We start from the raw sequence: 72,089 nt of genomic DNA on the forward strand, positions 1-72,089 counted from the left end.
AGTGAGGTGTAAGTATAGTGAAGTAAAATTTAAAACATTATCAATTACTATTTGCTGACAAGTATAGGTATAAATTTTACCTGTATGGAGATAATTCAGTAGTGTGCTGTGTATTAGTAAATTTAAAACAGCTTAGAATTCTGAAGAGTTCATATTAAACTGCCTGTCTTTGACTGAACAGAGTGCTCTAAGGTTACAGCTGTCACCTTCCTTCTGCTTATCCTCCTCCTCTCTCCCACCTCGTCTTGGTCTCTGCCCATTCCTTTCTCTCTACATCCTTTCTTGTTTGTCTGAGGGGTTGAATCAAACACACAGCAATATGATTATGCACCCCATAAACATATGCTTTATATCCGAGGGAGACCAGGCGTTCACCTGGATACCACACCTAAGTAGAAGATTCTGCGGTGTTGCTTCCCCACCCTGCTGTCAGAGCTGGTGTGGCCAAGCTGGCCAAGCAGAGTAACTTGTCAGTGCTTAATAAAGCCCTCCTCCTCTCTTGCACAGCCAAATGCAGCCTTCCTCCTGAGAACTCTGCAGAGGGTGACATCGCCCCACTTGGTTTCCATAGCATCCGTTCCTGAAGAGCCCTAGAAAGGCCCTCGGTCAGGGCAATCCGCCCAGCTCCCCTAGGAAGTTGGCGAGCAGGCTAGCCAAAAGCAGCAGTCTGGGTTCCTGAACTTCCTCTGTCCGTGGTGCTGAAATGCTCAGCGGCGACATGCGCACCGACGGGCGCGGTCAGCTTTTTTGGAAAGTCCTCCCTGATGCTGCCTAAATCTCAGCTGTGTGTCTGATATTCACTCACGTTCGCAAAAAGCAGCTAACCTCGGTCTTAATTCGACTCTGCCACTCTGCCGCAGAGCACAGTTACGCCGGCGCGATGGGAGGAGACGACGCTAAGGCAGGAAGCTAATAGCAGCATCGCTCACCTGAGGCCTGGGAAGCTCCCCGGGGTTCTGAGAGCTATGAGCTCTGATCAGCAAAGTCACCATTTTAGACAGTAGGATTCTTTTGCTTTTTCCCTGATACAAGGGTTCGATGACGTTTCTGGTCCCTCTGATTAAAAGCCAGCGGATTCGATTGCAATAAGCCTTCAAAACCGGGAATTTACGTTGTTTTTCGGTGAGTTGACTTCCAGAACAGGGACTCATCAGCACCCGCCCAAATACCACGGCACTGCACGCGCCCTCGGCCACCGGATCCTCCCCTTCCAATGAGACTTTGTGACTCTGTGTACCAGTTCTCCTATTAGGAAACCCGTGGGCTGCATGCAGCTATTCTGTTGTACTCCTCTCTCTCTCTTGCTCTCTCTCCTCTCTCCAACTCACAGCCTTGCTGGAAAGCTCACCTCTGTGTGCTGAGAAGAAAAAGCCCTACCTTAACCGACTAAGACTATGCGCAGAACTCGTCTTTCATAGCCATCACAGTTTAAATCTGGCAAGATTAGACACCAGTCTTTACAAGAATGGAGTCGGTAAAACAAAGGATTTTGGCCCCGGGAAAAGAGGGGATAAAGAATTTTGCTGGAAAATCCCTCGGCCAGATCTACAGGTAAGAGAAAGCAACCCCATGCTCACCTGGGGCTCACTATGACAGAATCTGCAAGTCCATTTCTGTAAAGCTTAGTTGTTTAGTGAGACTGTAACATGGTGGGAAATTCTTTTTGTTGCTCATTGCTGAATCAAGGCTCCACTGGAAACCTGCTTATGAATGCAGGAATGTGCCACTAAATGAACCTGCTGTGTGTGTGTGTGTGTATGTGTGTGTGTGTGTGTGTGTGTGTGTGTGTGTGTGTGTGTGTGTGAGAGAGAGAGAGAGAGAGAGAGAGAGAGAGAGAGAGAGAGAGAGAGAGAGAGAGAGATTTTGTTTCATTACCTGGAGAGTCTCATGTCTTCCAATCCAGCTCTTAATCCTCCTTTACAATCCTGAAACAGGTGAATTCAGCACCTGTTCAGAATGCCTGCCATTTTTGCTTATAAATTCCCCAAATTAAATTCCTTTGACCTAGACAAGTGAATAACAAAAGCCAAACTCCTTAAAAAAAATAAATGTCAAGGACTAATGACAAAAAAAGAAATCTAGATCTCAGCTGCAAAAACATAGTGAAGACTCTCTCATGGGAAATTCTGTGCTGAATGAAACAGGATCAAAATATGTCAATAGTTGATCATTGATTGATGTTTCTGTCTTGTATCTAGAATGCTGTGTATGCAATTTTATCTGTTTGCTATATATTTTTAGGGATCTATCTCTTGTGTGGGAAATGTCACAGTAATTTAAGAACAAACAGAATCATAAACTGCAAAATCATTTTGAAACTAATAGAAAAATGTTTAAATGCCATCCTTTATGTAATCGCTACACTAAGCTTACTGTAATTTACATGAATTCAGGTCCTTCCAAATGTGTTATATCTTCTATGAATACTATTTTTGTTAATGATATAAGCAAATAAACAAGACAGTAGACTCAGTAGGAAAATAGATTTTGAAAAGCATTTATTTTCACATTTGGAAACTGAAGCCTTGGTCAACCATGAGAGTTGTAACCAAGATAACCAATGTACATCTCTATTTGTCAAGTGGCTTGGTTCCGGTGGGCTTCGGGAGACACCATCACGCACCTCTGCGGCAGTAGATGCCGCAAGCACCCTGCAGTCCTGCAGCTGTTCAGAGACCATTGTGAGGTGGGAAATTCAAGTGCAGAGCTCAACTTTGCAAATGCTGGTGTAATAAGCCAAGGCCAAAATGACCAAATCCCTTAAATGTCTTCCTTGCAGAAAGAAATTCAGTGTTTCTGGTACTTGGGTTGCACATCTGTGATAAACACCCACAAAGGCTAGCCACAGACACCTTAATGACCTATTCTGCAGTGGAATTTGACAAAATTTGCAAGATAGCTTCAAGTTTCTTGGCAGCCATATTCCAAGCTATACACGCCAGAAATGAATTGATGTTGAAATTCCACAGGCTTCACGTGTGTGTGTGTGTGTGTGTGTGTGTGTGTGTGTGTGTGTGTGTAGGTAGGTAGGTAATAGTGTGCTATTTAATGGTGGATACAGGATTAAAAGTAACTATAAATGAATTGAGAAAATGTTTGCCAATTGTGTTTAAATATCAAAAACACCAGTCTCCGTGAGAAATAGCTATTACTTTCTACCCTGTTCTTTTATAAAGACAGAAATTTTATGGATGTGGTAGGTCTGAGAACAGCACCACCCCCCATCCCCACCCCAACCTTCCCACCTCCCCATAAGGCTGTCCTAGCCTTCCAGTTCTCTTCCTTCCCCACTCCTTTAAGGATCAGAATTGATTGAGAAGAGTCAAATCCTATGAAATAAAATAAGATTCCCTCTTAGTGGTATAGAAGGTGGTGTGGGCGCCCCTTGGTAAATCCGGGAATCTCATTTTCTGCATCTGGAAATGGGCCAGTAATATTTTTCAGTGTGTTGTAACTGAGATAGTAATGACGCAAGATTGTGAATGATTAATTATTCATGTTGTAGGAAGGAAGCTGAGGTGTCGGGCATATGCTGCGGAGGCCTTTGTTTCTAACTGGAGTAAAGAGACGAGAGAGGGAGGACAGAGAGAGGGGGAGGGGAAGAGAGAGAGAAAGAGAGGGAGATAGAAGGAGATAGAGAGAGGCGGGGGGGGGGGGGTAGTGAAATGGCAACCAGGGTAGAAGATTGGGAAGTGTTTGACAGGGTACTAGCATCCTACCCTGGGTCGGTCCAGCGAGGGGAAGGATTGAGGAGGTGGTCCTCAAGCAGCTGCACCTGAACAGAGTTGCCTCTGGTGCTATCAAGCTCCTGAGTTGTTGGAAAGGACCCGCAGTAGCCTGGATGAAAGCACCTAGGAGCCCCGAGAGCATCCTGCGGAAGGCATTCCTTTTCCAACCCCCTCCCTCTCACCCTGATGACCTCCAAAGTTAGGTCCAGGGGGGCTGTGTGTGAATGGAGACACAGAAAGGTGACAGAACTGGGGTTCACTGAGTTAGGCCTGAGAGTATGAAGGTGTAGGTGTTGTTGCCCAGGGGGGAGGGCAGAAGAGAGCGTAGAATTTCACAGAACTGAAGAGATCCGAGGCTTTGTATTGCCCGCATTCTAACTCGTCAGCAGGAAAGAGGTCAGAGCCCAACTCCCCAGCTCCAGAGGGTTGAGGAAATCGAATGCGGGAGCTTAGGACATCTTTGTCCCCTACACTATCTGGGGGAGGTGCCTAACCTTAGGCCTCCTTGCTTCTTAATCTGACGTGCAGGGTGCTGGAGAAGAAGCAAGACACCCGGGAGACCATCGAGCTGACAGAAGACGGCAAGCCCCTGGAGGTGCCTGAGAAGAAGGCTCCCCTGTGCGACTGCACCTGCTTCGGCCTGCCCCGCCGCTACATCATAGCCATCATGAGTGGCCTGGGCTTCTGCATCTCCTTTGGCATCCGCTGCAACCTGGGTGTGGCCATCGTGGACATGGTCAACAACAGCACCATCCACCGCGGAGGCAAAGTTATTAAGGAGGTGGGCATTGCCCAAGCCCCAGAGGGGGCTCCCTCCGCTGGCCACTCACCCGTCTAAGATTCTTTTCCCCACTGAAAGCAGAAGGTTTGCATACTGTCTAAACCTTCCCTCTGTCCCGCCATTCTAGAAAGGACCACTAGAGTGCTATTATCTCCCCTTTCCCGCTCTGATCCCGGCCTTCCCTCCCTTACTTGCAAGGCGTAAAATAGTGTCTAGCTCACTAGATTTTGTGTAAAGAACGACCAGCTGAGAGCTAGCAATGTCTGCTAAATCTAAAAAGAAACATTTTTCTTTTACTGGAAAGTGTAACATTATACAGCATTCCCCTGGCGTCATTCAGATGACCCTCCTCCCTGGAAAAAACAAACAAACAAAACAAAACAAAACCCGTATTTAGTATTTAGTTATCAAACTAAAACGAACAATAAGTCCTGCAGTCAAATCAGCATTTGTATATCAGGTTTGACTAACAGGCCTTTGGGAAAGCACAGGACTCCCACTGAGAGAGAAGCTCCTGGGTAGGGAACCTCGTGTTCACTAGAGTGCACGCTGCGGTAATCTTAAAGTGTGTATTCCACAGTGATGCCTGAGGGCGAGGATGAGCTGAAGGTCACAGAAATCTTTCTGGGAAAAGCAATATAAAGCTGCTTGGTTTGGTTGCAGAACTTGAAAACACTCTGAGGAGCCGAATTAGAGTCCTTGGGCCCCCTGGAACCCAGGATACCCAGAAATTTTCCATTGCAACAAAAGAAAATGACATTCCCAGTTTCCCAGGCAAGGCAAAAGCTTGGACTTTTACAGTAACTTGAGGATATTTGGCTCCAGTTTCTTGAGAGGCTCATCTTGTGCTGTGGACCAGTGTGGTCTGGGTGGAGTCAGGACTTGACATTCACACTGCTCTGAAACAGAACCTTAAACAGTGCCCTCACCACCACCACCACCACCACCACCACCACCACCACCACCACCACCACCACCACATAACTTGTCCAAACTCCCTGGGAGACTGTCCCCAAACCTTTTTGTCCTGCTCACCCAGATTTGGTGGGCGGGGGAACCTTTCCAACCCCTTCTAGCCTTCTTTCCCTTGCGTGCGTCTTGCGGGTTGTATTACATTCTGGGAGTCAGTCCACTACTGCATTCTTACTGGCTGGCAACAGCCAAAAGGACCTTAACCAATATTCTTTTGGGAGAGTCCGACTGTCTGCTTCTAAGATTCCTCCACCAATTGAGGAGGTCCCAGGCTCACTGACAGCAGTCCAGTCCGCATGGAAGCCTGGGAGCCAGTACTTCATTGTGAATCACAACACCTTTTTAAAAGGAGACCCTCTTGTCGGAAGCAATTTTGTTACAAAACGAAAATTAAGCCCCTGACCTAAGTATCGCAGAAAATGCCCTACATGTTTAAAGGTTCGTGGCACACAAACCACCGAAAGGGAATTGTGTGCACTGACTCTGCCTTGCCCCCCCTGACCTGTTGTTTCTTTGTGGTTCTCCTCTGTTCCTACAGAAAGCCAAATTCAACTGGGACCCTGAAACCGTGGGGATGATTCATGGCTCGTTCTTCTGGGGGTACATCATCACCCAGATTCCGGGTGGATATATCGCATCGCGGCTGGCTGCCAACCGGTAATACTATGAGAGTCTGTGGTTGGGTCTCCCCGCTCGCTCGTGTTAGCGCGGGTTCCAGACCTCTCTAGGGAATTTGGAAACTCCCCGGGGGCGTCTCCTAATCTCTGGACACGCCTTCTAGGCCGTAGCGCTGGAGGCTGCGCCCTCCCGAGCTGAAAAGGCTCAGGTTCTTCACGACCTTCGCACCAGAGAAGGCCACTCTAGGCCACTCCAAACAGGCTTGTTAGAGAAGCAGCCCCAGTACCTTAGAGTAGGGTGCACGCGTCGGGGGATGGGGAGAGTTGGGGGTGGTGTGGTGTCTGTGTTGGATACTGCAAAAATGAGGCAATGCTCTAAGGAGCACAGGTGGGAGGGAAGGGGAGTGCCCAGATAGCTGACCCGGTGGTGCGGACCTCCGACAGGGCGCGTGAAAGGCTAGCCCCCGACCCAGCCCATATGGTGTTGTGAGCCGGAAGGATTTGTTTCTATGGAGGCAGGCGGGATCTAGGGCTCCACGGGTGCGATTCCACCTGTTAATGAGCTTTGTGCTTAGGGGCGGGAGTGAGCTGAGAGGCTCAGCTGTGTCCCGCGGCCTCCGGCCTTCAAGCCTGCAGCGGTGGCGGGATACGAGGTCCTAGGGCCAGCTTACAGGGAGCACCCCTCCTCCAAGATCCACCTACGGAGACATCCGCTGCATAAAGACATGTGGGTGGAGATACCAAGGAGCAGGGCATGACTACCGGAGGACGAGAGAGATTTCTGCTTGCTTTACTGAGTGTATTTTAATGAAAAATAAACCCAACAAACCTAAACCTCCCTCTTCGGGTCTGAACCCAGGCTAAGCACTGTTTCCTCCCCGGCTCTGCGGCTTGCAGATCCCAAATAAAGATTCGGGGCCTTTCTTCAGAACTCTGGCGTGTAACATCTCCCCTCCTCCCCCACCCCAGTAAATGTTTGGGAACTGGAAGTGACCGGCACTTGCAAGTCAGCAACTAGGGTTCTTTCCATCCTGTCTTCTCCCCAGCACTCACCTGCATCTCCTGGCCCCATTCCCGTGCTTAGCCTCCAATGCTGCCGGAAGAGGCTGACGTCTCCAGGCCTTTAGTAGAATTCTTGGAATTTTATTTTAGGCGTTTAGATGGTAAAATGAAAATCTCAAGGCGGCTTATCAAAATGCCAAAGGGAGAGCGCAATAGATTAATTAGAATTTCTTTTCTACAAGGGGTGAGGACACCCAGCACTCCGACTCAGAAGGTAGCTTTCTTTTGGTAAAATGAAACAAGATTAAAAGATTAGCTAGGTAAAAAGCCCAGTTTTATGGGCTTAATAAGGAAAAATTTAGTATTAGGAAGAAATTTTTAAAGAAAATATTAAGTTCGTTGACGCTTAGTGATTAAGAACACCTAGCAACATTCTGGGTTTTCCCAAATCTCTAATAAATGGTTTCCCCCCAAATTATTGCTTTAAAAGATATATTTTCCCGAAAGATACTCTAAATATGTACATATGAAATATTTTTAAACCAGGAAAAAAATCAACAGGGGATTCACCAATAAATGAATCAACAAATAATTCCAAATGATATCAAAAAATCTCAACTCGATGTCATAATTACGATAGCCTTGCCTTTAAGAGTTGTGATGGTCTGAGTTCACTGCTTGCCAAAAGCGAAGGGCTAACATGCTCCTGCCAGGAAGGAGCACCAAGGATTCCAGTCTTTCCCCTTTGTGAGAGCAGAAAGACAGGTTTTCCTGATTTCTTTTTCTTTTTCTTTTTTAATGCATACTTATTGCTTAAAATGACGAGCCGCTGACTAGGTAGCTGGGATGCTTTCCTCAAAGGAAAAACTTGGAAGCTTTAGAAGTCTAATTTGGGTCGAATTCTTGTTACCTTTAGACACATTTTCAAAAGAGAGACTCAATACCTCCAACCATAATATTTTAACCCTTCCAGCCTGAAAAAAAAATGATAAATGTAGTAAAGTAAACACGAAGACACAGATTTAGAGAGACCTGCACCCCAGAGTTTCGACACACTCGATTCAGTTTTATAGCATAACAAACCTAAACCTGGGTAAGTTTCCTGTGAAAATAGGTCAAAGTGCGTGGACATTTTTTTTTCTGCTGATAAGAGCCTTATTGGCTCAAAAAGGGGAAGCAAAAACCTATCTTAAGAGAAGATGACCAAAATCATAAATAATGCAGCCACCCAGATGCGTCTGTTTTAAATATGTTTTGAATGTTCAGCTGGCGTTAGAAACTGTAAGTAGGATTTTTGTCCCAGAAGGCTTTCTACACACGAAAACATGAGACTCTTGTAGAATTGATTGGGAAAAATGAGTATCTCCTGTTATTTTCTCTTTCCAGAAATAGCAAAACACCACGGGGCAGGTCTCCGCGCCTAGAGACTTGCCAGCCTGTTCATTCACGCTGCTCCTCCTAGTAGGCTGAGATTCATTCCCCCGGGGCACCCGGAGCAGCTTCTTTTCCCTTTTCCTGCAATGAGGCTCTTTGGAATGTGTTTGCTGTTGCTGTTAGGGGGCGAAGGAGGTGTGTGGAGACAGCTCCTGGGGGTGGGAGGGGGCGGGGAGGTGGAGAAGGGCTCCTAACTACGCTCTCCGCTCATTTCTCAACGGAAAATAAACAGCCCATTGGATGTCTCCATTTTGTGGATAAGCGACAACAGCTTCGCTCTTGGTCGGGATTCAGAGGCTGGGTCATTTTATTGACCGAATTCTAAGTATTTTTCTTTCCTGTTCATTAAGAGGAGTTGCTGAGGGAGCCAGGAGGGAAGGCATTCGGTTCAATGGAGTACTTCTTACACTTCTCTCTCTGTTTTTCCTTGAGTCACCGCTCCTAGTGGTGGGAAGACTTTAGTCACCTCTATGGAGGGCCTTAAGGTTGGATTTCAATGGATTCCTTTTAAAATCTGCAACGTTTTAAGATGAGAACATATTTAAAACAGGGATAAAAATGTTGGAGCAAATTGATTTTCTTCTAAATAGTACAGGACACATGAGGCTCGGAGTAGTTTAGATGCTTACATATATGGTGCTGGCCAGGACTGTATTTGTCCTGTATCTAGGGTATTGTAAGGGGCTGTGGCACATCATTAATTACAGGGACATAACAGGTTTTTGTTTGTTTGGCTGGTTTGTTTTTTTTTGGGGGGGGGGGATTGTTTGTCTGTTTGTTTTGCAAGACATAACTAAAAAAGGCCAAAGAAATTTGGTGGATATGTTTCAATGTTTAACAATGTAATTGTACGTGTCAATATTATTGAAACACTTTTTAAAAGTTCCCCTACCTGTCCTATCCTTTCCATCTCTCACCACAGTATACCCAACAGCAGGAGCACAGGCCATCTTCTTTTTCTCTTGGTCTAACACCTTCTTTTCCCCCAATGGGTGTTAATTGCAGGGTCTTATCTGTGCTTCCTTTTGGTTTGTCTTTTATGCTGACATTGCTACCATCTTGAAGGTTGCATGACCATCATGCATCTTTGGCTAGAGAAATAAATCAAGATTCATTCTCCAGAGCCAAACCTTATGACTTCAAAATCCTTAATTCAGGGACACAAAAGTCTTCCCTCTTTCGTCTTCTTGTCAAAACCGAAGTACCGACTTCATTTTGCTGTTCTGGCAGCTAAAGGAGAGGGTGCAGCAGAATGTAATTGTTGGCTGCTGCCATTTGTTACTGACACAACCCTAAAGTTAAAAAAAGAATGAAGGAAGGAAATACTCTCCGATCATTGACCTTATTTGTCGCAAAATTCACTTTGGCTGTTTCCACTGTGGCAGCAACATCCATATTCATGTGTTGCGTTTCTGCTTTAAGAATCCATTCTCCCAAACTGATTATTTAGAATTAAATGATTGTTCACTAAAATTATACAAATTTCATTTGAAAGGTTTAAAATAGCTGTTTTTAATATGGGAGTTTTAGTCAGACATGTAGAGAGTGCTGGGAACTCTGTGCATTTCTGTCTTTGAGTTCTAGTCTGGTATAAACACATCCAGAGAAAGTCATTGAAGTTGGGGGTCAGACTTCTGCTTGGAAAACTGTTTCCCTCTCCTGTCCTCTAAGAAAGATCACTCCACAGTGCATCATTTTGTCTTTTGTAGGCATTTCTTGTCTTTATAACTTGACTTTTGCTGCAGAAAAAAAAAGTTTCAATTTTTAAAATGTTCATTTGGTGATAGTGAGCTATACTTCCTTGCATCATGGTCTTCTCTTCTGATGGGAGATCCTGCTAAAGCTGGACAGAGTTCATCCAGCCCAACTCTCCCATCTTACAGAATTGAGCAAGAAATACAAAGTCAGCAAGGTGGTGATTTTTTTCTAGGGACCCTGTCTAGAGCTCAGGCTCCTGCAGTGCAGGACTACAAGCTAATTCTACAGGGAGTGTAGTATCTCTGCTTACCAGGGAGTGTAGTATCACTGCTTACCACGGTGTGCTCCATTGTGAAGTTCCCTTGCAGCAGCAGGCTGAGCCATCTGCTCCTTGAATGAAGGACTCCAATCTGTCATGCCTCAAATCCAGGGGATAAATTCATGAATTAGGGATCACAAGCCCAAGGGATGCTTAGATTTGTCTTTTGTTGTTGTTGTTATTTTGTTTTTGTTTATTTTCTTTTTGAATAGAAGAAGTGCACACAGACACACACACACACACACCCGGGTGTGTGTGTGTGTGTGTGTCTGTGTCTGTGTGTGTCTGTGTCTGTGTCTGTGTCTGTGTCTCTAGTGTGGCTCTGTGTGTGTGTCTGTGTGTGTGTGTGCTGTGTCAGTGTCTCTCTATGTGTCTCTCTAGTCTCTCTCTCTCTCTCTCTGTGTGTGTGTGTGTGTGTGTGTGTGTATCTTGGTGTCTAAACTCCTTTGCCATGGTGTGAATCTGTTCTTTTCTCTGAAGAGCTGGACTTGACAACGGCTCAGAGGACTGGTGGAAGTCCTACCGAAGCACAGAGGCATTTTGTTCTTTTGCTCCCCACTTACTTATCCCTTTGCCCAGCTGGGTTCCTGGAAGATTGCAGCATGGCTGGAAGAAATTTAGACCTTTTATATGCAAAAAAGAAAAGATCCCCCCTTGGGATGGTGACTAATATAACTCCATTCATTTTCTTAATATAAAAGAGGCAGGAATATATAGCAAAAAAAATGAAAATACCAAATGCATGCTTTAGAATACTTTACCATTGTGCATTTTCCTTTATAATAATAAAATAGGTAGATTTTTCCGGCTTTCCTGATTCTAAAAAATGTTTTGTTAGTTTGATTTTTAGAAAGAGAAGAATGACATTTTTAGCATTAACAACTTCACATTGCCTTGGATCTAGATTTTTGCTAGTTTTTCCTCCTAAGAAATCATGCATCAAAGGTGCATTCAACTAATATATCAGAATGAGCTCTGGGAATGAATTCCTACAATCTGACACCAAATGTACATAGTCACTCTAACCCATATCTCTATCTATGTATGCATCTCCTGGTGTCTGCTTTCTTTTTTATCATCTATTTCTATCTTTCATCCAACTATCTATTACCTACCATCTCTATCTAACATTTATCTGTCTCTCTCTTCCTGTGTGTCTACTTACCCTTTCATTGCAATGTCAACCTCCAGATGCGGTTTCTTAGCCCTCCGTGAGAAATATTTTCAATCTCTTCTGCATGAGAAAATCGTTCAGGCTTCAAGCGTAAAGCTTGCTGCAGGGGTCCACCATCCTCAGTGGTGGAAGTGGTTTCTAGGTACCCAGTCTTTTGGGGCCAAAGGTTAGCTTTTCTATCTCACTGACCTAGTAGCCTATCACATGCCTAGATGCTTTGCCATTGTGGGCCCAATAGGTTAGGTACCTGGGGTAATGGAACCTTTTATTATTTTTTTCTCACAAAAGAAAATACCCTTTACCACAAGATGAATGATGAAAAGATAGGCTGGAGGGGGAGGAGTCTCCAAGGACTTGCACATGCTTTGCTGACAGAGGCTTTTCTTTCTCTCCATTCTGCAAACCCCTCACCCCCTCCCAGCAGCTCTGGCTTCTACAGTGCACCATGCTGCCGCTGCACTGCAGCTCCTGGGCGGGGGGGGGGGGGGGGGGGGGGGGGGGGGGGGGGGGGGGGGGGGGGAGCGGGGGGGGGGAGCGGGGAGGGCTTTGCAGGAAAGTCAGGTAGGCAGCTGGTAGCATAATTCTCCCGCTGCCTTATGCCACCATTGGGGCAGTCTAATTTCTCTGTCGTGAGTGATGAAGTCATTTTTACAACTTAATGATGTACCAAGGGACCCAGAGGGCTGCCTCTAGCCTGTGCAATCCTTTTTTTTTTTTTTTTTTTTTTTTTTAATATGGAGACAGGCATCAGATGTGACAAAGGGAGGTACCCAGGCCCTGATTTGATTAGATTAAATAGATTAAAACTGCCTGAATCCGTCTATTCTTGCAAACTCTGCAGGAGGGAATTAGTCCCACACCTGGGGTGAGAACAGGACTCTCCTCTTAAGTGACAAGTCTTACCCAAATGGCAACGAGTTGATTGACTTAGGGAAGATGGATGTCCTCTGCATGGGTGACAAACCACCAGCTTTCCTGTCTGCAGGGCAAATCTTTCTGGGGTGCAAGTGATTCTCCAGGGTGTTGGGGGCAGGAGATCACAGAAATGTGTACAACTGAGAAATTTACATCTCCCTCCTGGCAGCCGAGGTGCATGTCAATCATGCATGGGTCATCTATGATGTAGGTATTGTTTGCATCTCCAAAGTTTCCATTCTCCTGAGGGACAGAGAGTCTCCTCTTATTACTCATAATCCAGTCCTGCACATGACTGTGGAATGTGTGACCATTTCATGCATAAGAAAAAATGGAATGTGGGGGAGGGGCTGGGAGGAGTTGGGGGAAGGGAAAGAATATGATCAAAATGTTTTGGGTAAAGTTCTCAAAATTTTAACAAGTTTTTTTAGAAAAGAGAAAAAACAATAGCGTGTGTCTGTATGCCTGTGTGTATGTGTGTCTGTGTGTGTGTTTGTGTGCCTGTGTATGTGTGTGTGCCTGTGCCTGTGTGTGTCTGTATGCCTCTGTGTGTGTGTCTGTGTGTGTGTGTATGTATGTGTGTTTGTTTGTATGCCTGTGTGTGTTTTTGTGCCTGCGTGTTCACATGTGTGACATGGAAGTGAAGCCCAATAGAAATTAGCCCTTCACTTGAAAGGACTCAAAGAATTCATTTTTTTCATGTTATTTGAGCTAAGGAAACAATAAGGAAACCAAATTTAAGTTGTTTTTATATAATTTGTCATTTTGAAAAACAACTTCAATGAGCAAATACCCTCGTTTTTGTTATAGATTCTCATACTGTTCTTTGAAAACATAAGAGCACCCATAAGTTTCTAACGCTTTTTTTTAATTTTTTTTTTATTTTACAATACCATTCAGTTCTACATATGTTTCTAACGCTTTTATAGATCAATAAAAATAATAGATTACATATTAGTTGATAAATTTCATTCCATGTTGTTCCGATTCAATTTCTAACAGCCATTTTCTGACTCACAACCACACCATGTGTGGGTTCCTCTCTTAGAAGTTGACTGTGGGCTGTCAAAAAGAAGTCGAAACAACACAAAATGCCTGTCTACTTTAGATCCATCTCCCTACTTCCTATTTCAGAAATTTATTTAGTAAAGGAAGTGCTTTCATTCATTGTTGAAATGCGTACTTTATTGGAAGCTTTTATTTACAGTTTAGAGATTCCAGTACATATTTAAATATGTGATAGTAACATAACACATTTTTACATGCTATGGAGAAATGACTTTTACAGTTCAAAAACTAAAAATGAACCAAATTGACAAGCATTCATTTCAGATAAATTTTCTTATTTTAGAAAATACTTTTAATATGAAGTTGAATATTTCTTTTCCTTCACCCTCACATAGAGAAAAAGACAGTCAAACTTAATTTAATTTCTTTATTAAAAAGGACTACTAAGCAAACAAAAAGGAGTACTAAGCCCTTGAATATATATCCAAATTCAAAGATTAATTTATAAATATGCAGCTGGTGAGTCATATTACCTGAAAATTCTTCTGTAACACCAATTCATTAAAATATTCTTAGATAACTATCTTGTTTGGAGTTGTGAAATGCATTTTGTCTATGGAAAAACATTGAAAGCATACCTTAAAAACTTAAAAAGACACTTAAAAACACCAGGATTGTGAAAGTCGGTGGGCAAGCACTAAGAACCTGCACAAGGGTCTGAGGATGCCCGGCAGTGATGGCACTTAATGTAAACAACGAAGAAGGAAAGAGACTTCCCAGCTGAATCAAACAGGACAAGAGTCTAGTTTTTCAGGAACTGGAGAAATAGTTGCTCGGAAATACGAACACCTCTGTTCCTGCAAAGCACATGGGTTCGGCTCCCAGCATCAACACTTAGCACATCAAGATGGTCAGTAATTCCAGCTTCAGGTATCTGCCTGCCTCTAAGGGCTTCTGCACATATGCCAAGCACAGAGACTCCTGTAGGCACACACACTTAAAAATAATCCATAAATTCCTCTTTTAAAAGAATCTAGCTCTTAGACAAAAGCAAGGAAAAGGGTCGTCAGCCCCTCTGAGTTGAAGCACAGGAGCTCTGGCAAGCGGAAGCGAGTGAGTGTGGCCCAGGAACTTTCCAGGCCTGTGACTGGTTACTTAGCAGCAGGATTTACCTCCTTCTACACAGTGAGGAGGGCTTTAGGAGGGTAGGAAGGGAAAGGAATTTGGTTTACAAACCATGTTCCTAATTGTTATGCTTTTCCTCCAGAGGAACACATGGACTTAGAGGCAAATACAACTGTCTACATCACTTTGTGTTTTTGTCTTCCTTCCTCACAATGACCCTGTCTGATGAGAATTTGGACACTTCATTTGCTCACGATGGAAACAAGCATAGAATTAGCTGAGTTCCTTTGCACAACACGACCAAGGAGTAAGAGATGGAGCCAAGTGTGACCCTAGGAGGTCTGATTTCAAAATGATGCTTTTTGCTAAGCACACTGCTCCTGTTAACTTAATTGCGTGGTCTGTTTGCTGTTGTGATTGTTTTGAAACAGAGTCTCAGTATGTAGATCAGGCTGCCCTTGAACTCACAGTGGTCCTTCTGCTTCTGCTGCCTGAGTGTGGGATTAAGGGCTTGTGTCACCATTTCCAGCTTATATAGACTTCTTTGAAATGTATGTCCTGTGTGTGTGTGTGTGTGTGTGTGTGTGTGTGTGTGTGTGTGTGTGTTAGAGAGAGAGAGAGAGGATTAAAGAATAAATGAATTAAGACAGTAAGACAGGTGGAGGGTTACAGAGTAGCGCTATCCACTTTCAAATATCATTATTTCCTGTCGTGTATGTTTGAGGGACTATGGGGCACAGATTAAGAGACTAATGGATCTCAATCGATGCAGTGTTACTTAATGGGAAATAGTATTCCCACTACATTTGTCCCATGCACTTTTAGCATCTAGAACTTCAGTAGGACATGAAAGCACTGTGCATTTTGCAGTCATTGAAAATAACATTACCTGATTAGGGTAAAGTTGTCATGGAAAGAACAGGTTGAGAATGGCAATTTCCTGAACAGCATTGTCCTCTTCTGTAACATGGTCATTTAATCGTCACGGTACTCCCTGACTGGAACTTTAATGTTTACGTTTACAGGTACAAAAAGTGAGGCCTAGAAATGTCAGTGATGACCACTCACCCAAGGGTGTCCTCTGTAAGAAACTAGTTTGTATTTGAATTCTTTCACTGTAACTACTGAATTGGTGTTCTTTCTAAAAAGATTTATTTATCTCTATTTGTGTACACTCATACCTACATGGGCTAGAAATGGTATCAGATCCCCTGAAACCAGAGTTACGGTGTTTGTCAGCACCAGCATGGATGCTGGGTACTGAACTCAGGCGCTCTGGAAGAACAGCAAGTGTTCTTTACCACTGACTTGTGTCTCCAGCTCCATATTTAATTGGCACAGTGTCAGGTTGTATAAATGTCTCAAGCATGCTTGCTGTTTGGTCATTCTGACTAGCAGCATAGGCAAAATCAGGCTGAAAATTTTCGTTCTTGGTCCTCTTTTACTCTAGGTTAGTTTTGTATCTTGAGGACAGCTCAGTCAGTAAAGTGCTTGCTGCTTGCAACAGGACCTGTGTCTGATTCCCCGGAACCCATGTAAAAATGCTAAGTGTGGTGGTAGGCTCTTGTAAACCCTACACTGGGGAGGCCGCGACAGGTGGGTCCCGGGAGCCCGCTTGTTGGCCATGTGGCCTAGCCTACACAGTGAGTTCTAGGCTGTTTCTGTCTCATGAAACAGGGATAGCTCCTGCAGAATGATGCCCCAGGTTGTTCTCTGGCCTTCATATCAATGTACATCTGCGGGCACAAGCACTCACAGGCACACAATCACACACAGACATGACATCTTTCATTCCAGTGTGTGTTGCTGTTTTCCCTTGTTTCTGCCCTCTGTGAAGAAAGAAAGGCCCATACTGTGGGTCTTCCTCTTTTGTTGGGACTGGGGTTACTCAATATTGTTAAACCAGTGGCTCTCAGGGCAGGATCAGCAAGATCACCGGGATTCTGAGAAATGCAGTTCTCAGGTCCACACATTCCCACGGCATCTGAAACTGAGCCTCAGAATTTACTTTAGCAAGTCCTTCCCCCAACATTACGCTGGCTGGCGTGTAGGTGCCACAGTGCTAAACTGTTCTTGGCATGTAACTTCTTTTCCCAGTCAGCTCTACACCTACCATTAATTTCTTTATGGAAATCTAGACTTTCATTACAAAAATTAACTGCATTCATAATGATCTGCTCTGACTGATAGTGACGTCAAGATGTCCTTAAAACTTCATCAGCGACAGTTCTGTATGTGTGTGTGGGGGGTGGATATGCTAGACTCCCATCTCACTACCCACTGCTGCTACCACCTACCTCTCAATAAGGCTGTTGTTTGTCAAAGGTTATGTTAACTTCTTCTCTGCTTCTGGCGCTTTTGGTATTAGCACATCACTGCTGCTCTGATGATAGAATTGAGTTTAGTTACAGGATGTCTGAATTCTACAAACAGACCCAGCAAATGTAAGGCATCATTCTCAGCTTTCTGTCGTTATGACCTGGGAAGCTGTTAAGGCTCTCTGTGTGCTAGCTGTACCATGTCCAGGAGGGCCAGCAGTAGCAGCTTTCTTTAAAAAAAAAAAAATCCTATTTATTTGCGGAGGAGTGTGCCATGGTGCACAAGTGAAAATCAGAGCACAACTTGGGGAAGTTAGTTCTCTCTTCCTAACCTGTGAGTCTCAGGAGTCAAAGACAGGTCATCAGTCTTGGCAGCAAGTGCCTTTACCCTCTGACCTGTCTCTATGGCCCCAGGAGTACCTTTTGAATGTCATTGTCAATGGGTTAAAGTGAGAATCTAGAGCTGATTCACACATTCCTTTCCATAATTGACTGGCTCTCAATGGTGGATACATTTTTGTGTGCCAGACACCTGACATTCATTTTGAACAACCTTAGGAGCTACATCAGCACACTTAGTTCCATGCTTGCCTTCTACAAGCTACTACTCCTCAAGTGCTTAGGATGCACTCAACACCCTTCTGTGTGCATTATGTATAGTCACAAGTCTACAGCACTGAGCCTGTTAACACTCATGTTTTGAAGACAGTGAATGAATCACAGAACCTTGCACAAGCTGCCTTAGGTCTGTCTCTTGGTAACAATGCAAAGGTGACTTTTGAACCCAGACCCTGTGAAGTTCTTAACCATGGCACGGTGCTGATCTTTTTATTTTAATCACTACATGGTTGCTTTTTATTTATTAACCTGTGATTGTTGAGTACATATTAATTTCATATACACATGGTTATTGCTGTGACTCTCCACACAAGCATCCAATGTGCTTTGATGCTCTTCAGAGTGCCTTTTACCTCTGCCTTCTGCTGCTCTTCCTCCTCACAGTTCTTGTTATACTATCGACTCTTCTGTACCTTTTTATTTTGTCATAGTTGTTTGAGGATTTTGTACAGTGTACTTCGATCATATTGTCGTCTTCCCCTAACTTCTTCCCAGATCCATTGCCTCTTCCACACCTAAAGACACACCAAAAGAGGACCAGCTTTGTGTTCTCTTTCTCCCAAACCAGAGTCCGACTTGTGCTGCCCATACATTCACAGGTGTATACCCTTCCACTGGGAGTGTGGGCAACCTAGCATGGGATCCATCTTTAAAGAAAACTGACTCTCCCGGTTCAGCAGCTACTAAGTGCCAATAGTTCCTCAGTTGAGGGTGGGACTTCATGCCCAACCCTACCTCCTATACTAGGATTTTGTCTGTCTTGAGCTTGCGAAGGTTTTATGCATGTTGTCACAATGGCTACTTGCAACTACCCTGTTGTTTTTTGTTTTTGAAAAACATGGTTTCCTTGTAGTCATCCACTGTAACAAATCTTCTAAAATTTTGTTTTCACATAGTTGAAAACCTGTAGAAGTTGCTTGCTTCTCCATGTCTGCCTTATTTCTCTTAATGTCTTCTACTTTCATCCAATTTCCTACAAGGGAGATGATTTTGCTTTTCCTACGGCTGAGTCACGATCCATTGTGCACATACCATCTTTTCTTCGACCTTGCTTTTGTCAGTGGGCATGTGGACTAATTCTGAAGCTCATCTATCTTGCATAGTTATGATAAACACATACATAAGTGTCTGCAGGAGTCACCTTTGCATGCTTGCCCTCATTTCCTTCAGGTCTATCGCCAGGAGTGGCATAAGGTTCAATCCCAGTGATAGACAAGGAATCAGAAGCTGGAGAGGTTATCAGCTTGTCTGTCATACGGTTATTAAGTGACAAAGATAGCATATTGCAAACATTTATTTGCTTTTTGTATGCCAGCCTTAATCTCCTACCCCCACTATCTGTGGGTTTGGCCATTTGCTTCTGTGATATGAAATTACAATCATTTTTGACCTTCTGGGTCATAGATCTCCAACCTTTCAATTTTAGTAAGCTGTACACTCATTTCACCTTAGAGTTTTAGTCACATATCCGGTATGATCATTCCAAACTCTGTCACTTGAATGATGTGACAGCCTTGGCCACACCCCTAGCCTCCTGTCCTATCCATGTTCTTCAATCCTCTTCACTCATCATCTGCTCTGTTTCTCTTGGTTCCCTAATCCCCTGTACCACATGTTCAGCCATCTTCAACAATGCCGTTTTCTGGTCCAGCCATGTTTTCTATAGTGAGATTTCAGTCAAAGGTGGACTGCCTACTGTTTGATTATATTGCTAGAGCTGTGGCCATTCTTCATATGTGTAGATGTGTTGTCTGTACAATGATAATGCCAATTCATGCAGTTATCAGACGGCATCTGTTAAGCCAGGTAGGCACTTTATAGTACATGCACAATACATAATACCATATGTACAGTTGTCCATAATACAACCACTTCTAGTTTTGAGCCCTTATGCTTCATACCTTTCTTTCACCATTTCTTTCTTCTTTATTGTATTCATCTCCAAGACCCAGCAAGAAGACTTTTCTGTGAAAGTTTAGCTTCCTGGTCACCCTCAATAGAGTATGTTTTCCTCTTGTGTTTGTTAGACTTTCACAATTGCTGCTTCTAGATTTCTTGTTTTTCTCCTTCCCTCTCCTGGTGTGCTATGGTCTTCACTCATGCTCCTTAAATATCAGAAATAGCCTTAACAAAAGAGCAAGGGCTACGTTCAAATTTCAGCTCTGCTACTTGCTGTCTTCTTGACCAGTCTTTCTGAGGCATTTTCCTTATTTGTAAAATGAGATGAAGAGGAAATCTAACTCAGGCAGTTAGTTCCTCAAAAGATTAGCTGAGTTCATAGAGTTGGAGGCAGTATGGCCAGCGCTCTGAAAATCTTCCTTCCCTATCTGAGCACAATACACTGCTCTATATCCAGCCAAACAAGGGTCTGAAGCAGTGTATACAGGTGAACTGTGGCGAATAGAAAAGCCTCATCAGTCCTGGTAGAACGAAAGCATAAAAGCTTTCCACACAGGGTAAGAATCCTGCTGCTTCAAAATTGAATTACTTTGATACTCATTTGCATAGCAATTATCTAAAATTAAATAAGATCCTAATCTCATTTACCTTCAAAAAGTTTGATACACTTGATCCTAATCAGTCAGAATGAAGTCGACATACTTTCCGAAGCAACAGCAATGGTTAGAATAAGAGTTGGGAGATGTATAACTTAGATGCATTCGGAGATTGTCATGTGGTTAGAGAATTAGAAACCCTAGAGGCTGAAGGTGGACCCTGCAGTGAGGGACATGTGCAAGGACTGTGTTTCTAGGTATAATATGGGTGAATTAATACCTGTGCTGACCAGACCTTTAGTGGTTGTGGAATTACAGCCTGTGAGTTCTTACCATGGTTTCCCTCAAATAAGCTTTTATTAAATTTATCTCTGATTGTGGTTGGCATTCAGCAAATAGTTCATAACTGATTCCACTTTGGGGCTGATTTTGTCCCCTAAGTGACATTTGGTCATTGCTGCCAACATTTTCTGTTGGGGTTGGCTGGGAGGGAGTATGCCATTGGGATCTGTTGGGTGAAGTTCAAGGATGTAACCAAACATCAGTTCACGCATAAGCCAGCATCTTACAACTGAGGATTATCGGTAGTTCAGAAGCTGAAACCCAAAACTAATGAAAGGTATAAAACTTCACCTCTTTCCCACTAATTTAACGACAGCACTATTTTAAAGTTCTTCCCAACAGAAAGAAGGTCATGGCAGGAAGTTATTTTCATAGAAAGTAAATTTAATCCAAATTATCCCCAAAATAGCTACAAGAAGACAAATGTGAAAGACAAAGCAGATAAAATTGTTTACCCCTCCCCAGTCTTAGCACACCATATCATCTTTGACTCTACATGGAGCATGCCTATTCAGCAGCTGTGGCAGAGCAAAGAGGCGCAGAGTGTTTACATGAGGTGGGACAACCAATCTTCAGTTGTGGGGGAGGGGATGATGTGGCTGCAGATTTTCAAGAACATTATCTGCCTCGACTAACGATAAGAGAGCTGCTCTTGCTCTTCTGCAGGCCTTCGTGAACTCATTTATCAAATTTCGGTAGCAGGTTAATAATCATCACGGCTCCTTCAGAAATTCAGGTTGTTAAGTGTAATACTAAACACATCTTCAGAAAAATGTAACACCTATGAGGCAACCAATCCAGACTGAACTGAAAGGTCAAAGTGTGACTTGGTTAACACTTGGGGTTAGGGCCTGGGGAAGAATGTGTTCCTCAAAATTCTCTGCAAGAGACCAGTTCTGACATTCTCACTGAGAATGTGTTTTTATTCTTCAGTATGAGGATTATGGAAGCTTTAAAAAATGGCTAAATTAAGAATTTTACTTGCAAAAAATGAAAAAATAACTTGAGCATTTTTACTTCTAATTCTTTCTTAAGTTGTTGTGGATAAATGGTCCTGTCGGTGTACTTGAGACAGAACCTGTTTACCTCTGTATCCCACAATAAAGAAAAAGGAGAAATACAAAAAAAGAGACTTGACATTGGTACATTAAGTAAGATAAACACCTGCTGTGAGATCTAACCTTGACATGTCTGGAGCATTAAACCATAATTGGTTTTGGCCCATTCTTGTGTTTCTTGCACACCAAATAATGTACAACTTTCAGATAATTCAAGGATCCATCTAAGACAGCAAGGCGATCTATATAAGAATTATTTTATCCTTTTAGGAGAACATCTACTTTAAAACTGGTTGTAGTGTTTCTTAACCACTTAAGTTGACCTGAGGAGTTTCAAGCTGTCTGAGTCATGCTGAGTCACACTTGTTCCCATCTCTGTCTTTCAGGGTCTTTGGGGCTGCAATACTGCTCACCTCTACCCTCAACATGCTAATCCCGTCGGCAGCCAGAGTGCATTATGGATGTGTCATCTTTGTTAGGATATTGCAGGGGCTTGTGGAGGTAAGAACTACAGGGCAGCACCATTTCAACTCTGGAAGAAGCTGAAAGCTGCGAATTTATCTTTGTCTTCATAGATAAATAGATATTAACTGAACTGCATAATGTTAAAATAAAAATGGAAGCATTGGAAATGCTAGGTGATCAATCTATCTGGTGCTCAAGCCCCGAGCTCCATGCATGTATGCTAAACAGACAAGTGTTCCCTTACCACTTTTTGAAAGACTAATATTTAAATTATTTTTTATTATGTGTAGGTAGGTGTGCATGTCTGCATGTGGGTATGAACATGTCAAGGCAGGTACCAGAGGAGGCCAGAGGCACTGGATTCCCCAGAGCTGGAGTCATAGTCTGTTGTGGATAGAGGCAGGGAACCAAATTCAGGTTCAACTTGACTGCCGAGCCATCTCTTCAGCCCCCTTGAGAATTTTATCCTAAATCTCTGCTTTCATTTAATATACTGAAATGTTTTGTTTAGCATATTCTTAGTCATGTAACTATACAATTGCTTCTTGGTGTAGTATCCTGAAGACTCTGAAGGAATGTCACTTAAAAACCCAAGTTTGACCAATGACCTGTCCCTTCTCTACATGGAGTGTGATGGAAATAGATAAATAAGATAAATATAAAAACACCAAGAGGAGTCTTCCTTCTTCCAAAATGGAAAAATATGATAGAATCAAAATTATAGAAAAGTAGTTATTGTTAACGTTAATTTCTAGAAGGCTAAACTCCTATTTACAGTCCTTATATTTGGGGATCAGTCAATGTAGTGCCTCACAAAAGGTGTCCAAATTTCACAAAGTGTTTAGAATCTCAGGTAAACCAATTGGTAGACAGTCTTATCTTCTGCTCTAATAAGAAGAAAGCTAGGGTGAGAGAAAAGCCTGATGGATGGGGGCATCTGAAGAGGCTGTGTGCAGCCATGCCTGGGTAAAATGTCTCAAATGGAATTTCATGGGTTTGGTAAAAGTCTGTTGGTACTGGGTCCTCCCCTCCACCCCCAACCAGTACCATTTGATTAGAATCAGGCTTGGGGGAGAGGATGTGCTAACTTTCAAGTGGCCCTGCGTTCTAAGTGCCCATGTTTGTTTTCCCACCACAGGGTGTCACCTATCCAGCCTGTCACGGGATATGGAGCAAGTGGGCCCCTCCTTTGGAGAGGAGTAGGTTGGCTACCACCTCCTTTTGTGGTGAGCATTATGTAGCTGTGGTGGCTTAACAGGAAAAATATGAATAATGATTCAAAATTTGATAAACCCATTTACAAAAGTATTTGGGTTTTGACCACTAGCTTAATTCTGTGATTCTCATTAGCATCTTTAAACCAGCTTTTCATTGTGCTTTGTATTATTTCAGAAGTTGGACCATTTTCAAATATATTAATTTGTAGTTTTATTCTTATTTGGTTACTTTTTATTTTTAAGATAGCTACACAGCAGTGGCTGGCCTGAAACTCCCTATGTAGACCAGGCTGGCCTTGAACTCACAGAAACCTGTCTTCCTTTGCCTTCCCAGTGCTGAGATGAAAGGCATGTACCACATACATGGCCACCTTTAAAAAATTTCTTAGAACCAGATAGGCTGGAAAAGTTCCATTTCAAAATCAGACCAAGAGACAATAAAAATTCACTTTAAACTTCCAAGCTACTATAAATAATGCACCAAATAACAAATTATCAGCAATATTATTACCTGTAGCTACTGAATTTGTAAACATTAATAAGGCTTATATCATAGACTTTAAATATTGCAGTTTTTGTCTCTGAGATACTGTTTTCAAAATCATTTTTGACAAGTTTTTTATTTATTTAAATTTTTTTTCATTTTGCATACCAAGCACAGTTCCCCCTCCCTCCCCTTCTCCCGCTCCCCTCCCACCTCTCCTCTACCCCACCCCTCATCCACTCCTCATAGAGGGTAAGGCCTCCCTTAGGGAGTCAACACAGGCTGGCATACCAAGTTGGGGCAGGTCCAAGCCCTCCCCCACAGACAATTTTGATAAGTTTTTAGATGAAAGTAGAAAATGCCATGTGAAGATAAAACTTCATGGCTGTGTACAAGATAACACATGACTTTCTAAAACAATTTATTTATCTTTATCTGATCTGTTGGAGTGTTTGTCTTCATGAACGTAAGTGTGCCATCTGTGTGCTGAGAGCCCCCGGAGGGCAGAAAAGAGCACAGCATCCCCTAGAGTCGGAGTTATGGATGGTTGTGAGTCACTGTGTGGGTTCTGGGAACAGAACACAGGTCGTCTGCAAGAGAAATAAGTGCTCATAATCATCTCTCCAGTCCACACCCTGGTTACAGTTCTTTAAGTCGGTTGTGTCCTGTCTACCCAGGTGGGATTCAAGATGTGGTCCTGTGGTTTTGTGTAAGGATGTAGGGTGGATATGTTTTCGTGAGGTGGAGTGCATGCGCGCGTGTGTGTGTGTGTGTGTGTGTGTGTGTGTGTGTGTGTGTGTGTGTGTGTGAAGCTGTTGTGTGTGTTTGTGTGAGCCAATCCATGTGAAGAGAAAACTTGTATTGCTCTCACTTACCCTCCTCTTTCGTCCCTTCCGCTCTAGGTTCCTATGCTGGAGCGGTCATTGCAATGCCTTTAGCTGGTATCCTGGTGCAGTACACTGGATGGTCGTCGGTATTTTATGTGTATGGTATGTTGCGTTTGTCTACAGTAGAGTTAAGTAGAGGCTAAAGTGAACATGGTAGCCTACAATGACCAACCATGTTGCTTACTGAGACCCTGATATTATATGAAGCCATTATGCTTCTGATTGTGGGGAGAATAAGAGGCTCCTGTTTAAAGGATCTTTGAGGTTAAGGAGCTAGCCCCACCTCACCTCTCTTCTCTGCTGTTGTTTCTTGGCCATTTTCCTGATTCTGCCTCCTCAAGCTGAAGGACTGTGGGAGGCAGGAGGATGGTGCTAATTCATCAATCAGTTTTGATACAGCATCATCAGTTCTAACCAGTCACAGAAGGAGAAACTAGAGCCCATTGAGTCTGGCTGCCTCTGAATTTGGCCACATCCATTTGTTCTTGAGCTGAAATAGTCTCAAAATGGTAAATGCATCTTCCTAGAGAATGTTGACAAGTAAGGGTTCTTTGGGTAGTGAAGAGCCCATTGGCAGATTTATGTCTTTGTGAATGCATTGCAACGTAAGCCATATATGTATTTGCTCCCCCCTCCCTCTCCCCCCAATCTGTGTGTGTGTGTGTGTGTGTGTGTGTGTGTGTGTGTGTGTGATGTGCATCATGTGCATGCCATGGCATGTGTATGGAGGTCAGAGGAACACTTGTAGAAGTCAGTTCTCTCCTTCCACCCTGTGGATTCTGGGAATGGAACTCAGATGTGATAGAAAGTGCCCTCACTTCCTGGACCATCTCTCTGGGCCCCTAGAGAGAACTTTTCCATTAGGGTTTCACAAGTGTCTGTGATTCAATACACTTTGTACTTTGTATGGCTACTTGCTGCCCTGATTTGGCTTAGTTTATGGCTTACTTGAAGATATGATGGGGCTCTAAAGTCATAGACACATCTCATAGTTAGCTGTTTCTTTACATTGAAAAGGAAGTTTTCTAAAGAGAGAAAGAAAGGGGATGGGATTGAGTGGGTAGGAAGGTGGAGAAGATCTGGGAGGAGTTGGGGGGAGTGGAAACTATGATCAGAAAATTATTTTAAATAAAAATATTTTTTAAAAAGAAAAGAAATGCTAATTTAAGTAAGCCATTATGTCTCCTTGAATCTAATTTCATATTTATCATTGAAGACAAATCAGGGGATAAGCATTAAATATGTGAACAATCATACCAAGCAAGCTTGCTTGCTGTCTATGACAAAAACTGGATCTTGAATAACACATTCCATTTTTGTTTGAAGTTAATGTGCTAAAACTTGGACAGTGGGGTAAGTGGAAAAAAGTAATAGCTACACATCACCAAGTGACACAGGACACAGGACAAGAATCTGGTTCATGATAGTGATGAACAGAGTGGCGTACAGGACATGGTGGATGAGTTCAGCTAGCAGGAACGATGAGCAGTTAGAGGCATGCTCAACCGTTACATCAGAGAAACTCAGTGCTAACCTTCATCAGATTGTAGAACTCTCAGTTATTCGATGCTCACTGTGTGACTGATACTCACTGCTCTAGAGATGTAAACAGCATCTCTCTCTCTCTCTCTCTTTCTCTCTCTCTCTCTCTCTCTATATATATATATATATACACATACATACATATATACAAATATATATATATACATACATATATATATTTCTTTTTTTTTTTTGGCCAAAAACTTATAGGTGTTACTTTCCACTAGGCCTTGTAGTATACACTGAAATCCCAGCACTTAGGAGGCTGAGGCCAGAGGATTCTGATTTAGAGGTGAGGCTACAGCATATCACAGGACCCTGACTTGGAAAACTAAAGCCTTTTCCATTTTGTAGTGGAGGTCTGGGGTGAATCTGTTGTTCACTGAATCATACAATCAATGAATGGCACAGTTAGGATTTAAGTCTAGGAAAATCCTGCAAAAACAATTCCATATATAAAAGATTCACACAACATCTGGCCTCAAATCACATTTGCTCCAGTGTTCAGTAATTAAAGGAAAGAGAGCACACCAGGAGCTGTGCACAGTGTTAAGGAGGATGTGTTAGAGACCAAGAAGACAAACGTGAAGTATTAGTGAGATCAGGAGCATTTAGATTGTTACCCAAGGGATGAAGGGAAGAGACTGAAAGAAAAATGCAGTGGCCAGAGTGGGGAAAGCAGGATAAACCAGTCGGACCTCCTCCTCCTGTTAATGCTTGCAGATTTATAATGTACAGCAAGAAAATGTGCTCATAGTGAGGGTGATAAATAAAGAAGAGGATTGGGAGGGAGAGAAAACAGTGTATGGCCTTGGAATGTAACTTCTCTCAGTAAAAAAAAATGATCAACAAAGTCTGTGCTAGAATACACAATATGTAGTCACATCATGGGAAGTGCTTCTGAATTAATTATGGAGGCCTGTCTTCATCTAATATGGTTATTTAGGCTAGAAAACTCTTCATTTTACTTCAAAATTGTTTATGACCCTTTAGACGTACTCGGTGGAGAGGTTTCTCCCTCTCTGGAAATTTAAGCCACTTTTATGTATTGAAGGTCAGCAAATAAGAAAAAGGTTCACTTCTCACTCCATGGAGTCCTCCAAAATGAATAATTTGATTTGGTCTTGTTCCTATTCTTCTGCTGTATGGCGTTGTGTCCAGCCTGGAACAGCTCAGTAACCGAATATGAGATGTCTAACTAAAATCCCACCTTCTATTATTTAATAGTTACTTGTGAGATTTCTGTATATCAGTGCTGCTTAATTAAAGACACAGATATGAACCATGGCATCAGCTTTTGAGAAACCTGATGTCCAGAGGCAGAGGACAGGAAGCCGTAGCTAAAGTCAGCTGCCCACACCATATCAAATGGTTCTCACTGAGATTACTGTAGATCTTCAACTTTTAACTGTTAACTGTATGTCTGGTTATGATGCCTTTGATCTCCTCCTTGTCACCCCTTTTTTGCAGGAAGCTTTGGCATGGTCTGGTACATGTTCTGGCTTCTGGTGTCTTATGAGAGTCCTGCAAAGCATCCTACCATTACGGATGAAGAACGTAGGTACATAGAGGAGAGCATTGGAGAGAGCGCAAATCTGCTCGGTGCAATGGAAGTAAGCGTTTCATGATGGGGTCTCAGCTGTTTTTACTGCTCATCTCACCTTCCTGGACTAACTGTTACATTTCCTTCTCAAATAAAAGTAGTCTGGCACCAGTCTCTCTCTCTCTCTCTCTCTCTCTCTCTCTCTCTCTCTCTCTCTCTCTCTCTCTCTCTCTCTCTCTCTCTCTCTCTCATTCATTTTCTCTGACCTTCCTCAGGAACAATTGTGACCCCTTTGACAAACCTCTATCCCCAAAAATATTCACATTACAATTTATAACAGTAGCAAAATTACTATTATAAAGTAACAACAAAAAATTTTTATAGTTTTGTGGGTCACCACAATATGAGGAACTGTATTAAAGGGTCACAACATTAGGAAGGTTGAGAACCAGTGGGTTGGAGGAACTGTGTAGTCTGGGTTTCCACTTTCTACATTCCATTGCCTTAAAGGCACCGCATCTTTCTTCTTATTAGGTTTCATATGTTCCTGTCACTTCCAAATAAATTTCAAAATAAGATCAAATGGAAGTAGAACTTGTATTTCAAGTTCTTTTGAGCGTTTCTGTACCAAATTCTGCATACAAGAAAGCAGGCAGCATAGTCACAGATTGTTTTTTCTGAACATTGCTAACACAATCAACAATGGTACTCTGACATCAGCAGCTGCATTGCCCCAGAAATCTGTGGCCAGGGAGTTCTCACAGAGAGCACCAAAAATACCCCAGAGAGAGAACTAAAAAGGGAAGAGAGAATACCGAGTACCGGGGACAGCAGCCCAGTGTGCTTCTTAAAGGAGCCGAAAGCCATGCATGCTCACGTGGACAGGAGAAGGTGATGTATTTTTGACCAGCAGCAAGGGGATCAGCAGACAGGGAGTATGGGAAGGTTCAAGGAATGTGTCTCGGGGATGTGGCCCATTTCTTTCAGACTTTGGGAGCAATAGCCTGACCTGAGAATGTTTAAGGGCTGGTCTTGAATTATAGTCTGCTAAAAAGGCTTGCAGTATGGGCCACAGATGAGGACTGAGTTTCTCAGGTCCCAGAAGGCTCAGAGACAGGTGCAACCATACTTGACACCTTGTCCTGCTTACTTTTATTTTTCTGGACAGTTTCAAAATTTGTCCCATGATTGTGCCCTATTCTCTTCCGTAGAGATCTACCAGAGCTAACACAATCAACAGTGACTCAGTGACACTGTCCAACTCATGCTCATATTCAAATTTCTAATACACAGTCAACCTAACACCTATAGGAATCATCCTGCCTGTATAGTCTTTTGTAGTCACTTGCTCTGGGTGTGGATCCAATGAAAGATCACAGGTTACAGCCAACTGTATGACTTAAAATTTTTTATGTTGTTCTTCAAAGAATAATTTTGAACATGGTATAAATACAGGAAAACATAGGGATCATAAATGGACAAGCTGCTGTCAGACCACCTACCCCAAGCAGCTGAATAAACGGCACGTTGTCAGAATGCCATACTTCTGCTTGTAGCTCCCGGTGATTTTTAAGGCACTAAGTAAGATAGTTGGGGGCTGGAGAAATGACTACATGGTTAAGAAAGAATACTGGCTCTTCTTCCAGAGGACTAGAGTTCAATTCCCAGCACCCACAGGGCAGCTCACAGCCCTCTGTAATTCCAGTTCCAGAGGATTGGACGCCCTCTTCTGGCCTCGGTGGGCACTGGGCACACGTGTGGTACACAGACATTGAGGCAAAATATGTATATATATATGTATATATATATATACACATATATATATATTTAAAAGATTGATTTATCTTATATATAAATATTTTAAAAATTAATATTAAAAAATACCCTTCTCTTCCTGTTGGGAAAGTGCTTTACCATATGAAGAATATAATTTCAGGGAAGATCCTGCTATGAACAAAAAAGTACCCTCCCAGCAGGAAAAAAAACAGTATTGACTCTTATTTATTCCACACACAAAGGTATCCCAATGCACACATTTCTATCTTTGGCTATGTTTATTTATCTGTGAAGTGTTTTCATCATTTATGATGTACAGGATTAAAAAAAATTACCTATCTCTTGGAGCTTACCTAATCATGCTCTCACAAAACAAGTACTCACCAAAAGACAGTGTTTATTATATATTATTGGTAAAGGTTACCCTCTCTCTTTTTGGTATTACATATATTTCTGTTCATCACAACATGAGTTCTTATTATTCTACATTTAAAGTGATTTTTGAATATCTGAGCAAGACAGTTTAATACTAACAATTATGGGGTTCGACACTCAGAAATAATTACTAAATCTGTCAAGAAAATCTGCTTCCTGTGCTGATCATTTTATCCTGACAAGGACGTGATAAAACACTGAATGAGGTAATTTTAGGAGTTTATTTCTTTGGCAGCTAGCTATAGTTTTAGTTTTCAAGATAAGGTGATTGAGAAAGTATTTGTGACTATGAGAAATAATTTGAAGTCTAAATATTAAGTGTATGAAATTTAATTTTAAAGGTATTATAACCACAGCAAACCGTCTCCGGGTATTATGTTCTTATTTTAAAAAGACTCAAGTGTCATAATTAGCTGGTAATGATGTCCTGGGCTGTACCTTGTGAACCTCAACAACACGGGACTATTTAAGGAACTTATACTACAGTGTCATAACATGTATTGATCTCCACTGAATGTCAAGGGATTTACAGATAGATGATAGCTTAGCCAACTTCAGAAGAGATGAGCAATAATGCATTCTTATTTTTTCTTTCCTGTTCAAGTACATTCAGCTTTAAATGTTTTAGATAGCATAAAAACTACTTATTTGGCAATATTTTGCTGGGGGAAAACTGTTTTAAAATCTTAGAACCCATGGTTTTGGAATTTATTTTCTAAACACTTGAATTTTGCGTACTTTAAAAACTAGACTACTTAATCTGAGGAATGGACTGGTGTTTCATTTTCTCTTTTAATGAGTATCCACACACCTAAGGTTAACTGGGAAGTTGTCATTACCGTCTTATCTCACACTTGTGCTCCAGCCCATGTATGTGAAAACAGAAAGCACTAAATTAAGACTGAAAATGCTAAAACAGAGTAACACTCCTTTTTGGACTTTCAGAAATTCAAGACCCCTTGGAGGAAGTTTTTCACATCCATGCCCGTCTATGCGATAATTGTTGCAAATTTCTGTAGGAGTTGGACTTTTTATTTACTGCTCATCAGTCAACCAGCTTACTTTGAGGAAGTTTTTGGATTTGAAATCAGCAAGGTATGTACAAGTTCACCTTATTAAAATACTGGATGACATCTGTATTTAAGTGAATATTCATTCCTTTAGCCAAAAGTTTGTCTTCTTCTAACCTTCACGATTTACTTCCTGGAAAGTGTGTGTGTGTGTGTGTGTGTGTGTGTGTGTGTGTGTGTCCGTGTGTGTCCTCTACTCTATTCTCTCACCTACTAGAAATATCTCACTAGTTCTGGAGATCAAAGCAAAAAGAATCTCATCTCTGCTTTCCTGTAGCTCACATCTCAATGGGTCTGAGCAACAATACAGCCCTTTCCCCACACTTTCCCTACAAACAAGTACAAAAACCTTTAGTTGAAGGCAATTGCTAAAAAGAAAGGTAATCCATTCTAATGAAATTGTGCTTCAGTTACTATCAACCTCCTCCCCTTCTGTGTTCTCAGAGATCTGTCCAATTGAAAGAGACACTTAGCAAATCAAAAAGCTGAAAATGTCCGTGCAATTCGTTCATCCAATGTAATTTAACAAGCATTTGTTGAGTCTATTATGGAACACTTTATGTTATTTAGAAATACAATACTGCTTCTCTCCCCTAAATATTTGCAACTTTGTAATGTAGACAAAAATCATGTGTTACTAATTCACACACAGAAAGCTTTGTTTATAGATACAGAAATAAAACCATTTCCAGATTTTCTATAAGGGAGAACTCAACTTTAAGTACTCCTTTTGTGTAGGGATATGAAATTCTACAAGTATTTTCATATTCATGAATAACCTCATCTGGTAGACCAGATGGATAGCTGTCATCATTTCTGTTTGGCTGATGGTAAAACAGAACTAAGGATAATTATTGAAATCACCTAAAGGTGTATTAACTACTTACACACTTAGGACATGGATACTCCATTTCTGTTCCAATCCCCTTTACAGTGTCATACATCCGGTGACCTATACATCTAGTCACACACTTAGCAAGTCAGTGTTAAGTGCCAGCTCTGAGTTCTGTGTGCAGCTCTCTGCTGAGTCCTGGATCCATTTATCTTTGCTGGCAATGATCATGCCATTTCTCCTTGTGTTGTTACGTAAGCCCAGCTGGGCTTGGGCTGTTCACATTGTGTCTCTACTTGAAAGGCTATCGGAGAGCTGGGTTAGAGAAAGCCTGAGTCTGGCAGTTGCTGGCCTAAGAGCTCTTTTGAAGCAGCTGTTTCTAAGGAAACAGTCCCCCTCTCCCTGAGAAGAATGGCTGCTGTAGATCAGCCTCTTCTCCCTGGAGCTGATCAAACATTGTAGGGCAGCCTTGGGACCTCTGAGAGTGTCACACCTCTCAACAAAGGCTGCTGGAGGTGTGAGTCCATTTTCATAATCTAGGACAAATGTGACACTCAGAGGCTATTAATAAAGCCAGGATTTGTGGGGGCAGGGTAGTTACCAACTGATTCCAGTGAAATGATCTTCCTGGGCTTGTGTCTCCAATTAACTGAAAACACTTGAATAAAATCAGGGGTAGTTTGCAAAAATGAAATGAACTTACATATGGATTGATTAATTCACTTTTTTTTAAAGCTAAAATGCAGTTACATTATTTATGCAGTGTGGACTGAATGTTTTTATTAAACTGGTAAAAAAAAATATTTTAAATTCTCCAACTTGAAAAAAATTTAGAGGAGGTCATGGTGGGCCTAGGAAATCCAGGTATGTCCAGGTTATGTGGCTTTGAACCTAAGCTTTACAATGAAGTGTTGACCTACTAGTTGGGGCTGATTATTGAATAATTATCACCCTTAATTTTCTTATCTATGAATGGGAGCTTTAATACTATTTTCAGAAGTGAAACAAATTTTATACAAAATAATATGCAAGCACAGAAGGTGGCTTTCCCAAACCTCATTAGAGTGGATATCCTATAGACAGAGCCACACAGGGAACACCTTAATCTTCATTCAAGTATGCTCGGTTAAGACAGAATGAGTTCACGTGCATACTCACACACATGCATACACTGTGTACAGCATTACAGAGTTATATATAGGACCTAATAATGTATACACACACATAAGTGAACTACATTAGTTAACGCTGTGTGTGTGTGTGTGTGTGTGTGTGTGTGTGTCCGCACGTGCGTGCATACACGCATATGTGTGTGTATGTGTAGTTCCCTATGGTAGTATGGAAGTATCTTCAGCTCCTCTGAGAATGGCAAATCAAAGCAAAGTCAATTCTAGGATTTTAACGAGCCCCGTGAAACCTCAGAATGCAGGGACCAATCAAATGAGAGGAAACAGTTGTTCCCCAGGCGGCGAGGCCGTGCTTCACGCTCTGCTTCCTGACAACTTCCGAGCTTGGTTCAGGTAGAGCTTGACACAGAAGAGAGAGGAGGAGTGTGTGAGGACCTAGAAGTACTAAGAAGAATAGGTGATAGATGATAAACAGCCGTCTTCCTCTGGTAAAACCTTAAAACAATGAGCAAATGAAAAACAGTCCAAGAGGGACAGATCAGTCAGAATGCATGAAGTAATTACTCATCATAAGTCACCAGAGCTGAGAAGACCTACACATAAATAACTTCCCGAAAATTTTGCCTAAGAAACTGGAAGATCCCGTACCAGAAGTGCTAAAACGGGCACCAAAACTTACCTCTCAGCGGCTTCTAGCTGTTAGCTCCTTGCACTTTTATTCCTGACTCTGCTGAAAGAGTAATAAATGAATGTTTTTCTCTTTGCTCTTTGCTAATGCAAAGTAAAAAAAAAAAAAAAAATGTTCGTTCAAATGAACAGTAGATAGCTGAGACTGCCCAGTGCAAAGCTTTCTTCAGACATAAAACCTCTCACGTGGACAGGAAATGTCACTCTCAAGCAGAGAGCCTGCATTTGTAAAATGAAACATGACGTGGGGTTCTGGGAAAACCTTACATTTGTTTCAGGATGTGTCTCTTCAGCACCTTCCTGATTTACATTTTATTTTGATGCATAGCTATGGTGAGGAAGAATGAAGGACCATTGTACTTTTCCAACACGTTGTTCTCAAAACCAAGAATATTTTCCATAGACTCAATTTACCTTATATTTTTATTTGTGTCACATTTACTGAACGCCCATGTGTAAGCAAATAAGCACACTTACACACAATATCGGATTTAAATTCCCCTTTCTTTCTCATGTGGCATAGTTGCTGAGCTTATGCACGCTCAGAGTGAAGTCTTTGGACATGGGTAGAACTATTTAAAAATTGCCCCTTTCCATCTCAGTTTCCTCATTCAATAAAAAAAATTATAAAAACTCCCACCCTAAGTAGAAGAGAGAACTCAACAATTTAAACGTTTAATCCATCTCAGAACACTTCCCTCTCTCAACTAGTCATGATCATAACAACATTCTATATGTCATTGTAAAATAAAAAAATTTCAAACCTGCATCTCACATCTCCAATAATCCACTTGGAAGATGTGCTTAAACACAAGCAATACTTCCCAGCCCTTCTTTTGTCAGAAGTTGTGCTTCAAATATATACTCAAGGGAGGGCATCCATTCATGTGGCAATAGCCCATTTAAGTGTGTTTTTTCATATGTCCTCCCCCTCAGTTGTGGGGGGTACCAGCCCCCACTTTTACAGCCAGGGAACTCTTGAGCAGGTAGAAGTGAGGAATATTTAGATAGAAACATAGAGGAGAGAGGCAGACAGAAAAACAGAATATCCTTGGGAGGACCTGGGTCAGAGCCCATCAGCCCAGAACGTTCTTCAAAAGGACTTTTTATAACAATGCCAAGGGGAGGGGCAAAAGACCTCCCTCTTGCTAGATACAGCCAAGTGCAGATCCTTCCAAACACCTGGTACTCAGGCCCATGGCTCAATCATCCTCTTTTGCAGCCCTGCTGGGTAAAGCCATTAGGAAACCTAGGTGTGCTCCAACACTCAATACCTAGGGAACTGTCTCTTGTTCATAGCTGATTGTTAAAAATGTGTGTTGAAGGCATGCTAGATTTGAGTTTGTCCTAATTTCTATTAAATCATTTTAGAGGCTGCATAACATGGTATAAGAATACAACTGGATTTGACAGCAAATGAGTCAAATTGAAGAACTCGTGTGAGGTTTCCATAAATGAAACCTATGCTATGAAATTTAAAAGAGGTGTCTTAAAATGTAAACGTGGAGTCTTTCACCTTTTAAATAAAATAGAAAATTTAAATACAGCCTTTTTGAGGGCCAAGGCATCTTTTCCTCCCTAGGTCTCTTCCTCCACCTTCTTCCTCTCATTAATGATGCATTTGTGCAAACACACTTAAGGATACGAAACGGATAAACAAGTGTGACTCACTCACTGACAAGGTTCAGGAAGGTTGATTCATGAACTCAGAACACACTGAATCACAATGTAGCAGTAAAATTTTTCTTTCTTTAAGAATACAGAAAAAGGATCAAAGTAAATTTACTTAGCTTTCACGATTGGCTCTGTGGACATTACTGCTTATTCTAAGAGAGTGAGTGTGCATTTGGAAATAATGCTTTGCCTTCCTTGGCTCATAAGGAGCAGATAAAGACAGATACAGAAAGCCAAGGTCACTCAATTGCCCGCTTCCTTTATTCTCTCAAACGTTTCTCCCCCTCTGGCTTTTGACAGGTTGGCATGCTGTCTGCGGTCCCACACCTCGTCATGACAATCATTGTGCCTATCGGGGGGCAAATTGCAGATTTTCTAAGAAGCAAGCAAATTCTTTCAACAACTACAGTGAGAAAGATCATGAATTGTGGTGGTAAGTGCATGTGGAGTGGTAAGCATATGTTCCTGTTTGAAGGTCCTGTGATCTACATACATGAATATGATTTCCTAGGTATGTTAGATTACTTCGTGGCAGTTAGACATGCATGTAGTGCATTTCAAATCATTTTCCCATGGCTAAGTTTTTCAACACTTATTATAAGATACCGCTGAACAAAGTCATTTTTATATATTGTAACTAAATTTCTAACTACTAAGACTTCAGATTAATTTGGGCTTAAAAAGTACATAATGAGTGTCCCGATACTCTCTGGCATAAATTACTAACATCATGTCTTTCTGAGGTAGGTTGTCCAAATTGGTATGAATGAGAAATGTTAGTAGTCTTGGTTTACTTGTAAGAGTTATACTGTAATTTTATAATATAAAAAGTTACACTATAATTTTATACTATAATTTTAAAAGTTATAGTAATTTTGTTGGGTTTAGTCTGACTTAGACTTGTACAGGTTTTATGCATACCATCACAATGGCTGTGAGTTCATATGTGAAGCTGCCCTGCTGTGTCTAGAAGACACTGTTTCCTTGTGGTCATCCACTGCCTCTATCTCTTACATTCTTTCTGTGCCCTCTTCCATAATGATCCCCGAGCATCTGAATGGTTGTGCGTGCGTGCGTGCGTGCGTGCGTGCGTGCGTGCGTGCGTGTGTGTGTGTGTGTGTGTGTGTGTGTGTGTGTGTGTAGTACATATGTTCTGCTTGGTGCTGAGAATCCTGTGGTCTCATTCTCTACACCTTGCTCAGTTGTGGGTCTCTGTGCTGCTGATAATTTACTGGAAGCAGAAGCTTTCTCTGATGAGTGTTGAGAGATAAGTAAATATGTGGGTTTAAAGGTAAGTCATTAGGAGTTGGCCTAATAGTATGTCGATTTAGCAGAATAATAGCAGAAAATTCTCCCATAGGGCCTATGACTTGTCTAACCTCAGGTTCCTGGCCAAGAATAGTGCCACATATGGGTCAATCTTGTGAAGTAGGATTTAAGTTAAATCAGTGGTTGTTAGTCCATTAACATTTATGGCACTTTTGTACTGAGAAGAGATGAGCACCATGTCCCACCCCTAGCTGAGGAGCCATTGGCAATTGATAGTTGCTGGGAGAGGGAGACTCAGTTTTCTCAAAGAGTGTAATTCCTAATAAGTTGACCATAATCCATATCCAAGAATTTATGGGTACCACAAATTTGACTTGATAGGTTTAAAAAAAAATAAGGACACACAATTGGGTGGGTAAGGAAGTAGGGGTGATTCTAGAATATTTGGGGAGGAGATGAATATGATCAAAATACATTGTAAAAAATTCTCAAAAAACTGACACTCTCCTGTGCTTGCCTCCAAAGGTTTTGGCATGGAAGCCACCCTGCTCCTGGTTGTGGGCTACTCTCACACTAGAGGGGTGGCCATCTCCTTCTTGGTGCTTGCAGTTGGATTCAGTGGATTTGCTATCTCTGGTAAGAGTCATCCTCTTTGTCTGTATACCACATTCTGATTTTGCTAGTAATTATCTATGTGCTGGGCAACAGTTAGAACATTGAGAAACATCATTTAGAATTATTATTGTTCACCTTTCCCTCTAATGACTGTTTCTTTCTTTATTGTACTAAATCAATTTGTTAAGAGAATGTTTACAGTGAGTCTTGAATGGAGTTATGAAAAGCACATGGTATGCACCCAGTATCTTTTGGGAAGATGTGATCTGATGTTCTGTACCAGGTACTTGCTTCTTAGAAGTTTATACTGCCTTGAGCCAAAGTTTCTGTGTATATTTCAGGCTTCAATGTTAACCACTTGGATATTGCTCCAAGATATGCCAGTATCTTGATGGGCATCTCAAATGGCGTTGGCACACTGTCAGGGATGGTCTGCCCTATCATTGTTGGTGCAATGACAAAGAACAAGGTAAGAACAAGAGGGGTTCCATCGTAGAAGATTCCCTCTTATGGTTGGAAAGGAGCTTTGGTGTTCTTGGAGTGCTCTGTCCACTTCTACGTAGGCAGGACAAATGAAGCCCAGAGAGACAGATCTCTGTAGTAGCTCTGAGAAGGTCCACCTCCCCAACTGTCAAGCAAGGTGTTTCTCAAGCCCTTCCAACAGCCACAGGTTATCTACTTATTTGGAAGTGTTAAGTAGCCAAGCTAGGGTTTTTATACAAAAAACAAATTGCCTATTTCTGATATCCCCATTGTGACAAGAACATCATCCCAAGCCCACAAAACCTTTGCTCCTAGATTATACAATAGACAAACAGCCTTCCCAGTTTTCATTAACCTCAATTCAGATTCTAAGGCAGTTTTATGAGGAATGCAATAGCTGTCCTCATATGTCTATATAGGGCTTCAGAGTTGAGGTTTTACAGATGGAAATGAAGAGAATGAATAAGAAAGATAAGCCAATGGAGAGCTGGCTGAGCTAGTGCATGCCTATCCCTTCAGCACTGGGGGGAAAGAGTCAGAAGAAACCTCAGCTGAAGACCAGTCTCAGTTACAGAGTGAATACCCCCAACCAAAAAAAAAAAAGATAAAAAGATAAAGAATGATTAATAAATGTAAAGGAATATTCTTGAACTCAACAGACTAGAGATGTAGTTAAGATTTTATTTTCAAATCTTTATCTTAAAATTTAAATAATGAAACAGTTTTATTTCAATGTGTTTGCTTGACATGGGTAACCCCAAAGGTAGCGCCTCACGAACAGCATGATGGCAGAGCATGCTCCCAGGGCGGCTCTCCCAGTTATGGAGTTTGCTCTCATAGCCCCCCTTTTCTCACCACAGTCCCGTGAAGAGTGGCAGTACGTCTTCCTCATCGCTGCACTGGTCCACTACGGTGGAGTCATATTTTATGCAATATTTGCCTCAGGAGAGAAACAACCTTGGGCAGACCCTGAGGAAACAAGTGAAGAAAAATGTGGTTTCATTCATGAAGATGAACTGGATGAAGAAACAGGGGACATCACGCAAAATTACATAAATTACGGTACCACCAAGTCTTATGGTGCCACCACCCAGGAGAATGGAGGCTGGCCTAATGGCTGGGAGAAGAAAGAAGAGTTTGTGCAGGAAGGAGCACAAGATGCATACAGCTATAAGGACCAAGATGATTATTCATAACGAAGCTAGTTGCTCGATTCATTTTTAGTGTTGTGATCAAATTAATTGTGATTGCACAAAATAATTTTAAAAATGTGGTGTGAACATGTTAACATATCAACCAAGCAAGTCTTGCCATTTAATAAAAATATGAATTCAAAACAGACCATGAGATTCCCATCAAGTGCAATCTGCGGAAGTTGTCACGTTATGTCATTTCCATTGAGGTTGTTCATCCTTCCGTTTGTGATTTAAAGGTTTACTGTAGATATAAGTAGGTGTTCGTTGGACCCATCACCATGGTAGAGAGCACAACTAAAATAGTTGGCACGTGTCATCCTACAGAAGTTAGGAAGCCAAAGCTACTTGATCATGCAAACTGCACTTATTTATTTATTACACTGGACTGCAAAATATCCCAGGGAAATCCTGTCTACAGACATAGTGAGATTGGAAAGCTGGTTAGATCGGGTATTGACTATAATCATTATGTGTATATCATGGGTTGGCTATATCTTTTCATTGAAGAACTATATTGTATACTAGCAGCTAGCAACTCGTACTGAATTGTTATTAGGAGTGCACAGTGTGTGATATTTTGTGATCTTCAAAAAGCTTATCTTGCAGTGTTTTGTGAAATGCTTGGGCACAAACACTTATTTTTTATGAAAGAGAACTTGTAAAGGGAGGGGTATGCTCCATGCTCTCCCATTCATTACCTGACAGTATCAAACCCCTCACATTTCAATAAAATTCAACTTTCATGTAACATATCACATAACTTTTTTTGCAAAAATCTATAAGAAGAAATAGACTTCAATGTATTTTTTATTACAACTTTGTACTGGTTGTAACTTACATTAGGAAAAATTGATTGATATATATATAAAATCATAAAGAATCTAATAAAAATTTACTATGAAGCTGTAGCCCTTAAAATGCAATATTAACAACAAAATATATAGAAAATGATTTAGATAATCTTCCTTGATAGCTAGAGACTATATGAAACTCATGCCACAAAGCTATATATAACATGAAAAGATAAACAATAGAGATTCTATATGTAGACAATTTTATTATCTAATATCCCATTTAAGAGATATTTGTCTTGAGTATATAGGACAAAATATATTGAAATTATATCTATATCCCTGTATATCTTATACATATCCACTCACACAAACATAACAAATACTTTTCACACAGAACCAAAAATAGCATACACCTAATGTTGGGTTAGGGACTGCAATTTCTACTTTCATAGAGTCATAGAATTTTAGATGGAAAAAAAGGCATTTTGCTCGCCATTTCTTAATATATTTCAACAGGAACTGCAACATTTGTGTACCAAGCAATAAGTGCAAAGCTTAAAACCTCCTGTTTGTAAATTGCCCCCGTGTTGCTTGTGGTAGCAATGATTTATTTCTTTTAAAGAAGCTAACATCAGAATTCTTTATCGTGTTCTGCGGTGATAAGAATGCATATCCCAGTGTAACGCAAAGCGCCGCCCTGTGTGTTCCCGTGTCTGCTCTGGGTGTTTGATCTGTTCAGTGTCCTGTGCTCTTGTCTGGAGGCCCTGCCGCTGCAAATAGAACATGAAGTTTGTTTCTAAACGCAAACCACTCCTGACCTTGAGAACCTGAAACTCCTCTCTGCTTTGTGTCTCCAAGTACTGTCATGTGACCGTTGCCTTTGCTGTGCTGAGTAAAGAGATGTGAGCTGTCGGTTTGTTGCTGCAAAACAAGTGTTAATAAAATGTTCTATTTACCCTTTCGTAAAATCAGTGCATTCATTTAGGGTGGATTCAGTGTGCAGCTTTAAGGCGTATGTAGCTTATGGATGCTCCACTGAAGCCAAATATAGGCTCCACAGTAAGAGCCTTGCTGGTTAGCACCTTGGGATTCAGTACTCTTCCTTAGATGGGGAGACTTGGTTATATAGGGAGTTAAAGCTGAGAAATCCATCTCTGAGTCAAACTCTGTCTTTCAACGACTGTGTCATCACAACTGCTGCTAAATTTAAAGCAAAGTTTGGAAATAAACTTCAGCTTGTCAGCTCAACACTGCCACCTCATTTTCATTGCCCACGTAGCCTGGACTAGATACTTCCAGTCATTTTCAGTGACTGTCACTGGTGTTATGTAAACCCACAGTTGCGCTCTAAAGCAGGCGTTCATTTATTCCAAGTTTAGACATTTGTAAAAAGGAGCTTGGAAAGCCCAAGTCTGCCAAAATAAAATAAAGCAGTAACATTAGATGTGTTAGTCAAATTATTTAGTGGTGAGTGAGACTGTCAATGGAATGTGTGTGTCATGGGAAATGCAGTCAGAGCTCAGAGTCCACGTTTCACAGATGTGAAAACAAAAGCCTTGCTATGTTTCTCAATCTGTATAGAACCTCGTAGAGGTGGGGTGGAGGTGAGGGAGATGGAGAGGTGGTTCAGTGCCTAAGAGTATATGCTGCTCTTCCAGAAGCCTGAAGTGCTGTTCCCGGCACCCATGTTGGATGCCTCACAACAGCCTGTAACTTGAGCTCCATCTAGGGGATGTGACGACCTCTTCTGGAATTGGTAGGCACTGCACTCACATGACACACACACACACACACACACACACCCCAAATATCAATTAAATAGTTAGAATCTGTGTGTGAAATGAACATAGAATCAGACTTCTGATACAGTACTGCTTAAAGCCTTGGGTGACGTGTTATCTGACACGCCTTGTTTAACAGATGAGAGCACTGGAGTCTGCAAGGAAGATGGATCAGCCTCTGTCAAGGCAGCATAGATATTGCTAGAAGCTTTAAGCTTTGGAATAAATTATAGTTGAGTGTGCTATGATTTTTAGCCAGTTTTTCATTGTGCATAGTAATTAAATAGGCATTTGTCAGTTCAAACACTAACTACACACCTGCCAACTCTGATAGAGTTTACGGGAGTTGGAAGTGGAGGGATAAAGATGTCCCCCTGGCATCATCTGCATGAGGAGACAGACACCAGACCCAGCCTATTGCTTACGGAGGCTCACACACCATCTCTTTATATCTTGAAGACAGCAATGTCTCAACTCTAGCAGCCCACACTTGCCCAATTCCATGGCACAAACTTTATATTTTCTCTAAGAATATCATTTCACAGCTGGCTCCAGAGGCACCTTCATTTCTCTCCTCTTGTTCAGGCAGCCCCCTCCCCACTTCCTTTCTCCTCTTCATCCATTCTTTTTCTGTATTTTACTCACCATCATGACATGCATCCAGTATTTTGCATCTCTGACCTTGTTTCGCTCTCATATGTACTTTCTAAAACTGAAAAGGCTGTTTCTGTTGTTAGTGTTTCTGTTTTCTAAGTAAGAAATCATGCCTAAGATAGTACTTAAATTCCTGAAGAGTCTGCAGACTAGAACCCAGACTGTAGCCACTGCAAGAACTTCCTTTTAATTTTAAAGTCCTTTTATCCTAAATACTACAAATCCACTACCAGGCCAGAAGCTTTGTTATGTAAAAGTCATTGTTAAAAGCAATTTCTCAAGCCTGTAAACCCAGCTCTTGGGAGTCTGAGGCAGGAGGATTGCTTCAAATTTGAGGCCCTAGTTCTCTGAACTGAGTCAAGAAATAGGTTCCATCCCACTCAAGGCACCCCACAACAGAAGGAGAGAACTGATTCCCTCAAGTTGATCTCTGATCTTCACAAATGTGCCAATATGTAAGACAAAAAAAAATGTAACTGGCGCTAAATAATAAATATTTATTAAACCATCATTTACAATGTACAGAAGAAGACAAAGATGTGACTTGTAGATAGTCATAGTTGCATCTACAGAGAAGGGAGACAGGGCATAAATCAAATTTCATATTTGGCATTTTAATTGGAACTACAGTAAATATGACAATGTCAGTATTTGTTCTGGAAATTCACATAAAGATTTTAATTATATTTTTCTTGACTAGTATTCTTATAAACAAGAATTATTAAGCTAGATATGACATTTTCCCTCTGAAAACAAGCCTTATTTCTCTCCAGCCTTTTTCCTTATTTAGTTTTATCTCTGAGTTGCCAATGGAGACACAGCCATGTTCTTCAAGGACATTTGACACTTTTATAAATCTACAAAATTTAGTGCAAACACTCCTGGGAAATGCTCCTGGTTTATGAAGTCAAGGCAAAAGAGAGATTGCCCACACATTTCCAGAGTTCTTTGGCACAAAGACAGCCGATGTATGCCTGAGACAATGGCACTGGTGAGGGCTGTCTTTACAGCAGACCTCATCCAGTCTGAGGATTGCTTTGCAGACACTTGAAAATAAAAGGATGATTACGAGGATATTATGGAGCCCATGTCTATCCCCAGACCACAGCGTACAAATGAGTATGTGGTGGCCTTTTATTCCAGCACCCAAGAAGCAAAGGTAGGCGGATATCTATGAGTTCCAGGCCAATAGGGGCTGCATAGTGAGACCTGTCTCATAATAAAAACAACAACAACAATCAAATTAGCCCATCAGCATCAATGCGAAAACACAATGGCTCTCAGTTCTAATTGTAATAGATTAACAGAGGAAATAAAAACAGTTTGGGGTTGAGCTAAAATACGATGTTTCGTGTTTCAAGTACTCCAGTATAAGCCATGTCTGGTTGGTTGGTCTTGAGTCCCCTAACCTGTATTATAAAAGAGTTGAATGGTCTTCACAGCATCTAAAAATGTTTACAAGATGGTTTGTAAACTCTTCTCATCTCCAAAGTTTTCTGATTTTATTCTGTCCTTTCTGGTAAATTACTGAGGTCCTCAAGTTGACTGTTACAATTATTCTCAGAATTCCATGAAAGATGGATGCTTATTTTCTATCTACATTCCTATTACATTAAAAACATCAGCCACCTATTTTTTGATCTCTGGAAGGGTGAGTATCACAGAGAAGGACTTTTTTGTCCTGCTAGGTTTCTTTGTGTGGTTCTTATTTCTAATTCTGCAGAGGAAATAGTACATTGTTCAACAACGTTGCATTGTAGAATTCATGAAGCCATTTGCTAACTGATGTTCTGTAGTGGGATGGAATGCACTTGTGACAAACCACAGGTATACATTCTAATGACAAGTCACAGATAACTGTGAAAGGTAGAACATTCTAGCATCCTATCAAACTTAAATGGAATAGGAAACAGATGGAGCTTGAAGCCAGAAAAGGGAAGTGAACGCTTGAGAAAGTAAGTCACTGATGTGATAGGCAGCACTCACCACAAAGTGAGCAAGTTAGCCTGGTGGATAGGAACAGTCAGGAGGGTTAGGCAGAGTGGAAAGGATCAGTGTGCATCCTAACATTTTCAATGTTAAAACTACACAAATTGCGGGGGGGGGGGCATATTTAATCAGTAGAAAAGCAACCTACTGAGCTTTAATGTAGAAAACTAACACGTATTTCCAAAGCTGTACTGTTTGTCTATTTACTTCCTCCTGCTCTTGAAGCATCACTGTTTGTAGTTGCATTGGAAATGTGAAAGTTAAGGAGAATGAATGAAACCTGTTCTCAGCTCTTAAGAAGTCCAATATAGGAGAAGAAAGCAGACACAGTTAGGAATAGGATCTGTTAGAGCAAACAGAGTGAATTTCACAAATTCAGAATCTTATACTTGGACAGCAAACTCTTCATATCTTGGATAAGCATACAGATTTTTTTTTTCAAGACAGGGTTTCTCTGTGTAGCTTTGCGCCTTTCCTGGAACTCACTTGGTAGCCCAGGCTGGCCTCGAACTCACAGAGATCCACCTGGCTCTGCCTCCCGAGTGCTGGGATTAAAGGCATGGGTCACCACCGCCCGGCTTAAGTATACATATTTCTTAAACAACCATACTGTTAAACGCTTCCTACCTCTTCAATATCCTCCTTACAACAACTACCAATGAGCTACTTCTCCCACTGACTTGTAAAAGACACCAGTTGTCAGTGGTACCAAATCTGAGACCTGATATAGATCAGGGGCTCAACAAATACTTAATGAATGGAAGGATGTGAGGCCAGACTAATTTACACAGAATACACAGGGATAGCATGGTTATCCTGCACAGTGAATTCATGTTCCTGGAGAGGCTTGAGGAAGATAGAGAGACAGCGTGGAGCTGAATTTGAAGGTGGAGCAAGTCCCTGAACACCTCAGAGATGGAGGAGAGGTAGAGAGCAAGGGGCCACATCAGGAACACATGGTGTAAGTGTGGGAGCTACAATATGTTTGAAGAATAATCTCAGTCCAAGTGCCCTGAAGAGCAGGGAAGAAGCCGGACAGAATGAGCCTGTCAGACATTCCCTGAAGTGTAGAATTCATAATTAAAATAGTATTAAGTAGGGCTGAGATGGCCAGATCTGGTAAAGTGCTGTTCACAGTGTGGTGACAGACTACAAGGAAGTTTTGTTGTTGTTGTTGTTGATTTTTAAAAACAAGAAGAGAACACATTGTGTCCCGTGGGGGTCCTCCTAGGTGTGCCATGCTTTCTCTGTTGGTTGCTTTCTTTCTTCTGGAGAGAGTGTGGCTCCTTACGATCAGGGTAGAAGCATCTGTGAAAGCTCCACACACCCCAGAAAGCTCTGAAGCTCCACACCTCTCTCTCAGTCCTCTTGTCATACTTTTGAGAAATCTGTCCCATCTGGAACTAGAACCCAAGGATAGTGTAAATGCAAATACATGGTTTTGGGGTGAGTTTTACCAACATCAAATGAGCCCTAAGATGAATCACAAGTAGCTATGCTGACCAACAAAGCTGTAAAGGAAGAAATTACATCTATGTCTCCTCTTACTTTTCCACCAAGAACCCTTCACAATGGGCAGGAATGGAGTAGTATACAATCCCAAATCTATGACCCAGATGGCCTTTTTGTGGGTTTCCTACAACTCTTAGTGCACCACAGACTAGATATCTCAGAACAGTGGAAAGTTGGCATGTAGTTGTGGACAGCAGGACTTTGGAATGGAGGTCTCAGCAGGTTCCAGGGAATGGTCTGTTCTAGGCCTGGCTCCTACCTTCTGTTAGTTTCTTGGCTTGTAGTAGTGAGCCTCCAACCCTTTGTTAACGTGTGTGTGTGTGTGTGTGTGTGTGTGTGTGTGTGTATGTATTCATGTTTTTGCTTGTGTGTGCACCTCTGTGCACATGCATGTAAAGGCCTAAGGTTGATCTCAAGAGTCATCCTGATCACCCATCCACTTTATTCATTGAGGTAGGATCTCTCAATCAAACACAGAGCTCATCAATACAGCTAGTTATTTGAGTCAGTTCGCTCTGGGGAATCCCCCGATTCTGCTGTCTGAGGCTAGAATTACAGTTGGGCTGCAAAGCCCATCCAGCACTTACGGGGCTTCCTGTGATCTGAACTTTGGCTCTTTTACTCTCATGGCAAATACTTTAACTACGAAGCCATCTACTCCACCCCACAGGTGCAGGATTCTCCCTGTGAGTGTTCCTGTCTCTACACGTGACTTTCTTTTTATAGAGACACAAATCATATCTGATTATAATCTCTCACAACTCTACTGTGACCTCATACTAGCCAATTATTTTCTGCAATGATCACCATCTCCATTCTAAAGCAGTAATTCTTCAACATAAGAATTTCTGGAAGACAGAGTTTAACACATTTAACTTATAACAACTTCCCTCTGGTCACAGAGATGATAAGGTTTTAAGTTTTTAAATTATTATTATTATATGTTATTTAATTTATGGCTACTCCTTTTTTTAAAAAAAGTTTTATTTTGTTTTGTTTTAAAAAATGTATTTGTGTGGGTACATGAATGTGATTCCAAGTGACCACAGAGGCCAAAAGAGAGCACTGGATCCCACGGAGCTGGAGGTTGTAAGCCACCCGACATGGGTACCAGGAAGTGAACTCTAGTCCTCTGAAATAGTATGCATTATTATCTACTGAGTCATCTCTCCAATCACAAAGCAACTACTCTTAATGTCAGTCTTTCACTTCCCCTTATTAAGGACAATGAGGTTCTTGGCCAACACAGTCAGACTTGGCTAAATATAGGTATTGGTTTCCCAGCACTGTTTTAAGGCGTGAAGGAATGTGACCATCAGACCCCACCATCTAGACGGGGGCATGTGGAGCGCCAGTCAGCAGTGGCAAAGTGAACACAGACACCACATAGAAAGGAAGACATCACAGAGATGCTGAGCCAAGGTCCTGCTGACAAGAAGCATGTCTGAAAAGGCATGCTGTTCACTCCCTCCAGGATCAGATGACAGAAATCCTGTATCAAAGGGCAAGCAAGAAGATGAGCATGGCAGACAAAGCAGAAAACAAATCTTGGAGGTATGACTTGAATCCTAAATCACCCAAGAGCCTGGTTTCCAGCATCCAGTGATTGTTACTACACTTAACATCTCTCAAAGAATCCAGGTAAGTGTGACCAGCAACTTTGGTTATTGCAGATGATGCAGCTGTTATTTGCAGTGTCATGTTTATTTGAGAAATAAGCAACCATATGTATACACCCCTAGATGACATCAGCAAAGTGTAGCAAACTGAAAATCAAGTAAAACCACAATTCTTCACTCTCTGTGCCTCTGCCCTGGTAGGTGCCAGAAAGCTGATCCACCCATGGACCACTGCTTGTGACACTGTGAAAAGTCATAGCATATGCTCATCCAACCTCCCATGATACTCTGGGCTTTGTTGTCTTCCCACGAACACAGTTTCTACTTAGGACCAGTGGCCAGTGGATTACAAAGAGGTAGATGAGGTAGGATGAGGATACCTTTCTTTCTGGCTAAGGCTGTCTTGTTCCAGGCCACACTGTTCAGCACATAGAGTTCTATATAGAGTTCAGCCTTCTTGATTTTTGAAGAGTAACTTTCTTGATTATTTTGCACAGAGATATGGGGAGATTTGTTATAATCTTCAGTTACAGCAGAACTCAAGACAAGCTAAAGTTCTAACAAAGGTGCGCTGGCAAGTTTCATGTTAACTTGACACAATCTAGAGTTATCAGAAAGGAGCAAACTTTAGTTGAGAAATTGCCTTCATAATATCTGGCTGTAGACAAGACTATAGGAGCATTTTTAAAATTAGTGATTGATGGGTGAGGGCCCAGCCCATTGTGAGTGGTGCCATCCCTGGGCCGGTGGTCCTGGGTTCTGTAAGAAAGCAGGCTGAGCAAGTCATCAGCAATCTAGTGAGCAGTACCCTCCATGGCCTCTGCATCAGCTCCTGCCTCCAGTTCCTGTCCTACATGAGTCCCTGCCCTACTTGAGCTCATTACAGCTTTTGATGGTGAACTGTTCTATGGAACTGTGAGTGAAATAAACCCTTTCCTCCCCAAGTTGCTTTTGGTCATGGTGTTTCATCGCAGTTACCCTAACTAAGACAAAAGACATTTACAGAAAGCATCCAGTTGTATAAGCAACTCCCAGCTTGTTACTATGGGGATTAGAAACTCAGAGGCTTACAAAAACCAAATGTGCTACACAAAAGAAGCCTTCGTAGAGGGTGTAGTAACGAGGAAACCCCACACTCAGATGAAGCAGTATCCAGCTCCTTGGTCCCACAGATCATGGCCATGTGTGTATGATACTGACTTTTAATTATTTCCCCCAGAGACCCCAAACTGAGTTACTTGTGTGACATTTGCCTTCTTTTTGGTATTGACATACAATGGAAACTTAGCACAGGATGAGCTGAGTGCCCCAAGGACAAGCCCATCCTCAGACCGGCACTTGGAAATCTCTTGGTTGGTTATTTTAAAGGCTCCATTGTTAGGCTTCCCTCAGGCATCTCTACAATGTCAGTCTGATTTTACGGTGAGATTCTGGGCTAACTCCCTGGGGCACAGGTCACCTGATCCCCTCATTGGCTGCCTTATTAAAAATAAAATCTCTCCACTTCAGGAAACAGCTTTGAGAAAGCCAAGTCCAGAGAAAAGTCTTGGGCACTTCCTGTTGGTCTAATCCTGCCCCCCCCCCCCCGGCTGTACCCTACTCTGTCTGTGGGCAAATGTAGGTGGAGGAAAGTAAAAAAGATAATTTCATAATTGCCTATTAGAACCAAAGTGAAAGAAATTATAACATAAAAGTGGACAGAGGGCTAGAGATCCAGCTTAGGGCAAGTTTGCAAAGGAGCCTTCTGAAGAACAATCTTCTTAAAATGTTTATTTATTTATTTATTATTTTATGTGTCTGAGTATTTTGTCTGTATGTGTGTAAGTATATCATCTGCATGCCTGGTACTGTTAAGCCTGAGAGTCACAAGGAGAAAAGACCATATTCACTACTACCCAATGAAAGCAAGCTGTATTTTGGGGTGTACCTGAGACTGTCTCACCCTAAGTCTGGATTTGAGAGAGCAGCTGTGCTGGCCTTTGAAGTCCCTTTTATAAGAGAGAAAAGGTGTTCACAGGGGCTAGAGAGTTGGCTGCTATATACTGTTAGAAAGATACAATGAAAAGGAAGGAACAAGGTAAGGAGATGCATCGTGGGAATGGGGTTGCAAATTTAGTGTAGGTTGATAAACACATTTTTCAGTTTACATCAGAGCTAAGAAACAGAAACCTATTCTTAATTACAAGTAGAAATCTTAACTTGCAAGGACTTAACACAGGACAAACAGGAACTTCTTCAGTTTTTTCTTTTTCTTTTTCTTTCTTTCTTTCTTTCTTTCTTTCTTTCTTTCTTTCTTTTTTTTTTTTTTTTTTTTTTGGTTTTTCCAGACAGGGTTTCTCTGTGTAGCTTTGCGCTTTTCCTGGAACTCACTTGGTAGCCCAGGCTGGCCTCGAACTCACAGAGATCCGCCTGCCTCTGCCTCCCGAGTGCTGGGATTAAAGGCGTGTGCCACCACCGCCCAGCCTTCTTCCTTTTTTTTATCCAACATATTTTTATTGATGATTTGGGAATTTCACATAATGCACCCTAATCACACTTGTTTTCCAGTCCTCTCAGGCCCGTCCCACCACCACCCTTGAGACCTCCTTCCCCCCCCCCCAAAAAAAAAAGAAGAAAGAAAAAGAAAAAAATACCAAGTCCATTTTGTGTTGCCATACTCACTGGAGCATGGTCAAACTCCCAGTAGGCAGTCCCTTAAAGAAAACTGAGTCCTTCCCCACCCCCTGCCCGAAGCCATCAACTGTGAAGAGCTGTGCCTCAGCATCTTTATCGTCATTTTTAAGAGTTCTCTTCAATGGCTTCCAATCTAGGCTATTTCTTTTGTGTGTATTGGGGGGGGGTGTCCCAGAAATTTCACTGCCCCTCTTTCTCAATTATGAGTCTGCAGTCATCGATACCACTGACCATGCACTTGCCCATGGTTTCCAGCAACAGCACAGACCACGGACAACCACATGGTCTGTGGTGTCAGCACGTTCCACAGGCCTCATCATGGTCTCCAGTGGCAGCATAGACAATGGATGTCATCCACACAGCCCTCAGCTGCATCTTAGACCATGGACATCATCATGATGCTCAATGACCATACAGGTTGTAGACATCAACACAGACCTCCAGCAGCAACATGGGCTACAGAAACCAATGTGGTCCTTGGCAGTGGCATGGCCCATGGACCCCCAACATGGCTTCAGGTGGCATCAAAGAACAAGGACATCCACATGACCTTCGGAGGTAACAAAGATCATGGACATCAAGATGGCCTCCAGCCGGGGCACGGACCATGGACAGCAACACAGTCAGCACAGACCATGGACACCAGCAAATCCTCCACTGTAGCATAGACCATGGATATCAATATGGCCTCCAGGGACAGCATGGACCATGGTGGTGGTTGGGTTTGAGGAGACCCAATCCAGAAAATGAGCAGTTCTCCATTTCAGACATCCTGTCATTGCTCATAGCCAGGGTAATCATGAGGCTGGGCAGGTAGAAACCTTAACTTGCAAGGACTTAACATAGGAGAAACAGGAACTTACTCTTAATTGTCTTAACTGAAAACAGAAGCCTTAACCTGCAAGGTATATTTGTCTTGCTTTGGTCCCACAGTACCAGGCTGGAAGTGAGCACCAAATCCTTCAGAATGAGAATTATAGAACGTTGTGAGCTATCATGTGAGTGTTAGGAATCAAATCTGGGTCCTCTACAAGAGTGACAGTGGTGCTCTTAATCTCTGGGCCATCTCTCTACCCCTTGAAGAGTAATCGTAACTGGAGTAAGTAGAACCCAAGGTGAGTTTTGAGTGAGCTAAGGACTGCTCTCCAGGAAAGTTAACAAGGAAAAATGAAGGCAAGTGGAGGCATTTGGTCCCTGATGCAGGTCCTTTCAGGCTGGTATCGACAGCAGCTCTAAAAAAGTGAATTGCACCACATAGTTCCACCTTGAAGCACGAGGGCCAGCCTTTCGTGGTTTCCTTCCAGTCTGTCATTGCAGGGAAAAGCACCATCTCTCAAGAAAGAGGCTGAGGCTAAGTTCTTGGAAAAGGCAGAGGCTGTGAATGACAGTGTGCCTAGCAGCTGGAGATAGGCAAACCCACCGAGCCCAGGGGATCTGGTTGGGACACAGACACCTCCCCAAGAAGGAGTGTCAACTAGACTGAGCTGGCCTCAGGCATGGTGGAGGGGAAAGTTATTGTAGGTATGAGACACAGTATAGTCAGAGGCAGGGACATCTGGAAGAGCCCAGAGTAAACATGACCCTGAGCCAGGTCATGTGAGGAGACAGGAAGAGGGGAGAAGGAAGAGGGGTGAGGGGAGAAGGGAAAGCCAGGAGCCAAGAGGCCAGGATAGTAAAGGGTTAAAAGAGCAAAAAAGAGAGGGGAGCAGGGAGCCAAAATGGCTGGATTATGTAGAGAAGAGCAGCAGAGGAGAGGACAGCCCAGCCTCTGAACTGAAAATTTCAGGGTAGGGGGTGGGATATGCCAGTCATACCCTGTAACAGGTAGGGACTGAGGGTTGCTGGGGAAAACCTGGTGGCCACTTCTACTCTGCTATGTTAAATAAGCACCTCAGTTAGCCGTTTGTCCCGGGTTTGAGACCTGACACCCGTGACAGTCTGCAGAGCTCCACACTTCATCCTGAAGCTGTAGCGTCCGTCCCTCTTGCTCTGAGGCTCGAATCCTCTGAGCATGAAGAGCTGCTTGTTTCGTTTGTTTGTTTTGTTTTGCTTCCTGGCTTTCTAAGGTATAGATGATTACTGTGAGACCCTGCAGGCTCTGACCATGTAATCCAATCATTTGTTCTCTGCCTCTAGAGAACCTGACTAATAGCGTGGGTGACATTTCACAGAGCAAGTAGCAGCAGGGAGAATGTTTCAAGAATAAAAATCAGCTGAATTAATGAAACTGGGGGGGGGGGAATGTGAGTGTGGGATGAACCATCCCTGGGAAAGCATGGAGGAAGCCAAGGTCTGTTTGAATTTTTAAGTTTTGTGGGAGACCATTACCAACATTTAAATAGACTGAATTGATAAATGACTTAAATTTTAGGGTGAAAAAAATCATTTAAAGTTCTCCTGTAGAAGAGAATGCACACAAAGCAAGAATAGACAGACACAGGAGACCATTTGCTTTAGTTTTTGGACCAAGAAAAGAGTGCCCCCCCCCCAAAAAAAATCATGAACTACCAGCAGGTCATGGAATACTTTGAAGAAAATGCTGAGCAAGTTTCATGATGTATTTTTACTGTGAAGCAATGGAGGAAAAAGGAATCAAGGATAACTTCTTGGATTTTGGAACCTGTGGAGGTGACACTACTATTTAAAATTTTGGGTTAATAAAGAGTACAGGGGCAGGGTCTCAAATGTGGGAATCATAACTTGTACTTACTAAGGGATATTTGCTTATCAGATATATAAGTGAATGTGTTACTTAACAAGCTGGCTAAATGAGCCTGAATCCAGGTGGTGGGATCAAGGACACAGAAATTATTTTGAGAATCATCTGCCAGTTGATAATGCTTAGGGTCCTGGGAGATAGGGAGCCATGCCAGGGTATCTATAGAAAAGTGATGAAGATCTGGGACTTGGCACAGCATAGACAGAAGGAGCCAGTCATGGACACGAGAAAACGGTGGATGGGATGGTAGTGGCAGACCTGCTACCTGACTATGTATCTTGCTTTTTGCCCCCTTCTTCCTGCTATAGGAGCTGAGGATGTGAATGGGGTCCTGCCACCTCCAGGAAGGACCCCAATTAGTATGAACATGTTGTTCCTGATTGTGAATACTTGACTTTGTAGCCCTGGCTGACATGCTTTAATTCTCTTGGCAAAAGGATACCATTCTAGCCTGAACTAATCGATGTGAAACGAGCAACTTACTTTCCTCTGACAAACAAAAGTTGCTTCTTACTGATTGTCAGAGAGTGTCCTAGGGTTTCTAATGCTGCCACAAAACAGCAGGACCAAAAAGCAAGTTGGGGAGGAAAGGGTTTATTAGGCTTACACTTCAGTATTGCTGTTCATCACTGAAGAAAGTCAGGACAGGGCAGTATCCTGGAAGTAGAAGCTGATCAGAGGCCATGGAGGAGAACTGTTTACTGACTTGCTTCTCATGTCTTGCTTAGCCCACCTTCTTACAGAACCCAGGACTAGCATTCGAGGGATGGCACCATCCACCATGGTCTGGTCCCTCTCCCGTTGATCACTAACTGAGAAAATGCATTACAGCTGGATCTCATGGAGGCATGTCCTCAACTGAGGCTCCTTCTTCTGATAACTCTAGCTTGGGTCAAGTTGACACACAAAACCTGGCAGTATAGGGAAGAAATAACTTTTCCTAGAGGTGGTTATAAGCTTCCTTGTAGCTATACCAGTGCACTTTTAGAAGACGCTCATTTGTAGATAGCAGACCCTATCAATGGGCATAGTATCCAGATCAAACACTGTCCCTGACCAACTTATGTGACTTTCCACACCCTACTTATTTAAGCCACACCTCATAGTGTTCATAACTGTCAGTGCATAACTTCCTATTAACACAAAAGTAGGAGTTATTTAAGGAAAGAGACTGTGAACACTCTATCTGATGCTGTTGGGGATTGTTTGAATTTTTCAGTGTGTTTATGTCAATGACCTAAAATCACCATTTCTCTCATGAAAAAGTAGTCCAGAAGAAGCTTATAGTGTCACACAAGACTACCAGTGTTTTAGAGGCATAAGGCTTACCACTCTTTAGCTGAATGTAAAACATCCCCCATAGGCTCACATCTGAAATCTTGGTCCTAAGCTGGTCCTTCCCTTTAGGAGACAGAGCCTTGTTGATGGCAGAAGTACACAATTACAGTGGGCCTTGAACTTCAATAGTGTGTCTTCACTTGCTGTTGCTTCCTGAGTACAGATGCAGTGTGATCAGCCAGCTCTGCACACTCACACTCGCCTCTGCTGCTTTCTTTCCCAGCTATGCTGGACTCTCCCTCTGGAACTGTAAGTGCAAATAAAAACATTCTCCCTGGAGTTGTTGGTTTTTTTTGTTTTTTGTTTTGTTTGTTTGTTTGTTTGTTTGTTTGGTCAGGGTATTTTCTCACAGCAACAGAAAAGAAACCAACACGAGTCTAAATCCAAACTTGAGAATTAAAACTTTTCCAAAAGAAGCACTCTTCAAATATGCACGTCTACCCAGCATCCACACAGATTTACATTAGCACATCAAAGAGTTTAGCACTTAACCTCCACAGTTTTTGTGACACTTCCATTTCTGATTTTAGTGTCTGAACCTGCAGAAGTAAATGACCCACTGTGTGGTTTTCCAAGAATCAAGAAAAGGTGTGGGGTTGACGAGATGGCTTGGCAGTAAACCATGCTTTTGTGCTGTGGAATGACGTTCTGTATGCCATGAATATGTGTTGCTCTGATTGGTTGATAAATAAAACACTGACTGGCCAGTAGCCGGCAGGAAGTATAGGCAGGGTAAGCAGAGGAGGAGAATTCTGGGAAAAGGAAGGCTGCATCAGGAGTTGCCAGCCAGACACAGAGGAAGCAAAATGACAAGGCAGAACTGAGAAAAGGTACCAAGCCATGTGGCTAAACATAAATAAGAATTATGGGTTAATGTAAGTGTAAGAGCTAGTCAATAATAAGCCTGAGTTAATGGCCGAGAAGTTATAATTAATATAAGTTTCTGAATGATTATTTTATAAGCAGCAGAGGGGCTGCACGGCTGGGCAGGACACAGAAAAACTTCTGACCACACTTCTGATCTCGTAGAGGACTGGAGTTCAGGTCCTAGCACCCACGCTGGGTAACTCACAACTGCCTGCAATCCAGCCCTGTGGGCACTGGCATATTCATACACATACATAAACAAATACACATACATAAACATAAAATAGACCCCTAAAATGAGAAATGGCTTACCACAGAAGGGTCACAAAATGACTGTGTACTGTGTAATAGAAGTTATCTTGTAGAAGTCTGCTGTTTTCCAATGTGAGACAGAAAGGGCATGAATCTGGAGGGGAGGGAGGGGATAGAGGGAGGGGAAAGTATAATCAAGATGTAATGTGTGAGAAAAGAACCTATTTTCAATAAAAGGAAAGAAAGAGAGAAAGAGGGAGGAGAATGAGCATAGGGTACTTGGTTCTGTACCCATCCAACATAACATGGACTTGGAAACAATAAATCCTGAACCTTATAAAACTAAATGGGGCCCAAAAGCAGAGAGGCCCTAAAGACTGCAAGGAAGACATTCTTATTAGCCAGATCCAAGTGCATATCCGAATGTTCTTAAGGAGAGAAAGTAGCAATCTAACAAGATTTCAGATTAAATCCTTTAAGGCACTGTAATCATAGTATTGAATCACAATACTTTTTCTTTTGAAAATGCCATGTTCCATGTACTTGCTAGGCAAGCATTATACCACAAACTATATCCACAGTTCCTGAAAGCCACTCTTTACAGGCTCAGTTGAGGAATTATGAAACCAATCACAGTGCCTTGCTGTGCCAGTGTTATACTCACATGGTTAACAGAGAAACAGAAGTATGTGCTCCTTCTGTGCTGATGTCATTCACACAGGACACACCCTTCCCCATAGCCAGCTCCATCTTTCCAACATCATTTCTGTACTTTTGTTTTTTTCGTGTAAACAAAAAGAGAACATGAGTCTGTTTACACCCCTGTCCACCTGTCTTCTTAGATGGCTTCCTAGATCAGAACCAGTGAAGCCTCACAGGTACAGATTACAAACAGCACATTCTACCTTTGCATCAGTAAAGTTGAATTTTCCTAAAGCAGAAAGCAAACTCACCCCATTGAAGACAGCTGAAAATTCATTCACGGACCCAGTTTCTTATGTCGAACTCTGTATCCAATTCTAAAGCTGACCTTGAACCCTCTACTACCCTCCTCCTTTTGATTTATTTATGAACTGAACAGTAGATAAGTACCTACTGGACATAGTCCATGCCAATCAATAGAAGAAAATGCATGGAACCCAAGACGTGGCCAGATTTCTTCCTATTTTCAAAACCTGCTAATTTGCGTGCTGATTTTTTTCAAACCATTATCCAATCTGGGGAATCTAATTGTAAATATAAATACACCATTGTTTACCATAATCAGCATTATTCTGATGTATTGGTAGTGGCTAGTAACCAAAAGTAGATAGTTCCTCAATATATTTTGAATTCACTCCTAGTACCTACAAGAGAACTATTTAAACTGTAGAAGTAATTATGCACTTCATCAGGACCATTAAAAAAAACCAACAATAAAGCATTGTAGACTTTGGGGAAGTAGTTGTATGGTGATATTTTATTTGTGCTGAAATGTGATTTTATTTGTATGTTAATAATGTAAAGTTGCCTGGGGGTCAGAGCTAATAGCAAGCCATCGCAGAAGCTGGGCGGTGGTGGTGCATGCCTTTACTCCCAGCTCCTAGGAGGCAGAGCTAGGCGGATCTCTGTGTGTTCAAGGATACAGCCAGCATGGAGACACACACCTTTAATCTCAATACCATAGAAGACCTGGAGGGCTGTACAACAGGCAGTGACGAGGCAGTCATATGGTTGGGTTTACAACCAATGAGAAGGCAGAACAGAAAGTCTTTATAAAGACAAACATACAGGAAGTAGGTCTCTTTTGGAGAGGTACAGTGACAGTGAAGGGTAAGGTTTTTAGCTCTTAGCTATTGCTCTGATCTCTTGGCTTTCATCTCTGTATTGGCTCTGTGTTTCTTATTTAATAAGACAGTTACTTCTACATAGTTGTTTTGAGCATATATATTTAACTTTCCTAAAATTTTTCATATCACCATATCTTTATATCATTAGATATTCACATTAGTTTCATATCATAATGAAACTTCAAGTAAGTGTTCATTGATGATAATAAAAAAAGAAAAAAAGTTACTTGTCCTGGAAAATTCATAAACTTCTACCAGTCCTGTCAATATGCACATCATTAAGAGATTATGAGTTATTTTAGGTCCATCTAGAATCTGAGCAAGAAGAAAACTCAGGCAGGAGACATGATTCAGCAGTTAAGGATGCTGGATGCTCTTTTAGAGGACTGCAGTTCAGTTCCCAGCACCCACACGGCAGCTCACAGCTATCTGTAACTCCAGTTCTAGAGGATCCCATGCCCTCTTTTGACTTCTGAGGGGACCAGGCACACATGTAGTTCACATACATCCACACAAACAAAACATATCTAAAATTTTTTAAAGCTACTAAGCACCGAAATAGCAAGGTAATATATTTTGCTTTATTAAATCATTTTTGTTTTGAGGGGTTGGTGGTTGGGTGGGTGGAATGGATTTTTGTTTGTTTTTGTTTTGTTTTTTAACTTAGGAAAGCAAAGGAGGGCCAGTGTAGTGGCTCAGCCAGTAAAGGCACTTGCTGCCACGCCTGTCTACCTGGTTCGGATCCCCACAGCTCACATGGAGAGAACTGACTCCCACAAGCTCTCCTCTGACTCCTACTTGTGCATAGTGGCATGCACATGTATGCAATTAATACATAAATGTAAAAATAATTAATCCAGGCAGTGGTGGCACACACCTTTAATCCCAGCACTCAGAGGCAGCAGCGGGTAGATCATTGAGTTAAAAGCCAACCTGGTCTACAGAGCGAGTTCCAGGACAGCCAAGGCTACATAGAGAAACTTTGTCTGGAAAAATAAAAAGGAAACTGTAATTTGACTTTGGTGTACTTGTACATCTTCACTATCAAATACTACAATGAATTAAAAAGCAAGTTACCTCTTTAATGAGGGCTCTGCATGGAAATGTCAAATAAATGTTCTTAGAGCTCAGACCTTTTGTCATTCTTTACTGATCAAAATATACACACAGGACTCAACATTTATAAGTTCATTTAATTTTTTAGTTTTCTTTCTCTTAAATGCTTTTTCAATTTATTTTCGACAATTTATTGCATGTATACAATGTACTATCCACCTACGGCTCTCCTCTATTGTCTCCCTCTTGCTCCTATGAACCCTCTCTTGGGGAACATTTCCCAATCTGTCCCTGGAGAATCTCTGGGTTTTCTTGCCAACTTTATACCCCATTTCTGCTCAAGTTGAACTAGATCATTCTGTATGTTTTCTTTCATTTTTAGCCCTTACCCAGATAAACCTGGCTCTCACAGAAATGGGTGTAGTGTGGCTTTGTTTGTCTGGCAGTTTAGGGTTTGCCCTTTCCATTGGTGAAGTTTGCCCAGCTGTGCTTAAAGGATGCCATGGCAGATGTTCAGTATTTGTGGAATTGAGAACTAATTCAGCATTGGGATTTCGTCCTGTCTACACTGGATCTATTTTGGTATTTTACTCACTATTTTACCGCTTTCTTGGGTTACTTTTCCTACTTTTCCACTTTATGGGTTGTCTTGACAAACTTTTTTTTCTTTCATTTTGTTTTTGTTTTTCGAGACGGAGTGTCTCTGTGTAGTTTTAGTACCTGTCCTGGATCTTTCTCTGTAGACCAGGCTGGCCTCGAACTCACAGAGATCCACGTGGTTCTGCCTCCCGAGTGCTGGGATTAAAGACGTGTGCCACGCCGCCCAGCCTTTCCTTTCCTTTTTGATAACAGGTTTGTCGGCTTTTGATCTCCGTGATAAAACATCTGATGAAGACACTGTAACGGAGGAAAGCTGGATTTCCACTCGTGGGGTTAGAGGTTTCCGATGCCATGACCATTGCTCCCAAGCCTCTCATTCCTACTCCAATCCTCCTGCCTGGTGAGAAGTTACCTGTAGACGAGGCATTGTCAGACTAGACAAGAAGATCCAGGCTTGAATCCTGGGACTTATGCAGGGACGCTTGGCTCGGTCTGGGAGGGGGGGACTGGACCTGCCTGGACTGAGTCTATCAGGTCGATCCCGGTCCTCGGGGGAGACCTTGATCTGGAGGAGGTAGGAATGGGGGGTGTGCTGGGGGGAAGGGGAGGGGGGCGGGGTGGGGGGAAGAGCAGGGGAATCTGTGGTTATTATGTGGAACTGAATGGTGTTGTAAAATAAAAAAAAATAAAAAAAAAAGAAATAAAATGTGACATAAGAAGTTAAAAAAAAAAAAAGAAGAAGAAGAAAAAGATCCAGGCTGCTATAGATGGGTCTCTCGGAAGTCTTCAGTTGGAGGGCTTGGGCACAGAATCTTCCTTTTCATTCCTATTAATATGGACATTTATACGAACTGGACTACTTTCCTATTCATCAGCCCCGACTCTCACTGAGAAATGCCTTCAGCACTGGGCCTGCTGTTTCCCGCAGGAATACTTACTCCTTTCTTATGTCGTTTCCTCCTCTCCCACATAGAATTCATCTCAGTGTGACCTTTTGATAAGCTTGGGACCTCAGTGATATGTTGTTCTGTTTAAATACAGAAGAGCCTGTGCTTAACCATTTGATTAAGATGGATGGCTTAAAGTTCATCCATTTTCCAAGTCCACTTGATGTGAAAGGTATTCCCTGTAAAGTCACACTCAAGAGAGACCTCCCAACGAGTCCTTTATCTCATGGGCTGTCTGTCTTTTTTAAACAAACAAAGCTAAAATGAAAAGAAAAAATCTAGACCCCACAGAAAGAGAATATTTTGTACCTTAGTGTTGTCCCTGACTGCTCCTTAGGACAAAAGGGCAGTTGCTGTTGGAATTTATGCACTATCTAAATACACTTCGAACACCCTCTAGTGACGACAAGTGTGCATCCCCCAGGCCGAGTGTCTGTGTTCCCTTACTAGGCCAGCTAGAAAGGGCATAGCTTGAGCAAAGAATCTTTTTGGTGTCTCAAAAGCCCATACCCAGGAATCTGGAGTACTAAAAGGCTCTGCACAGGAGTTGTGGATAAAGTGTAAAAGTGTGCATAAAAACCTAGTGCAGGACCTGGCCTACAGTGGCTTCTAAATAAAACAGGCCTATTAGAATAAAATAGTGTTGTGTTTGGGGGATTCAGTGGCAACAAAATGGTTTCTTGGCTTTGAGGGTCTCTGGGGGTCCAGGAAACAGGACACGAAGCCAAAGAGAAAGGGATTGAAAACATTGTTTCATAGGAATGTCAAAATTTGCCAGCTGAATCTGAATGAGAATAAGGGATCTGAAAGCAGGACTTGATAAAAGGTGATCATGAAAGCTATTAGGCTCATAGCGTGGGAATCAAGGGAGTTTAATTGAGAAAACCTCATCAAAACAACTGCTTTGAAGACCAAAGCCAAGTCTGAGTGGGACAGTGGTCCTCACTCTCCGAGTGTCTCATTTTCCCAGGATTCTCTTCCCAGTATTCCCAGTGAGAAATAATGCCAATTACTAAGATCTCCTTTGTGATTGTGGGAAAAATATTTAAAGTAAATGGAAGCTCCATCAATCAGATAATGTGTGTGTGGTGGCATAGGGAGAGGAAAAAAAATCAAGAACCAGGCATTTTCAGTGTTCAGAACAGTGATGCTGATTAACCAAATTTCCAGTTTCCATTCTAGGAATTAATCCTTTAGATGTCAGAGTTAAGTACTGGGATGCTTACAAATTGACACTTGACTATTCCAGAAAGTGTTTCTCCACAACTGACTAATTTCAGCTTATTCCCCATAATGTACAAAAGCAAACTACATTTGCCTTTAATAAGCAAATGTGTTTAAAGTACATGTTTATGTGTGTATACACAGAGCCAGGCTACTCAAATGGGAACAATGGAAGCACAGAAATTCATTCTCAAGAACAAAGTCACAGAGAAATAGAGAGGCACTCTTGAGCTGGTAGCCTTACAGACCAGGGAAGTTGTCGCCATCACTGCATCAGAGAAGAAGAGGAAAGACCTTCTAGGTGACCTGCAGACAGTAGCTTCCACTGAGGCCGTGGGAGGAGGTCCAATTAGAAGGATCATCTGACTGAAGCCTGGCTTTGTGGAGAGATTCAGCTATGTCACTCTGTAGCTGGGACAGGGGCAGGGAGGAGTCTGTACCCTAGAAGTTTCCTTCCCAACCTGTGTTCACTGTTCTCTCTTAATCTGACCAAACCCAACTACAAGTCATTGAAAAATAACTCCAAGGATGCTGTCCCTAGTCATCATGTCTTCCTGTTTAATTGTCATTTTGAAGATAGTAGCTTCAATTAGTTTTCCCTCTTGTGTTCTATTTTGAGATGTTAAATATGCTAATTCCTCTTTTTTTGCCAAGGTCTGTGCACCCAAAGTACTCCCAGCAGCATCACCTCACATCAGGTATGTGTGTTCTTGTATCTTATTTAGTTGTTCTGATATTTTTACATTGTTCTTAGTAGAACAAAACCAGAAATCAAATGCTCTCTGTAATTACCAAATGAGGAATTTGTTCAAAATAACCAAGTACGGGAAAGAAAAACTTCCCTGGAGCAGGTAGGGGAGTCCTGTGTGTTCCTGGAAAGTCTGTGTAAAGGACAATTCCACATTTGGGCCTGGAACTCCCCATGACAAGAGGATTGGTACTGGGCCCAATCTCTTTATCTCAGGAGAATTTGCATAGGCTAAATAAGGGTTAATCCCAAGGAGTTCTCAACAGAAAAGAATTGCATAATGGACTTCTCGGTGGCAGTGAGGCTGGTCATTAACTTAAACCAACTAGCTACATGGAAGTGCTCTGTTAAGGTTGATTAAAATATTCCTATCATTATGACACATTCTATCATAAGCTATTTTTTATTTATTATTTCCTGATTGCAGCTGTATGCCCAGGCTCTTCCTGCTCAGCTTTCTGATATACCCTCAGAAACAGCAAAAAACATAGCTGGAAACCAGGAGGTATTTACTGAGTGAATGATCCATCTGTCCATCTTCTGTAACATGCCTCACTTTTTGATTGATTCTGGTCACGCCCATTCCCTAACCACCCAGTCTCTGGTCTGCTTGACTTTTATAGAATCCTATGGTAATGTGGACTTGCTACTCTTTGGTGGATCAAACCCCATCCCATTTTCCACTTCCATTAATCAATGTTTATACAATGACCTTTCACCTTGGTCTGGTTCTGCAACTCTTGACATTGACTTGTGTACAGTGATGCTGCAGGAGTCCTGCTCTTGGTATCACCTTTACTGGATGTGATCTCAACCACCCTAGAAAAAGAGGCCATGACTTTGCCTATGGGTTTGAACTGTATGACCTTGCATACTTGGAGAGACTTAAGCAACCAGAGTGTATACATTGTGTGCAATGGGATAGCAGAAAAATAAGAGACTTACAGACTCTTTGTGTCTTCTACACACAAACAGAAAATAATACACAGAGATAATCCAGTATCACAGAATACTTGGTCCAAGTTAGAGGGAAGGGGTATGTGAAAGAATATAGCCACATTGTGAGTATTAGATGCTGACAGCTTTTAAGCTCCATCATCACCCTTTCCTTTTTGGCTCTTCATCTTAGCAAGCTGACAACAAAGTCCAGGTTCCCATGCTGGGGACACTGGGAGGAAGTTCAGTCCAGGCAAGCTGAGAAAGAGAACACCACCTCAGCTCCACCCAACCATGACAAACCCCAAACCACCCTTCTGCTTTTTCAAGCCATTCTGGAAATGCTAGAAGAGCCTTCCTTACTATTGAAAAGTCTTATTTTGTGACCTAATACTTTCATCATCTCTTGGTATGTGCCTGAAGTATTAGTCTGAATATCTGAACCAAAATTTGAATAGGAGGCCCATTCTTCTCTGGGGAGGGGGGCTGAGCAACACAATTTTACACCTTTATATAACATTTCTTCACTGTAAAGAATACCTACACATCACATCATTTCTTTAAAAAAGATTTTATTATTTACGTGTGTGTGTGTGTGTGTGTGTGTGTGTGTGTGTGTGTGTGTGTGTGTGTAACTTCAGAGGCTAGAGAGGGTTTGAACCCCTGGAGCTACAGATGGTTGTGAAACACCAAGTAGATGCTGAGATCTGACCCTAAGTCCTCTGCAAGAGCATCAAGTGCTCTTAGCCACTGAGCTATCTCTCCAGCCCCATACAGCTCATTTCCTTCCCTGAGTACTTGTGAGATTGCATCTCTAGCCTTACTAAAACTGTTTTCATAGTGTTTAGTTCCCAACAGCAAAATGATGTCTAATTATGATACTCGGTGGTCACTTCTCTACCATGACCCAATGGACCCTGCAAAGTATTGATCATCTCAGATTTCTCACAGCTCATTATTGGTCTTTTCTGGTTCAGTTTTATTGAATTTTCGTACAGTTATATTTAAGTGATGACCTATTGTTGCAAAAAGAAACAGTGTGTAATTTAGGCTACCTCCCAACAGTAGCTACCCAGATTATAGACCAAGGAAAGTCAGAAAGAATATCTGAGTCATTCATTCCCAGAGTAAAGAGTATGATAAATGGGTGACTGTGCTGCTCAGATGGAAATGGTGGCCCTCCCTGCCCCAGGGAACGCAGTACAGTAGAGTCATTCCTTTCAGCTGTCAGGCTTGCTGTTAATTTTGTCTGCATTGCCAGCCAAGGGCAGGAAGACACAGGAAGATGAATTATTGATTTCCACTTGCCGTTGATTGGGGAGCAGGTTTGCAGCTTATTTCCAAGTAACTCTTTTCATCTTCACGGTAATAAATACAAACATTCATTCAATTTATCCCTTGTAGTTAGCACCTTTGCGATAAATTGTGTTTTTAAAAACAACTAACCATTTCCTTGTTAGACTCAGCAAATGAAAGGCTACACTTAAACAGATTTGTTGAATGCATCAAAGTTTAAAAAATAGAAATTTTACTTTTAAGAAAGGAAGTGGACAGTGAATGGTGAATGTAGCGTGGGGAAGATTTCATATGTAAGTCCAGCAAGCTCGAGGATCTAAGAATCTTCCTATAGGAAATATAGCTGACTGTGATTGAGTGATAGGTTTCCTTGATCAAATTCAATTGCCAATCATCCAGCCTTGGTTTGGTTATGCTAATTCTCTGGGCTTCTGCAGCTTCCCATTCTCTCAGCTCCCCGAGAGGAAAGGCAATCTTCCAGTATTCTCAGGCCACGCTGCACTGCCCTAAAAGCATTCTCCCTGAACACTTTTGTTTGCGGCGTCTGTGCGGTGCTGAAGAGCTCTTCCGCTCTCCTTCCATTTGCCAAGGAGACAATGCTCCCGAAGAGCAACTTGGGTAGCTGTTGGCCACAAAGTAGACCCCTCGCGGCTCAGCAGCTGTTTGAAAATTTCTGGTCCAAAACTGCATGATGATTTGATTTTTTTCAGAATTTTTTTGTTTAATGAGGACGGTGGCAGACTCACAGCTATAGACTAGTGTCTTGTCTGAAATTGGCACATTTTTACCAGAAATCTTATAATTCAAAAGCATGTCAGTATGGTCTTCAGACAAAAAGATACGTTCTCTTTTCTGTCCAGCTGAGAGGTGGGGTGCACTGAATTAAACACATACATACAAAAGCCCTATATCTGCTAACTCATTTTTTAAATGTATAGATCCTAGAGATTACACCTTTGCTAGAGGAATTTTCTGGGAGAAAATCTAATTAGGCACAAACTATATTCATTAAAAATTAATTTTCTTAAAGTAAAAGAACTCATGGGTAAAAGTAATTACATGTCAAATTCCCAATATTCCAGTGATGGGGTATATAAATCATTTATTTGTTTTATATGGATGACAAAAGACAAAAAGCTTCAAAATGTTAAAAGCTATTTTAATTGCTTATCAGTATACAGGACAGGTATCTATAAATAACAATCAAAGGCATGAAAAAGAAGCAACAAAGTGGAGACCAAGTTTTGCATTTTGTAACATGGTCATAGTCGAGGTATCTTTGGATTACACAGAATGACACCAGAGTATTATGGTGATATTTTATTTGTGCTGAAATGTGATTTTATTTGTATGTTAATAAATAAAGCTGCCTGGGAGTCAGAGCTAAAAGCAAGCCATTTAGAAGTCCGGCAATGGTGGCACACACCTTTAATCTGATCACGTGGCAGGCAGAGTCTCTGTGTGTTCAAGGACACAGTCAAGCGGTGACCCGGACCTTTAATCTCAGTATGAACCATAGAGATCTGGAGGTCTGTATAGACAGGCAGTGATGAGGAAATGATGTGGTTGGGTTTAAAGCCAATGAGAAGGTAGAACAGAAAGGCAATAAAAAGATGGGTCACACAAGAGAGGTCTCTCTCTCTCAGGGGAAGGATGGCAGTGACTGGTAAGCTAAAGACTTTGCTGGTGCTCTGATCATTTGGGCTTTTAACTCTGCATTTGGCTCTGTGTTTCTTATTTAATAAGACCATTTAGAATTTCATCTACACAGTATCATGTTTTATATAAGCCTACAGAAGAGCAAAAGCTATCAAAGATACACAAAAGAAATTAAGGAATCAAGGCACATCGCTAAAGAAAACATGTAATCCAAAGATTAGGCCTGAGAGGATGAAAAGCAAAAAACATCTATAAACAATCCAAAAGCAATTAATAAATCAGTGGTGGTAAGTCATCATTGCTTCACATGCAAATGGATTCATTTTTAATATAAGAAACTCATAAGGTGATAAATGTATTAAGATGCAGCACCCAATATGTTGCCTATAAGAGACATACTACGCCTCTAGACAGAAACTAGTGAAAGTTAAAGGATGGAAAAGATTTTCCACACAAGTGGAAATAAAAAGAGAATGAAGGCTCTCAGAACAAATAGACTGTACACTGATATCAATAATCGGAGATGAAGAAGACCATTCTGTAATAAGGAGGGCCATGTTTCCTCAAGATGGAACTATTACAAATATGTGTGCACAATATTGGAATGCCTAAAATATGAAACAAATGAGAGACAGAGGAGTAGTCCCTCACTATCCTGTTTTTATCAATGGACAAATCACTCAGACAAGAAAATCAATAAGGAAACATTGGTCTTAACATACCCTTCAGACCAGAGACCGACAGGCACACATGTATTACACCATTCAACAGCATCAGAACACACACACTTTTACACAGCATACCAACCACTTTCCAAGATAGATCATGTGCAAGAACACGAACACTACAGTCAGAAAGATGGAAATGATCTCATCTCTCCCTGGCTACAAGTAGAGGGAACAAGAAATCAGGAACATAACTTCAGAAGATCTGTGATTATATGGACACAGAGCAGAAGCACCTAGACAATAAGTTAAAGGGAAAATGCAAGAGGAGACTAAGAAAATCTTAAGACAGAATGGATACAGATTATGTTAAAATGCCATACCTGAAGTAGTTCTAAGAGGGGTGTTTGTGACAATGAATGCCTTCATCCCAAGCAAGTAAGCTTTCAAATAAACAACTTATCACTAGGGTTCAAATACCAGAAAAAGGAAGAAAACTAAATCAAAAGACAGAAATAGTAAAGAGGATGCCAGAAATAAACAAAATAAAGGCTAGGAAAACAACAGAAAAGGTTAATAAACCTAAGAATTATGGTTTGAAAAGATAAACTATCAAGTTTAGACATTCCAACAAAGAAAAAATTAAATTTAAAAGACTCAAATAAAATCAAATATGAAAAAGAACTGAAAACCCTTAAAATTGCAATCCAAAGAGTAATGAGAAAATACTATAAAGAACTTCTTGTTAAATGTGTAACCTAGAAGAAATACACAAATGTCTACACACAGCCTATTGTGCTCTATTAAGAGTAAACAAAAAATGAACAGATCAATAATAACTGAAGAGACTGAATCAGTTGTGTAAGAAGTACTCCATCTAGAAAAGGCAAGTATCAGATGGTTTCTGTGCTGAGACACCAAAAACTTAAAGAGTAAGATACACCCTTCTTAACCTCTTCCAAAGATTTGAAGAGATAATACCGATAAAGACATTACTTGAGGCTGATATCACCCTTATGTAAAAGCTGAATAAGGAAATACAGAAACAGTCAATACCTTTGATGAACATATATGTTAAAAAATTGGCAAGAAGATACAAGCAAACCGAGCTCAACATCACATAAGGAGGATCATTTATCATGGTCAAATAGACTTTAGCATTGGGATGCAAAGATGGCCCCAAACTTTCAAAATCACAGGAAGAAAACCAACAGTTGCTTATATCAATAAATACGAAAGGCATATGAAAAAACTCAATGTTTGTTCATGAGAAAAAGAAAAATGTACTCTAGGTAAATTGGGAATAGAAAGAAATAGCAATAAAATTTGGCTACTGTTAGGCTGTGTTTAGTATCAAATTCAAAGTTGAAAATGGAAAGCACTCCGAGATCAGCAACGCAACACAGATGCTCATTATCTTCACTTGTACTAAACACAGTGAAGAAGCAAAAAACTGTCTAGACAGCCAGGGGAAGAACCTGAACCATTTGTTTACAGGTGACATAGCTTTATGTAGAAACCCCAATAGCTCTATGCAAAGGTAATATTAAAGCTGATAAATTCAGGAAAACTGCAGAATACAGTGTCCACATACAAAAGTTAGCATTTTATGAATACAATCCAATAACCTATCCATGAAAGAAATCAATAAAATAATCCTACTCATCATGGTTAACAAATACTTAGAAGAACTGAAGAACTGTGTGCTGATAGTAAATTTGTAATGAAGTGAGTTGAAGAAGACACATAGAAATGAAAAAAATATGTCTCATGTTCAGGGATTAGAAGTAACACTATGGACACATCAACACCATGCAAAGCAACCTACAGATTCAATGCAAGTCTATTGTAATATGAAAATAATTTATCACAGAAATAGAAAGATATCAATTTCTAAATTGTATATGGAGCTATAAAAGATCCTGAATAGTCAAGGCCATAAAATCAAGCAGTCCTACTACTGGGTGTATGTCCAGGTGAAATTTAAACAGTACGTCAAAGAGATATCTGCGCTGTTTTTTTAACTCCAGCACTATCCACCACACCAATGGAACTGCCTTAGCTCTCCAGCAATGTATCAATAGATAAAACCAGTAGTGTTGGCAGGCACAGGACACAGGTCTGTGTGTACATCTATACTTATTCTTAGCTTATACTTAGCTTCAAGAAAAGAAAAATATCCTATCATTCATGATATCACAGATCTTACTTCAGGATGTTATGTATACTTTGTTACATGAAGTAAGTTGGACTCAGTAAATCAAATGCCACATGAGCTTACTTGCATGTTAATCCCATAGTGCTACAAGAAAAACCAGCAGCCTGGATGTTCAGGAAGGAACAAGGCAGTATTTATCAGTAGAAACAATATTTTAATGATATACTAGGTATATATGCTCAAGAAATCTACTATCCATCATGGTGATTATAGTTACCAAATTTTGTTATTAAAAATCAAAAAGAAAATAAAATATATTTTTGTAAATTAATATGTAAGTCAATGGATATATGCATTAGATTGTATTAAAAAAACGTCTAAGTTCTTAAACTTCCCATTATCAAAAAATTCATGTAATTTGGGGTCTGGAAAAATGGCTCAGTGATTAAGAGAACTTGTTTGTCTTGAAGAAGATTCAGCTCAGTCCCAGCACCCACAGGGTGGCTTACAACCATCCATAAGTCCATTTCCTTTTCTGTGTGCACACATGTTGTGTACACATACATGCAACAAATATCCATCCATATAAAATAGGATAGACACATCTTTTAAAAGGCATGCAATTCTATATAAAATTAATATATTTTAAAATAAATTTGTCAAAATGTATCTTATTAAATATTATGGTTCCTATTTTCTTTCCAATTCATTTAATTTTGAAGAACCTTAATAATATTGTCATTATTTTAGATTAAAATCACTTCATTTAAAATGTACATACTCTCACATGCATACATAGTCCTTTGTGTATATGTTTCTTGGATGTAAAGAATGTAATACAAAACCTAGAAAATTTTTAGGTTCTGAGGTAAAGCAGTAAAAATAATAGCCCTTATTCCTGGTGAGTTCAAGGACAGGCTGACTGAATTGAAAGGCAGGATTTTGATGAAAGTCATTATTTCCCACACAGCAGAGCAGGCATGTAATTCCCCAGTGTCTAAACTGTTTCCAGCTCACTTGTCCTTTTCCATCTCACTCCTAAGTTAGGACAGAGTGACTACTGCTGGGAGTTTGGAGGAGACTAGGCTGAGAGACTAGGAATGGTGTGTTTCATTCTGTCACTATAGGACAGGACTGCTGAGTTTAGGAAAGGCAAATTACATATAAACCTGTCATGAGGATGGGTGGCTCCTTCTGCTGTGTCACTTGGGGGACATGGAATACTCTCACCCTTTCCTCTTCTAAATATATCTTTTGTTCATTTAATTAAGATTCTATGTGTCATTGCATATATGCATGGCTTGCATTTAGCTACAGGCTGTGTCTGGTGTGGACCTCTTCTGCCTTTAGATAGTTTATAAGCCAGTGGTGTACTTAAAAAAAAGGGGGGGGGGAGACTCTTGGTTTACAAAGGAAGGAAAGATAGATGCTCTGAAAAGTGGAAAAGGGACATTTTCCTAGGCCTCGGAGTCAAGGAACGTGTCCTGACCCTTGCTTGGCTGACCTGAAAGGTTCCATGGAAGTTAGTTAGCTGAAAGGAGAGAAGAGGAGAGAGAAAAAGCGAGGTGTTGGGCTGAAGGGAGATGCCAAGTGCCGCAATCACACCCCATACTGGTTCCCATGTTTATCAGTGGTTTGACCTGGGGAGCCACCTGTCATGTTTGAATGTCAGTTTCACTTCTGGGAAGTGGGGGTGACTTGTCACTGCTGAAAAGGGAGAAACCATGTGGCCAGTGACATTGGAATTATGAAGTAACAGGAACCCCAAGCCCACCAGTCTCAGTGTAACGGGTCATGTATTGGGAGGTTATTGACAAACAAAGTAGAACGTAAAGGCCTAAGAAATTCAGGGGTGTGGCTAAGTCTGCACCAAAGGAAAGCAGACATCCAAATACAATCTGAACACTGCTGCTTCTCACGTTTACATCCATGTGGAAGTAGGCATCGTCCTCTTTTCCCATGGAACACTGGCTTTATACCCCCAGGATAAGATTATTCTATTCCCTTAAGAGGTGGCTTTTGTGTTTTTGCATCTTTGACTAGAATTTACTCAAAGAGAGTTTTCCTTCTTCAACCCTAGTCCCAAAAGTCTCAGAAGGGGACCAGTCAAGTGTCCATCCTCATACCACCAGCTGTGATCGGAGAGCGAGATCGTATCATACCCACACAAGAGCCCTGTCAGGACTGGTGCAGGTAGTTTCCAGAAGAGGTGCACAAGGCAAAAGGATTCCAGTTTATGGTTCTTTTTAATACCGAGGAAGTGTGGGGGCTGCTCTAGAGCACACACAAAAGCTTCATACACAATATCCAGTTGGTTTGCAGTGAGAAAGTTACTACTACTTCTGTATCACGGATGAAGAAAAGGCATCCTTTACACACACAGCACACAGCTAGCAAATGAGAAGCCAGGAAATCAAACCAAGCTTGCCTGCTTAAGAGTTTGAGCTTTTGATTCTTAATGACATTTAATTTGGTTAATGTCTTTTTTCCCAGTAGACTTCCATGGATGCCAGAATCCTAAACCCCGGAGAGGTGGACAGGACCCACACCTGTCTCCCTGTAGAGCTTAGGGCAGACAGAAGCTGCAAGCAATTCTGCCTTGAACATGAAGCCAGAGCTAAACTCAAAGAGAGAAAGAGATTCTTTAGATGTTGTAGGTCACATACTTTGATGTAGTTCTATTTCCCACACCTATATTATCCTTTCCTTTCCCACAGAGTATAAAACATCACACCTTTCATGTTAAAAAAGTAGTTTCACAAGTGCATGCTGATTTTTTCATAACCCTTGGTGGTAATTCTATCTAAGCCTATAGATCTCAGCAGAAATTAAAGAGAAGAAGTGGTTCTATGGTGCTAAAAATGGATGTGGGGAGATTCTGACAGCATCTTTTATCTTCTAGATACCATGTCTTTGGTGCCTACAAGGTAATTCCAGACAAAGAAATGTACCAAGTCTGAGCAGGTTCACTACTCACACATTCACCAATAATCCATTGCATCGCCCAATGTGTCCTCTGAATATCTGAGAGGATTAAAATATCCACTTTACCTTCCTCACCAAATATGCAGAATGTGTGTAATTGTTGTTGTTTCAGTAGTGCAAAGGACAGAAGGACTTGTGACTTATTCAAGAAGGAAGAGAGGAGATGGCATACACATGTGTGATCACATCTGTATTCATTCGGACGCTCATTCACCCATCTCTGTATAGTGCAGTAATTATTACGGCATAGATAATTGCAACTAAGGAGAGGAGGATACCATGGTAGCTTAGTTTCTATGTATGATATTTTATTTTTAAAATTTGAAATAAACAAAGAAAACCATCAAACTTTAAAGCTCATTGTGAGTACAATGGTTTTACAAAACCAAATATCTGGAAGATGAGGTAGGATATTTGCTTGGTAATGAAATTAGAGAAAAAGAAATCTACTGCCCAAAGTACCAAAAATGCTCCATTTTGCTTCTGTTTCTTGTGTCTGTTTTGTTTAAGAGAGTGTGTGTGTGTGTGTGTGTGTGTGTGTGTGTGTGTGTAAGTGCAAATATGTGCCTGTACATGGAAGCCAGATAAAAACCAACCTTGGCTGCTGTTCCTCAGGAGCCATCCCTGTTGTTTTTTGAGACAAGACCTCCCATTGGCCTGGAACTCACCAAGTAGGCTAATCTACCTAGCCAGTAAGCCCCAGGGACCTACCTGTCTCTGGCTGTCCAGTGCTGGCATCACAAGAGTGTGCCATTGTGACCGGCTTTCCTATTTTATGTAAGCTCGGGGAAAACAACTCAGCTATGTGTGTGCCTGTAAAGCAGGTGCTTTCCTGACTGACTGATCTCCCAGGCCCCATTTCTTTTTGAATGCTCATCACCA

General features: G+C 41.5%; 1 protein-coding gene across 1 annotated transcript; it reads left to right on the forward strand.

The window, feature by feature from the left end:
* Positions 1 to 500: 500 nt before the first annotated feature.
* Positions 501 to 40,668, forward strand: Slc17a6 (solute carrier family 17 member 6). The gene is made up of 13 exons (XM_028880174.2): positions 501 to 1,122; positions 1,331 to 1,551; positions 4,257 to 4,509; positions 6,020 to 6,138; positions 21,991 to 22,105; positions 23,208 to 23,295; positions 24,673 to 24,759; positions 27,670 to 27,812; positions 30,899 to 31,048; positions 35,644 to 35,776; positions 37,138 to 37,248; positions 37,569 to 37,696; positions 38,571 to 40,668. The coding sequence occupies exons 2-13, from the start codon at positions 1,466 to 1,468 to the stop codon at positions 38,904 to 38,906; spliced, it is 1,749 nt and encodes a 582-aa protein (XP_028736007.1). The 5' UTR covers positions 501 to 1,122; positions 1,331 to 1,465; the 3' UTR covers positions 38,907 to 40,668.
* Positions 40,669 to 72,089: the final 31,421 nt, after the last annotated feature.

Source organism: Peromyscus leucopus, chromosome 1 (assembly GCF_004664715.2).
Source record: "Peromyscus leucopus breed LL Stock chromosome 1, UCI_PerLeu_2.1, whole genome shotgun sequence".
Classification (NCBI taxonomy): Eukaryota; Metazoa; Chordata; class Mammalia; order Rodentia; family Cricetidae; genus Peromyscus; species Peromyscus leucopus.

Coding starts and splice junctions, on each gene's coding strand:
- Slc17a6 (XM_028880174.2), top strand. CDS start 1,466: ATGGAGTCGGTAAAACAAAGGATTTTGGCCCCGGGAAAAGAGGGGATA. Junction 37,249..37,568: donor CAGTGGATTTGCTATCTCTG/GTAAGAGTCATC, acceptor TGTATATTTCAG/GCTTCAATGTTAACCACTTG. Junction 37,697..38,570: donor GTGCAATGACAAAGAACAAG/GTAAGAACAAGA, acceptor TTCTCACCACAG/TCCCGTGAAGAGTGGCAGTA.